Here is a 55,061-nt window from a genome sequence, read left to right as displayed (position 1 = left end):
CCCCTGGATCCGGGTGAGCCTGGCCCCGGGTCCGGGTGAGGCCGTGGGCCCCTGGATCCGGGTGAAGCCGTGCCCCTGGATCCGGCCGAGACCAAATCAGAGGGAGTCGGACCTGCATTACCACCATTTGTCCACCATCCAGAGCTGAAAAGTCAGTGCCGACATGTACACATAAGGAACTGGTGGACATTGATATTGGGTCTCAAAAGAACTGTTGGTCCAGAAAGAAACTCTCTACAGACTGATTCATTTGCCTGTCAGCATAACTATTATTGCTCGTCGCACATTCAATTCTTATAAGTATATCTCTAGTGACACATGATTTCGCTCATCTAGGGGAAATGATGAACAACATAGACTGATGAACAAGAACAGAACCAGAAACAAGGAGGCATCGATCGGACTATCAGGCCTCAGAGGGAGGATAGGGGAGGGTGGGGGGAGGGGGGAGAGATCAACCAAAGGTCTTGTGTGCATGCATATGAGCCTAACCAATGCTTAAGTTCAACAGAGGGTTGGGGCATCCAAGGGGAGGGATGTGGGATGGGAATGGGGGGATGAGGACAAATATGTGACACCTTAATCAATAAAGAAATTTAATAAAAAAATAAAAAAAAAAAATTATTGATTTTGGAGAGAGAGAAACACTCATTCGTTGTTCCACTTATTTATACATTCATTGCTTGCTTCTTGTATGTGCCCTGACCAGGAATCAAACCTGCAACCTTGGTATATTGGGACAATGCTCTAACCAACTGAGCTACCTGGTCAGGGACCCAAATTTTCTTTTTAAAACTATTTCTTGCTTATTAAAGATTTCTCTGTAAGCCTTATTCACACTGGTTTGTTAACAAAGATCAGCTCCTGCTCCTGTCTTGTTCCTTTCATCAGCGACTCTGAATTACCAAAGACTTTTTCTGTACACTCATGTTTATTCTGTCTTAGAAAAATCGGGGCGTCCTTGAGCTACAGAATAATTTGTTTATCACTAGTTGTGGATCCCATCACGGAGGCTGGGAGGAATGAAACCTTGTGCTCCCTTTCCCCAGCCAGTGCTACAGGCTGAGACGAACACACATCCAGAAAATGGGGCATGTTTTCGACATAACAATGAGGCATTCTGGTCCTTTCTGAGTTTTTTACAGCAGATGTATTACTACTTTAGCTAATTCTCCTTATACTATTATAGAAAGCTCAGGGATTTGTGGGAAGCCAACAATATGTCTTCTCAAATGTACTTCTTTCAGGTAGGGACAGTATGTTGATGACTTTTACAGCACATAAATGCTGTATCTTTCTATACAATGCCACTGCACTTTCCACAATATAAGCTTTGTGCTGTGATCGGCACAACTTCTTCAATGTATTAGCTTCCCCCGTTGGCTCACTGACTCCCCAAACTCAGTAAATCACTGTTACTGGGTGTCGGTTGGCAGGAATTAACCAGCTTCTGTAACAGCTTATTTTTATTCAGTGTGCTCATCTGGGAACTGGTGATTTATAAATAAAAATTTATTATTTACCATTTAGGAGACTGGAAATATTACACACATGGAACTTCAGAAATAAATTGTCAGCTACGAGGCAATATATTTTTGATTTATTGCAGATTTATGTCCTACATCACCAGTGTGCCCAGATGGGCCTCCAGTTTGTCATATGAAGATAAATTCCTCTGGGTAGCATCCCATGCTCTGGAAGGTTTATCTCCCTCTTTTATAGCCATTCTTCCCATGGGTCCTCATCTATTTTCTGTCTCCTTGTCAACAATGCTCAAGGTGTGATGTAATAATTTGAAGGCCACAGAGTAACAGCTCGGGCTTGTGTTTACGTGGCATCCTCCTCCAGGGGCCCGAGGTGCGAGAAGGACAGGATGCAGTTTATGCATTCTCTGTAGGAGGATGGCAGGTGTTATTATTTTCTAACATTTTTAAAATTTTTTTCACATGCACACAAGTAGAAGAGAATAATAAACTGCTGTGTACCTATCATTCAACTGTAAAATTATTAATATTTTGCCAATTTTCTCTCATCTGTTTCTCATCCTTCCTCCCCCCCCCCTTAAGTACTTTAAAAGAAATCCCAGATATCAGGCTATTTCACTGCAGTAGAAGCAAGCATTATTAATTCTATTTTATGGGAAAATGGAAGCACTAAAATGTTAAGAATCTCACCCAAAAGGATACAGTGAGTCTGTGGGGAAGGAGGGTACCAGAAGTCAATTCCTTTTATCCTAACACTGGTCCTGTAAGTGAAATCAAACTATCCCCCAAATTGATTTCCTCAGTTACACAGAGAGTGTGTCACCCACACAATGTCAGCTGTGGCAACAATATCCGAACAGATTACTCACATAGATGGATTTATCTCAGCCCCTGAGTATTTACATAAATTAAAAGAGTTCACTTCCTGAAACTATAAATCAGGATCCCTTTAAAGAATAACAAGGAAGTTAAATCCCCAAAGTGACATTTACTCAGAAGAATGCTATTTAAAATCCAAACATATGGAGTCATAAAGAATAAATGTGTGACCTCTGGTCAATGGCAGCTCTAGAAATACTTTTTTTGTTGCATTGGCAAAGCCAGCATTCCTACAAGGAGAACTTACAGCAAAGGCCATCTCCCACTAAGACACCTTGAATGTCTGGGGTTTTCTCCTGACTTCTTTTTGAGCTTTGGGTACCTGGGCCTTCAGAGCAACATTGCCAGACATGTCACCACCCTCCACTGTCCCCACAGGTGTGTGCCTCTCATGGCAGCTCTCAGAGGTGATTTGGGAGTTTCCTTCATCCCTTGTGGTGCTGCTGGAAGCTGTTGTACTAGTATAGCAAGGGATTTGTCCTGTTTTTGTCCCTAGTTTGGAGGCAGCCTTTAACCCCTCAGACCACACCAGTCTATGCTAATGAGGTGGGTCCTGACAGCCCCTAAATAGCTTCAGGATGAGAGCCCATCAGGCCAGAAAGACCATCAGGGGTTCAGAGAGCTGGGACTTTGAGCCAAGTGATATCAGGCTGACCTCTTTTTTTTTTTTTTTTTTGATTTCTCTTTTTTTTTTTAATTTCTTTATTGATTAAGGTGTCACATATTTGTCCTCATCCCCCCATTCCCATCCCACACCCCTCCCCATGGATGCCCCAACCCCCTGTTGAACTTAACCATTGGTTAGGCTCTTATGCATGCACACAAGACCTTTGGTTGATCTCTCCCCCCTCCCCCCACCCTCCCCTATCCTCCCTCTGAGGCCCGATAGACCGATCGGTGCCTCCTTGTTTCTGGTTCTGTTCTTGTTCATCAGTCTATGTTGTTCATCATTTCCCCTAGATGAGCGAAATCATGTGTCACTAGAGATGTACTTATAAGAATTGAATGTGCGACGGGCAATAATAGTTATGCTGACAGGCAAAAAATCAGTCTGTAGTGAGTTTCTTTCTGGACCAACAGTTCTTTTGAGACCCAATATCAATGTCCACCAGTTCCTTATGAGTACATGTCGGCACTGACCCCTCAGCTCTGGATGGTGGACAAATGGTGATAATGCAGGTCCGACTCCCTCTGGTTTGGTCTCGGCCGGACCCAGGGGGGGCACGGCCTCGCCCGGACCCGGGACCCAGGCTCACCCAGATCCAGGGGCCCGCGGCCTCGCCCGGACCCGGGACCCAGGCTCGCCCGGATCCAGGGGCCCGCGGCAGGCTGACCTCTTGACCTCTAGGAAGGGGAGGGGAGTTGGAGATTGAGGTCAATCACGTGACCAGTAGTTCAGTGGTGCGCCTGTGATAAATCCCCAATGAGAACTCCAAACATGGGAAATCCATATGAGCTTCTTGTTTGGAGACACACGTGGATGTGCCAGAAGGCTGGCACCTGAGGGCACGGAGGCTCTGCATTGGAGGCCCGCCCAGACCTCCCGTGGGTCCCTTCTTTGGGCTGGTCCTGATTTGTATCTTTTATGGTAAAATTATAGTGCTTTCCTGAGTCCTGAATCATTCTAGCAAATGATTGAACCAGAAGGGTGGTGGGAACGCCTGAAACTACTCTCCAGTTGGCCAGAAACACCAGTGGCCTGGAACCCTTAAAGCTTGGGTGGTGTCTAGAATAAAGGCAGTCCTGTGGGCGGGTGTACCCTCACTCCCTGGGCCTGCACTGAACTCCAGAGTTGGTGTCAGAATCGCTCTGTTCAGCCCAGCACTCTTCTTGGCCAAAGGTACCTACCTGGTCATGACCAGTCCCACACTCACCCCCAGATCTCAACACAGCACCTCGGGGAGCTGGGGGCCTCTCCCCTTGGCCACACAGGTGATGCACAGTCCCAGGCACCTCGAGGGAAGGAGCTCCAGCCCCCCCCCCTGAGCTAAGGGATGGGTCACAAACAGTCCAGCGTTTCTCCCTGTTATTGCTTTATTTATGTTTTAAAACAGTCATATTCGATTTTAATTATTGAGTCACACACATTGTTACAGTCACTTCCTCCCACCTGCTCTGTGCCCTGAGGGCCACCTGCACAGGTTGCTCCCCGGGCTCCCTCCTTTCGGCTTCCAGGTGGGCTGGCCAATGGGAGGCACTGTCAGCATCCACAGGGTAGGAGGAAAGTGTGTGTGGGGTCATACCCGGCCACCATGAGTCAGGTCCCTCCTCCCAGCTTCATGCTGTCACCTGCCTCCCAGATTCTGGGAACTGCTCCCTGCGTGTCCTTCCCTTGATGGGCAAACAGCTCCTGGTAACCAGGCGTTAGGAACTAGCACTGCAGCATCCCTTGGCCACAGGCCACAGCTCGGAGCCAGTGCCAGGTAGTGTCCTCAGATTGCCTGGTCTGTGTGCTCTCTGTACTCCGCTGGCCCTGGCCAGGCACAGGAATGGGGAGAAGGCAGCAGGAAGTAGCCTGTGCCCCCCTGGGAGAAGCTGCCACCTACCCAGCGCCAAGGGTTGTCTCGGGGACTTCCTGGGTGGTTCTGGTCAGAAAGTTCAGGTGAGAGGAGATGGGCCAGCAAACACCAACCAAGAAATGGCAAAGTGATATTGGAGTAACGGGCAGCACCTGCACCACCCCAGTGCCCCCAAACAGAGTTGCTCAAAGTCTGGTCCACTTCCACCTGTCTCCAGTCACTGGGCATTTGTCCAAAACGCAGCTTTGTGGCGCTGAAAAGGATGAATCTTAGCTGAACCCCCGTGAAACAGCGACCTTGAGAGCCCCCCACTTCCCTGTGCAATTTAGGTAAGACTTGCTGTCTGCTCTCCCTCACAACTCGGACAGGACTCACAGAAGATGCCTTTTATACACAGGACCGGCCCACGCCCGCCCCGTTTCCTGTTCTTTGTCTCATGAATGCTTAGCCGGGATTAGCGTTGTTCCATGAAACCAGCTAGACACAGAGATGCACATTTCCCTTTCAGCTAACTGCCTGAAAACGGCCTCTGTTGCGGACACTGACACTGTACGTCACCCTGCCTGGGTCTAGTCTGGCCTTTCCGTAAAAGTTCAAGGCGAGACCACCCTGGCAGGACTCTGGTCTTTGGATGCGGCCTCTCCTTCCTGTAGCAGCCAGAATAAAACCAGTCTCCTTAACTTGCATGTTTGGTCCTGACAGCCCAAGCCAGAAATTGGCATTTTTGCTAGCACCCTGGAGTGATTTCTACGGGGTCAAGTTTGAGCCATTCCCCCCTAGGGGCCGGTGTGATGGGGAACATCATGGGGTCTATGCAATGGAACGCAGACACTTTCTGCACCAGCAGGTGAGGGCGCAGTGGGCGCCGGCAGGGAGTTCCCTCTCCAAACTGTAGTTCTGGCTTCAAGCTGATGTTCATGGCAGCCCTGCTTTGTTGGGGGGTGTGGGGGGTGTGGGTGGAGAAGCAGACTTTGTAAATAGAAACAGACTTGGGTAAATCAACGGTAAGCATTTTGAAGTCAGTAAATCAATGGTAAGAATTTGGGGGTCAATATATTTCTTTTTGGAATCAGCTTCCAACAGCCTTCTTTACATGCCAACGTCCAGCCTTCCTTCGCCAGCCCCTCCCCATTCAGCCTTTTATGGGCTTGTCATCATCGCCCCTGCTGACAATGAATGATTTCCTCCGGGGGAGTATCACAAGAGCCGTAGTCCCTGCCAGAATCCATTGGCACAAACTATCTCTCTGAGTCAGAGCCCGAGGCCATTAGCGAGGGAGCAACAGCTGCAAGGGCTGCACATCTGCGAGTCATTTGAAAATTTTATGATGAATAAAAAGTATCCATTACACAGACTTCTACATTATATATTAACCTAATGCCTCTACAATTACACCGCCGACAGTCCCCTTTTGTTGTGCACATTTTTTCTAATGACACGCTAGCGCCAATAATAAATTCAGATATCTAAAACGTCGACTATCCAGCAACGCTACTTAAAATTCCCTGCTCGACGTGGTCAACTCCTTAATAACAATAATAAAAACTGGAGCCTTCCCTGGAAGCAGAAGAGAGACCTGGCATCTCCCAGCATGCTAAAAGCGTAGGGGAGAATGATGGGTTTTAGACCAAATAACCAAAAGATTGAGACAAAAAAAGAAATATACAGAGAACATCAAAAGATGCTGAAAAATAAACCTTAAAAATGGTTCAAGCGCCATAAGCTGTTTAAGCGGTCCCCTGCGTGTAGATGACCTGAGTTTGCAGTTGTGTAGTTGGTGGTACCATCAGGATGCTTGAAAGGACCCAGCGGCACAATGAAAAGGGAGGGGGTGGAAATTGAGAGCCGGAGAAAGAAAAGGGAGAAAGGAAAGGAACTGAGCTAAGTACCACTCAGGCAGAGGTGAGGGCCCATCCTGGCGATGAACCCGCTAAGAGCAGTGTGTACATGTTCAGTTATGTCCAAACTACGTCCTAAATTTGTTGGTGACACCGCTCCCTCCCTTCCTGTGTCCTGTGCCCATGCTCAGATAGGACATTCAGGTCCCCAGTGCCTAGGTCCGTTTTGGGAATGTCTTTCCCACCCCTTTCGTTTTTTTTCTCTTTTCCACAAACTCTATAGTTTAAAAATTCTCTGTCTGAAAACAGCTTTTGTTGGCATGAGGCTTTGCCTATTTCCATGCACTAAACCTGCATTTTTATTTCGGACCAGCCTCCTCTCTCTCCTGAGCACCCCCTCGTTCCGCGGCAGTGACTGGCCATATGTTCTGAAGAAGACGGTGCTTGGTGCTTTACTTTGGCTTCCTCTGGCTGGCTCTGAGCTGAGGACGATATATTTTAAGCCCCACATTTAAAAATAAAAACCTTGGCAAGGCTTGTGAGGAACTAAAAACATCAAGATATGCTTGGAGCCTGGGCTCCCATTGGTAAGATTTCAAAGCCAGTGTTTAAAGGAAGGAAGAAACCAAGGCTCAGGGCGCCCAGGTGGAGAGGTTGGATCTGATCCGAGTGTGGGTCTCGCTCCTGGGCGGGGGGGGGGGGGGGGGGGGGGGGGGGGGAGGGAGAGAGAGAGAGGGGAGACTGCGGCCTGGGGCAGAGTGGTCCAGGAACCCTCTGGGCGGCTTCCACCAGGGCGTCCAGGTGGTCAGTTAGGTCTGCACCACCTAGAAAAGTGCAAGGAAACTGCCCTCTTTTCTTCCCCAGTTCACCCCTTTTGTGTGTTTGCACATGAAATGTGAACATGGGATGTGGCCACAAACATGTGACTTGGCCACAGACATGAAATGACCATGAACATGAGATATGACCATGTCCTGAGATGCTTGGCACCAGAAGTAGGTGGAGGAAAAGAGGAAGCAGGTTTTGAAATTCACGAAGCCTGGCAGAAGCTAGTTGGTGGTGAATTCCTTCAATCATGAAAAGTGGTAAGCAAAGGATCTGGTTCCCCTCCGTACCGGGACGGGGGAATTCCTCTCCTGCAGGAATGTACTCCCGAGTGCAGCCTGTGCAGTTAAACATGGGCTTCACTTTTTCTTTTTTGATGGGAACCGTGTGAAATAAAATTTATCACAATTCCTATGCTTGGAGCAGTAGTACAAACAGCAAGGACATCTGTGTGTGAAGTCACATTTTTAAGGTATCTAAATTATCAAAGTACAAATTTTGACCAACCATGCAAGGGGAAAGACTGAAGTACCTTTATATTCCAGCAAAATAGTACCACAAAATTGTCATGTGACAAAGCAATGGAAAGGTACGCAGCCAAAAGTTTTTTTTATTTACTGCCTGACACATATGGAGGTAAGTCAAGCAGTTAATAAAAATATTATTTTTCTGGCCGAAGCCGGTTTGGCTCAGTGGATAGAGCGTCGGCCTGCGGACTCAGGGGTCCCAGGTTCGATTCCGGTCAAGGGCATGTAACTTGGTTGCGGGCACATCCCCAGTAGGGGGTGTGCAAGAGGCAGCTGATCAATGTTACTCTCTCATCGATGTTTCTAACTCTCTATCCCTCTCTCTTCCTCTCTGTAAAAAATCAATAAAATATATTTTAAAAAAAATATATTATTTTTCTGGATTTTGCGAGGAGGTTTATGGTATCTACCAGCTTTGAAAATTTGTAAGTTTTTTTCCTCATTCTAAATAATATTCACTTTTATATACCTTACTTTGAATTCGTAATTCTGCACTTTTTTTTTGTTAAAAAGAGCTCTCCTTAATTCTATAAGCTTTAGGCCCCACAAAATCCAAATTCATTCCTGATAGTGACCTATACTTTCTCTCTTTTTTTGGCTATTAATTTTCATGAACTGTTCTAGCCTTAAGTAATATTCAGTCATGAATATAAAAACTAATTGAAAAGAATAGTTTTACTCCATCTCACTAAGAAATGCATGTCCAATAAAATTTTAGTTTTTAAGTTTAGAAGTGATTGTTAAAATATGACTACTAAATAGAGTAATAAGCACTGGCCAGGTAGCAGAGTTGGTTAGAGTATCATCCTGATACACCAAGGTTGAGGGTTCGATCTCCGATCAGAACCATAAATGCATAAATAAGTGGAACAACAAATCAATGTGTTTTTTTTTCTTTCTCTCTCTACTTGACTCTCTCTAAAATCAATTAAAAATAGATTAATAATATTTACAAAAAGGCTTTAATAAAAAATAGATTTCTTAAAAGACAGAATATTAAAAACATTTTAAAGCTTTGATTTAAAATTTGTTCAAATTTTACAATAATTTTTAAAAATTTAAATATCAACTCAAAAAAAGCATTTTCTGCCCTGGCCAGTGTGGCTCAAGGGGTTAGAGCGTTGGCCCTCACATCACAGGGTCTCAGGTTTGATTCCTCGTCAAGAGCACATACCTGGGTTGCAGTTGCGATTCCCTGCCCTGGTTGGGGTGCGACCTCTCTCTCTCTCTCTCTCCCCCCTCCCTCCCTCTCTCCCACTCTCTCTAAAAATCAATGGAAAAAATATCCTCAGGAGAGAATTAAAACAAAGTATTTTCTGTACAAGAGCCCGTCGAACATAAAAGAACTTATTCTGACACTTTTAAAAATACAAAGCATTAAATTATTAAATTTAATTGATAAAAAGAAATTGAAGTAAAAATGAAAGGATTTCTAAACTTCAGATAAATAACTGGGTTTTGTTTTTTTCCCCCCAGAAGACCCTGGTTCCTAATCAGGCCCACTGAAACGAAGCAGCAGGCTGGGAACCATGGCGAGCGAAGCCTCGCCCCTTCCTGAGCCCCGTTTCTATTTTAGACAGGCCTGACTTGCTCTGAAAGATGAGCTGGGTTCCTCTCAGGGGGGCGGCCTCCCCGCTCCTGGCTCCAGCCTCCAGAGTCTTTGGTTTCTATGATTTTTACTTGGTCAGGATTTGTAACAGTTTCGTCCTGTCTTGCAACCACGATCCTGTATTTGTTTCATCTTCGTTCTAGATGCAAAGGAATTCTATGGCCAAGCCCAGTCTTCTTACCGTGGCTCCTCACTTCCTGAGTTTTCATGTTAATCATCTCTTAGCTGGCTGGGTTCCATTGTCCAATTTTTCTCCCATGAAGGGCTCATGGTGTTGACATATTCTCAAAGAAGGCAGACAAAAGCAGTATCAGCAATCGTTAGATGTCCAAAGACACGGAAAAGAAATAGGAAATGTATTTAGATAACTACAGGAAAACTGGCTGAAAATGAAAAACTGTATCAAATAATGGACAGAGCAGATAGAACAAGAGACAGAGACACATGGTTATTATCAAAGCGGCTCGCTTTTTATGCCTGTAACCCTGAAGGAAATATAAGCTCACCCACACTCCAATAAAAGTTACTTATCAGATTAGCAAATATCAGAGACCGTGATACTTGTTGTTGGCAAGGGTGTAATGGGACAGGTGCATTCATAAACTGTTGGAAAGATTATAAACCGGAACGACCTTCCGGGGTGGCAGTTTGGCTATGTCTATCCAAACCTCCAAGTTACCTGGCCACCCAGCTGCGGAGCCACGCTTGAGTGCAACATTTCGTCACTCTGCCTGGAGGAATTCCAGGGGGATCTGTCTCCTCTCTCTGCCTCAAGTTTCTTCCTTTCCAACTTTATTCTCCATATTCCTATTAGGATTTAAAAATACTTTTTTTATTATGGAAGTTCCCACGCACTTGAAAAGATAGAGCAGAATCATGAACTTCCATTTGCCCATCACCCAGTCTCAACATGTCCTGTTTTACCATTCTTTTATCTCCTCTGCTACAGCCCCTTCCCTCCTTTTTTTTGTCAGAGTATTTCAAACAAATGATCAGCTTGGCTCTTTTTGTAAAACAGGATAGCTACACTAAATTCTTTTCCTACAGGTTAGAGTCTGACGTGGACTGAATGTGTGTGTCCCTCCAAATTCACATATTGAAGCCCTGATCTCCAATGCGATGGTATTAGCAGACAGCCACTGCAGGTCAGGAAGAGCACTCTTACCATGAACTGGGTCGGCCAGCACCTTGATCTTGGGCTTTCCAGCCTCCAGAACTGTGAGACGATACATTTGTGGGTTAGGCCGTTCACTGTGGTATTTTGATATGGCAGCCGGGGCTGACTCACAGAGAGCAGAGCCCAAGCCTCATGATTCAGCCCTCATGACTCATGCCGGCTGTGTCCCCCTCTCAAACGGGGTCTCCGGCAATGCCGAAGGACTGAGTTTCCTGAAAACCAACGGATGCCTCAGCATCCAGGCCTCTGCAATCCCATCCCGATGCCTTGAAGACCCCGCAGGCCCCTCCACAATTCCTCCGGCACCTGGTGGGTTCATGTCCCACACAGCCTTCTGTGATGAACGCCCACCTCCACCTCCTCCCCAGTCAGCTCACTTCCGTTATCACCCGGCAGTCATTGGATGCGGCACCTTACCTCCCGGTGCTTTTCACCAGCTTCCCTCCCTTCCCCTGGAGAGACTGTCTTTGTCATCTCTGAACCCACAGTCCCAGACGAGGCCTGACTTAGGAGACACTTACAGTAATGTTTATTACAGGCCCATGAGTGAAAATTGCTCTAGAAGAAACAGCACTTTAGCTGTTAATTTTTGACCCCCCCCCCCCCCCCGCGGTGCTGTTTCAGATCCCTTCTAGAATAAGAGCAAGAGAAGGGAAAAGGGCCAGAGGGCCAGGGAGAGGAGGTAGGACCAGGGGGGCTGGACACCTAGAACACACCCCTTGTTGAGTCTTCTCTCTGGCCAGCCCTTTTATTCAATTCAGTGATCTATGGCGAGCCCTTTAATACTGGGGTCCACAAACTGGGGGCCCCTCAGAGAAGCCCTGTGTAAGGCACACAAGCTAACCGTGATTTTAACATTTTTAAAGGGTTAAAAGAATTCTGTGCAACACTGACTGTAGGTATGTGGCAAAGCCTAAAAAAGTTCGCCACTCCCTGCTTCCACAGGACAAACCGATTTAGTAGCATTTCTCTCTCCTGCAGCATCCTATGGGGTGCAGGAAGTTCTGTGCTGTGGGTGAGCTCATTTCACAGGCCTCGGATTACTTCCTGGTGCCAGCATGGGGCCAGGTCAGACAGTGCTGGGTAGCGAGCTGCTGAGCACTTGCCTGGTTCTGAATGCTAGAGACAGGCAGGAGGACAGAACTATTAAAATACAAAGCACATGCCTGGAGGCAGAATCAGACACCCCTCTACCCTATGCCCGTCCCAGTCATCTGCGATTTTCAGTTATTAGCCAGCTGCCAGTAAACATCAGAGGATTTGACAGTTACAAGAGATCAAATGTCTAGAAAGAATCCAGAGTGCAGGTGACAGGAAAAATATAGAAGATAAAACAATTACCTACCTTATTTAGCTCAAACCTATTAAACTGGTTTAAAAAAATCTCACTGAGTCCAGCAGCATGGCTCAGTGGTTGAGCATCAAGTGATGAACCAGGAGGTCACGGTTCAATTCCTGGTCAGGGCACACGCCTGGTTTGCAGGCTTGATCCCCAGTCTGAGGGATGCAGGAGGCAGCCGATCAATGAATCTCTCTTATCATTGATATTTCAATTTCTCTCTCCCTCTCCCTTCCTCTCTGAAATCATTAAAAATATATTTTTAAAAAATCTCACAGAAACAAAAGTAAGACAAATGTTCACGAATCACATGTGATCCATCAGATCTATTTCTGGAAATCCATCTTGAGACAATACCAAACACAAAACAAGTTATATTCACACTGCTGTTTCTGGCAGTACTCCTCAAACGAGAACACTGGAAATAACACAGATTGCAAACTGCACTCAGTGGGCAACCATCGTGTCGCCACCAGATGGGACATGAAGGAGTCATTAGCGACAATGGGTCTAAAACGCAGACCCGCCAGGCACTGTCTGTTGTTGCTTTTCAAGCCTTTTTGGTGGGCAGAGGAGAGGGGACCAAAGTCCCAGGGAGACTGAAAATCAACCCCACAGGACTGATTCCAAGGGAAAACTTCAAACAAATTGAAATATACTCATACTCATCCTAATATATAAAAAGCCAGGGGCTGTCACAACCGAAACCACCAGATGGATGACTGGACAGCAGGCTGCATGGGGCGACCAGGCCAGCAGGGGGGCAGTTGGGGGAGACCAGGCCGGCAGGAGGGGCAGCAAGGGGCAACCAGGTCCGGGGGGGGGGGGGGGGGGGGGGAGCAGTTAGGGGTGACCAGGCGGCAGGCAGAGGCAGTTGGGGGTGATCAGGCCAGCAAGGGGGGGCAGTTAGGGTGATCAGGCAGGCAGGCAGGTGAGCAGTTAGGAACCAGCAATCCTGGATTGTGAGAGGGATGTCCGACTGCCAGTGATCAGGTCTAAACCGGCAGTTGGACATCCCCCAAGGGGAGCCGGATTGGAGAGGGTGCAAGCTAGGCTGAGGAGACCCCCCCCCCCCCACTGTGCATGAATCTCATGCACCAGGCCTCTAGTTTTTAGATAAAGACTTGCAAGTCTGTGGCATTAACAATCCAGGGAAACACACTCTGTGGCTTCATATTCTATTTCCCCTACCATCCTGAGACCCCAGCACATTATAGGGGTTCTGTGGGCCAGTTTGACAAGCAAGCTATTACATGAAAAAAAAAACCAGCACGGAAGAAAACTGTATGTACATTATACACTATTACATCGAACTAAAACCACCACCACTGGGGAAACATGTAAAATGTTAATAATGGCTGGGTTAGCATATTGGATTTTAGGTAATCTTACTACTTTCCATTTTCCCTTTGGTAATGTGGTTTTAGTACTTTTATAATAAAAAATGTGCTTAGAAGACTTGCTGAGTTGCTAAGCCTCTTGGGTGGTAAGAAAATCTGAGGCAGACAATCTTAGTACTAGTTTTCAAGACTGTTTTCAATTTTGGTATTCTTACTTGGACTAATTTTAAGAAATGTAGGATTACAGGAATGTGAATCATGAGTTACAAATCCACAGTATTTGCTAAATTGACTGGAGGCCAAGGACCAGAATTCATATGAAATGAAATGAAGCCCATAAACAAGGGATTCTGTGAGAACAAAGCCAATCATGAAACTGTCATGTATGTGCAGACGAACTTTCCATGGCAGGCTGTTTAAGTGTTGCCCAAGGACTGGATGCTGTCTTTTATCTCAGCTCTGAATCAGCAGCACTCTTACCGAGATTTGTTGCTGTCTCAGAGCAGTCTTACTTTGTCCCCACAGGGTGCCTGGTGCAGACACTGCATGACACACACCCAAGGCATGGAACATTTTGAAGGATGGAAGGTTATTCGGCCACCGCAGCTAATTTAGCTGGGTCGGCTGTGGCCACCTGGGAACAAAGATGCTGCTGGACCCTATAAAATTTCCTCTAGCTAATCCCACCACTAAAAGCTTCTGAGTTTACATCAAATACCTAATTCAAGTGAACAAAAGGATTGTTTCTCCTGATAACAAAAGGCTATGATTTAATATTTCTTTGCAATGCAGTAGTTAAAATTAGCAAATTCCTACTCCTAATTTATTAAGAACTAGGTCTAGAAAATTAGAAGCTGCCATTCCATTTGTCAACACCTAGTTAGTTGGTAACCCAGATTAACGCTAAACTGCCGAGGGGCTCAACATAGAACCACACAGTTAGAAAGAACTCACATTCTCTAATTTTATGCATGTGTTCAGTGAGCCATAGCTTTAAAGAAAAATTCCTAAACACATGCTGAATAAGTAAATGATCAGCAGTCGTGCTGCTAATTCGCCATTCACTGTGAAGGCATAAAAGGGAAACCAATGACACTCCAGGCCTTACGACTTGAGCAGACTTTATTTTGCAGACAAGAACACAGCGGACAACGAAGTGATCATTAAACTGAGCTCTCAGTGGCGAGGTGACTCTCGGCCAGAAGAGGGCTGAGGCAACCTCCGGTTAGAGAGGTCCAGGTTCACGTCCAAGAAGGTGTACACGTTGTAGTCATGATGCTGGAGGTTCTTGTAGGTGGTGTTGTCGAACGGCTCAGCAGGAGCGGCGGCTGGTGCGGCAGCTGGTGCAGGCTCTGTGGGGGAAATGTACAGTGAGCATATCGGACAAGGAAAGAGCTTTGTTAGAACCCTACCTGCTATGGAGTGTTTAATTAGAAAAGGAAAGCCCATGAGAGCAACAGTATCTTCAAAACCAAAATGAAGAGATTAGCTGAAAATCTATTCTAAAATATATAGCCTATGAAATGGAATAGTTGTTATAATGTGTCTTAACATCTTGCTTTTTGTACTTGTAGACCCTGGACTTGTCAGAACTCTGAAAATGCCTAGAACAATTATGAAGGCGGGACTTTCACGTGACATAAAGATGCAGGGGAAAAATATATAAGATCTACTAGAAATAAACAGAAACAAACATTTACAGAAGAAAATTTTCAAAAGCAGTGACTCTCTTCTAAGTCTCTGAATACAAGAAAATTAAACAAACTCCAACTGTTTTAATAACAACACAGTTAAGGGGTACTGGAAATGGGATGTGTAGCGTTTTTTTTTTAAAGTTGTTGATAAATTTTAGATTTTTAGATTCATAGACTAAAATTACTTAGTTTTGTTTCCTTAAGTGGAAAAAAGTTAAAACCCATACACTAGATATTTGGTAATCTTAAAACTAGAAGTGTGAGGTTGAAGCAAAAGAAATATCGCTCGCCAGCAAGGTGGAATGCAAGACAGAATGACGGCAGGATCAAGCTTGCGTGGGATGTCGGCTAAGGTCCGGGTTAAGTTCTCACTGGAGCTCTCTGGGCTGCACAAAAACATTAAATACATTTTCCCACTATTTGAATTCATATCAAAAGCTTTGGTTTTCTTTTTTATTTTTTTAATTGTATTAAGTAAAAATGATGTCTTAAAGAGCTGACACCTTTCCAATCTCCACGAGTCGAGTATCTTCGATGTGGTGTGGGGCATCTTCACAGTGAAGGTAAACATGGGTATAGAAAACTTATCAAAAACCGAGCCCCTTGGAAGGCACGGAGCCGGGTGGACTTAGTGACATTCAGCCCACTGCACAGACACAGCCCCTGCGCTCCTGGACGCATCACTCTCCTCCAAAGGGCAAAGAGAATACTGGAAAATTCACACATCCATGAAAAATTAGGAGCAAAGTTTTTTCAAAAAGATGTGCAATCTGAAAACCCCAAATTCTGCTTTCCTCCTGAAGGTTTCGGTATTCCTCATTACAACATAATGGCTGAAACAGGAGCGTTAGGCAAGGCAGTTCTTGAGGTCCTGAGCAGTCTGGTAAGCGCTGGCACTGTGCATATTAATGACAAACGGAGAAAAAGGAGGGAAGGAAACACGTAAATTGTGTCAACATAACGCAACCAATAACAATGACCAGGTAACATAAATCAGGAAAAAATGTATACTCTTTAAAAAGTATAAAGAGCAGACAGGAAGGAGCTGGGTTTGTTAGTAATGCATTTTAAAGGTGTCTTGAAGAGAGACAGACCCTAAAATTGGAGACCTCCTTTACTGTTTTGCCATGACCTACCTAAAGCACACTGTATTTTATGAAGTTCAATGTACAAGTAAATGGTAACATAATAAGAATAAACAGTTTCCCTTTAAAAACCTGTGGTAGCAAAAAAGCCCTTCATAAAATTCATTATAGAAAAGGAAAGCAGCCCACTGTTTTTTCAGTAAAGCAGAGAAGGAAAAGTCCAGTGAAAAGATTCACGCAGTCCATCAGACCAAGTGTAACTACCGCCCTTCACATTAAACAGGACTCCCCTTTCCACTCAGTGGGCTGCACTGCAAGTTCATGCAGCGGACACTGGCACACCCTCCAAAGTTGAGGGTGATGAGTTACACTGCCAGTGTTCAAAATTATACTGGCTAAGGAACAGTCAGGAGTGTCAAGGGCTGACTCTTTCCTTGTAAAACGTTTTAGGGATTTTGTTTATAAGGTGTGTATTATTCATAATTCATAGACTCCTCTGCTTATCTGAGAGTTATAGGCAATATTTCTCCTACTGAATCTGATTAATCATAGTATGCCTCATATCCTAGTTCTTCAGTCTAACCACCCCCGAAGGACAAGCAGAGTTCTCAACAATCAAGGTGTACCCTGTGTGTCCTGCCGGTCTCCCACTTGGGTTGCTGAGTCTTCCATGATTTCACCCTTTGCCTCAAGCTTTAGTACTGTTGTCTTTTCATGGAGAACCTCTTTATTAGGAACAGGAACTGGCTTCAAATTTTTCATTGGTACCTGATCTTCCAAAATCTCTTTGTTAGCCTTTGAGGGTCCTTCTATTGCCTGCTTCCCCAAACTTTCCTTTTTGAATGGGAAAAGAGGCACCTCCCCATCAGGCTCTGGGACTTGTTTTTCTAAGCTTCCTCGTCTGGTCTCAGGAGGAGTTGCTTGCAGCCGTCTTCCTGCGGTGGTTTCTTCTGTCAATCGAGTGGGCACTGGGCCACCACTCGGTTGTGCAGGTAACCCTGATTTTGTATGGTCAGATGAAATCTTTTTACCTTCAAATGGCTTTTGGCTTTCATCTATTTTATTCGAGCTAACTATTTTCTGCAGTTTTTTTTCCTTTATATTTTGCTTCATAAACTCTTCACCTACTTGTGACTTGGGTACTGTGGGTTTTGCTTCATCTTTCTTGTCCTTTAACGGCATAATGGAGGTCCCTTTCTTTGCCTGATGGGGCTTTTCTGGCACGGGGAGGTCCAGTTGTGGCTGTGGTGACCAGGTTTTCTCTTTTGCTGATATTGAAATTTTGGAGGCTCTCTTTTCAAAGGAAGGGGAGGCCTCTAATTTTGAAACCCTTCCTTTGCCTTTGCTCACCAGTTGAGAATCAACTTCTGAGCCATTTTTCTCCTCGTCAGACTCTGAATCAGAGGAGCTGGATGAAGATGACGATGAAGATGAACTGTCCATCACTCTCTTGCTCTTCTGAAGAGCTTCTGAATCAGAGCCCTGTTTTCTGAATGAAGATGGAACTTTTTCAGGAAACTCTACCAAAGTCTTTCTTGACAAAAACTTTGCAACCCCATCATCTGTGAATAGTGCGTTGTCACCAGGGTTAGGGCTAGCTACTGTCCCACCTTGATTCACAATTGATGAGTAAGAACTGGGTGAAGTTAAGTTTTTAGATAATTCAGCTGCTGTTGGAGTGGTTAGTAGCTTGCCCCTCTCTTTTGGGTCCACTACATCTAGGAAATGGCATAAAGAGGATTATTTTTAATAATTAGTAAAACAATCTAAATTCATCAATGTCACAGACATTTCATCATATACCAACTTGTCATTTATAACATCTTCAACGTAATAATCCCAAGAAACGTTTCAGGGGAACCCACTCTTAAGTGAAAGCCAAACCACATGAGAGAACAGTAAGAAATGTAGGTGCTTTTTTTCTTTGTAAATGGAAATTTTAAAAATGGGGATTTTTTAAAACAGAAACAAACGTTCCCATTTTTCACAAGAGAGCTTCTTTGGTAATTATTTTTAAACTATTTCATCCAAATTTAAGATGGTTAAACTATAATATAAAGATACTTTCAGATGACTGTTGAAGTTTTACAAATGTATTTCTTAAAACCCTAAAAAAACTGGTGCTTCTCATATATTAAAGAAGTTACCCACATTGTATGAACTTGAACTCTTTGAACAAAATAGCAAAGCAAAAGTAGAGACAAAAGTCTGGTGTGGGCTTGGGGTATACACATCCATGTGTGTTAAGAGTGGGGGGGCTCATACTCTAGCCGGTTTGGCTCAGTGGATAGAGCGTCAGCTTACAGAATGAAATATCCTGGATTTGATTCCAATCAAGGGCACATACCTCAGTTACAGGCTCGATCTCCAGTCATGTGCGGGAGGCAACCAATCTATGTGTCTCTCTCCCATCGATGTTTCTCTCTGTCTCTCCCCTTCCTTTCCACTCTCTCTAAAAATCAATAGAAAAATATCCTCTTGTGAGGGTTAATAAAACAAACAAACAAATGCACACACAACACCACACACACATATACACACATACACAGTGGGGGGCTCAGAGAGGGGGTATAAAGTAGTTCAAATGAAATTGCCCTAAGAGGAAGAGAAGTCCTTCAAAATCATAAGCCACTTGGGGATTTCTTTAGCTAAGGAAAGCAAAGTATTATAAGACCACAAAAGTCTAAAATAATTTAACATCATATATATCATTGGAAGCAACAGGTTTACTGCACAAAATCTAGTAAGCACTAACATAAAAAAGTCTTACATTTTTGTCAAGTCAATTATGAAAAATGAAATTACACAGTACATTGATTAGAGCTAATTTCAGTTTTCTCAGGGGGTAAATCTTTTGTAAGTATACATATTAAAAGAAAAATATAGGACATGTTTTTATAAATTAAAATTACTTTTCAAATCTAAAGTAAAAACTTAAGAAATATTACAAATGAGCAAACTCTAAATCCAGAGTCTTGATTTTCAAGTCTAGAAGTCAATTTTATACTAAAAAGATATCAATCTTATGTCTCTAAAGTGAAAAAAACTGTATTTCTAGCTTTTCTATATTACCAGTATCCAAAAGGTTTTTATTTATTTTAAAAAATATATATTTTATTGATTTTTTACAGAGAGGAAGGGAGAGGGATAAAGAGCTAGAAACATCGATGAGAGAGAAACATCGATCAGCTGCCTCCTGCACACACCCCACCGGGGATGTGCCCACAACCAAGGTACATGCCCTTGACCGGAATCGAACCTGGGACCTTTCAGTCCGCAGGTCAACGCTCTATCCACTGAGCCAAAAGGTTTTTGTCTTCTGAGCTCAGGGACTCATATATAATAGAATGACAGAAAACAATGAAAGAAAACAGAAATACTAAACAATCAGAAATGGGCCAGAGGTTAATGGCAGTGTAGAAGGATCTGACTGAACTAGAGCATGGGTGACTGTTTAGAGCCGTCACCTCCACTCCCAGCACTACTTCCTTCACGCCACGTCTAATTCTGTGGCCAGGTGCCAGCGTAGAATCTGCATCCTGACCGCCCAGAGCAGGTGCTGATGTAGTTAACTCTCAGAACTCACAGAGCTCCAGGATCATGCCAAATATAAAAATGAGGCAAAGAAGCGGATACACACTTGAACTCTCCCTTTGTCCCTGTCTCTCTAAACCATACAGTTCAGGTATGCCTAATGGCAATGTACAGGATAAGCTGGCCTCCAAACCCCAATAGCCTGCTCACCTGTGTCATTAATCCACTTCTACACTGAGCAAAAATTTTCTAAAAATGAGGAAAAAAAGAAAACCCCGAACAATCCAATTAGAAAATGGGCAGAGGACCTAAACAGATACTACTCCAAAGAGGACATACAGATGGCCAATATTCATATGAAAAGATGCTCAACATCACTATCACCAGGTAAATGCAAATCAAAACTACGAGATACTACCTCACACCTGTCAGGACTGCTATTATCAAAAGGGAACAAATGCCCTGGCTGGGTTGGTTGGAGCGTTGTCCCGTACACCAAATAGGTTGAGGGTTCAATTCCTGGTCAGGGCACATACCTAGGTTTTGAGTTCGATCCCTGGTCGGGGAGCCTACGGGAGGCAACAGATTGATGTTTCTGTTTCTCTCTCTCTTTCAAATCAATAAAAAAGCATATCCTTGGGTAAGGATAAAAAGAGAGAGAGCCCTGACTGGTTTGGCTCAGTGGATAGAGCGTCGGCCTGTGGACTGAAGGGTCCCGGGTTCGATTCTGGTCGGGGGCATGTGCCTTGGTTGCGGGCACATCCCTAGTGGGGGGGGCGCGGTGCAGGAGGCAGCTGATCGATGTTTCCAACTATCCCTTTCCCTTCCTCTCTGTAAAAATTCAATAATATATATATATTTTATTAAGGTATTATATGTGTACATATCTTACCATTGTCCCCCCCACAATAAAATATATTAAAAAAATAAAAATAAAAAGAGAGAGAGAGGGAGAAAAGGAGAGGAGGAGAGAGGGAGAGAGAGAGAACAGGTGTTGGGGAGGATGTGGAGAAAAGGGAACCCTTGTGCACTCTTGTTGGGAATGCAGATTGGTGCAGCCACTGTGGAAAACAGTATGGAGGTTCCTAAAAAAATTAAAAAATAGAGCTACCATAAAAACCATCAGTTCTACTTCTGAGTATTTATCCAAAGAAAATGAAAACATTAATTCGAAAAGATATATTGCAGCATTATTTACAATAGCTAAGATATGGAAGCAACCTAGATGTCCATCGATTATGAATAAAGATGTGGTATATATATTAAATATTACTCAACAATTCAAAAAAGAAAAAGAATCCTTGCCATTTGCAACATCATAGATGGACCTAAAGGGTATTATGCTGAGTGAAATAAGTCAGAGATAGACAAATATGTGGAATGTAAAAACAAATGAACAAACAAAACAAAACAAACGCACGGAGAACAAACTGATGGTTACAATGGGAGGGCTGGGTGGAAAAGGGGATGGGGTTTAAAAAAAGGTAATTTAAAATAAGGCTTATCTTAGATGGGCTCTTTGAGTAGAAAAATTATACCTAAATTTTCCAAAATTTGTTATGGAGGTTTTTAAAATTGTAAATAAGTTATCAAAACTGCATTATAGGTTGATTCATCACCTACTAAAAATGGAAAGAAAATTTCAAATGAGATTAACAATGATAGACTAAACGACTGCATTCTGCTTTTTATTGCGAGTCCATTTCTGACCCGCTTCAGCACAGCCAGCATCCTTTGTGACTCAGAAGGAAGCTTGCCACTATGGTCTGTGGTTGCCTCCAGTAACTGCTGGACCAAAGTGCCAGTGCTCACACCAAATCTGCATTCAGTAGTGCAGAACGATGTTCCTGGAACACAGCAGAGTCACGGAGAGGAACAATGGCTCTCACTTGGAATGTAAGGATGACTTTACCTGTGTTTTCATGAAATCTCTGACGTTTGTCTATTGAGGGGTGGAGAACCTTTTTGCTGCCAAGGGCCATCTGAATATTTATAACATCATTTGCGGGCCATTCAAAACAATCAACTTAAAAATGAGCCTGCTATATTTGGTCAAACATTTAATTAACGCACCTCTAATGCTTTGGCAGGGCCAGACCAAATGATTTCCAAGGCCTTATGTAGCCCACCTTGTCTAGAAGCAGGATGCCAATAGATCTGACAATGTTTTAGTTTGGTAGTGACTTTCCTTGAAAGACAAATGTAATAAAACACACCCACCACTGGCAGGGGTTTAATCTGGTAGTGTGCCACCTGTGGGCGATAAGCGGTTCCGTCTCATGCTTCCCAATCACCGAGCTCTGGGGAAACACTGACACCTGCACACATCTATTCAGAAGCATTACTTCTTTGTCTTCAAATGGGGATCACTATTTTTTAAATTCTGGGATGTGCTGACCCCACTAAGGCAGGAAGGGTCTGAGGCTCAGGGGCCTGCAGGGCCTGCTGTATCCAGAGGCAAAAGCTACAAGCCAAGGCCAACTCCCAGCTAAGGGTTTCCTTCTCATAACTGCACCCCAAACTGTCACAGGAGAAGCACCTCATTCCCACTCACATACAGAAGCGTATTTATAAAAAGGGAATCTTTGGCTCTACCATATTTTAAAATCTATTAACCCAATTTCACAAGCCTATGAAGCAGGATTGTAGATATAAAATTTCAGAGCCACGAACGTGGATCTCTCTTCTGCAAAACAGGGTTTGTTCAAGTTGTCAAAAATAAGGCCTACTTCAAGAGATACCAAGTGAAATTTAGAGGGTGATGAGAGGGAAAAACTGATTACTATGCCCATAAATGCTTGGCAGTCCAGGATAAAAATAAGCAGAACACACCCCAAAGCAGGGTGATAGTACTGTAACAAAGATATGAATTGTCAGATTGCTTGTGCCTGTATAGAAGGAGACAGAATGGTTTGTGCAGTTTATACTCATGAACTCCCAAAGTATGGAGTGAAGGTTGGCCTGACAAATTATGCTACAGTATATTATACTGGCCTGCAGGCTTCTCAATAGAGTTGGTATGGGCAAGATCTATGAAGGCCAAGTGGAGGAGGCTACAGGTGAATAGAATGTGGAAAGCATCGCTGGTCAACCTGGTGCCTTCACCTGCTATTGGATGCAGGGCTTGTCAGAACTACTACTGGCAATAAAGTTTTTGGGGCCCTGAAGGGAGCTATGGATGGAGGCTTGTCTATCCCTCACAGTACTAAATGATTCCCTGGTTATGATTCAGAAAGCAAGGGATTCAATGCGGAAGTACATCATAGGTCAGAACGTTGCAGGTTATATGTGCTCCCTAATGGAAGAAGATAAAGATGCCTACCAAAAACAACTCTCTAAGTTCATAAAGAACGATGGAGTTCCAGACACAAAGGAGATGTGTGAGAAATCTCGTGCTGCTATACGAGAGAATCCTGTCTATGCAGGAGGCCTAAGAAAGAAGACACTCCCAAATGTCTCTAGACATCCCAAAGTGTCTAGAAAAAAGATTTGGTAGCTCAGAAGAAGGCAAGCTTCCTCAGAGCTCAGGAATGGGCTGCTGAGAGCTAATAAACCAAACCACAATTTTTAATGTATATTTTCAGATAAAGACAATAAAAAACTTACTGACCAAGCAGGGGGAAAAAAGCCCAGAAAGAAAAAGATAAAATTTCTCCAAGGCCAAGGGTAATATTAGTAATGAAACTCAACTAGTCATTCATCAGTAAACAATGAAAGAATGTTAGAAACATGCCCGGCACCCACAGAATTTAACTGACATTCTTATAAACATGTTTTAAGTGTGATAATGGTATTATATTTATGTCCACACAAAAATAAATAAAGTCCTTATGTATAAGATAATTATTTTAAAACTTATGAATTAAAAAAAGAGAACACTGGATTTAAAAATGAAGCAGGTACAGGACAGAATTAAATAACGTTCCTGTCAAAATCAGGCCTCCAGTGTACAGGAGCCAAAGACACCACCAGGAAGGTGTCTTCTTAGCTGAGATCAATGGCGTGTGAAAGGCAGCTGGCAGGTTGGCACTTTCAACAGAGGGCCAATCTCTTAGAACCTACTCATGCTTTTGTGTGCAGACCAAGGAGGGACCTAACAAAAGAATCTAAACACTTTTAAACTAAGAAAATGGTATTTTCACGAAAATAAGACAAACTGAAATTATCATTCTAAACTCCACATGCATATTAAATATATGCCAAAAAAACTAATAAATGAAATAGAAACAGACTCATAGAGAGAGAACAGGCTGACAGCTGTCAGAGGGGAGGAGGGTTTCTGGACTGGGTGAAGGGATTAAACAACAAAAACAAAAAACCCTCACAGACAGACAACAGTATGGTGATTCCCAGAGGGGAAGGGGGGTAGGAGGAGGTAGAAGAGGGTATAAGGGATATAAATGGAAGGAGACTTGACTTGGGGTGGTGAAAACACAGTAATAGATGTTGTATTATAGAATTGTACACCCGAAACCTATATAATTTTATTAACCAATGTCACCCCAATAATAAAAAAGAAAACAAAAGATTTGCCAAGAGACTACAGATACCATATATATTTTTAAAGAGTTTAGTAAAGTTTCATCAGTTAAGACCAAATGCAATGAATCTGGATTATAATCAATTAACAATGAGCGCGGGGAATAGAACATAAGATTCCCAGAAGAGAAGTATTTAAAACATAGTTACATTTCCCCTTTTCCTTCAATGAGGATTTGCTACATTGGTATTCAGGGGAAAAGTAAAGTGAAAACTGGTGCTAAAAGTCAAAATGACTGTAGAAGAGCTCAAAACAAAGCAGACATCATACTCCATCAAAGTCAGTCATATAATGAAAAATGGTGCCTGCTCTCTTCACAGTCACAAAATGTTGATGCCTGCAGTCCTGGACTGTGGCTGAGCAAAGCTTGGGAGACTACAGAGGAGTCTCAAAACATTGAAAAAAGTCACAATCAGGGAAAGAAAAGTAAAGTGGGGTTTATGGCCACGTCATGGGAGTACGGGGTCTGTATTAGGGCCATCTGAATACTCAGAGCCTTTATACTCTGTATCCCGCTGCTACACATCATTCAGTAAATACAGACAGAACCAGTTCAGGGCTAAATGTTGAGTAAAAGACTGTTACATTACTGATGTGTTTGGTCTAAAATCTGTTACAGATCTGATGTCTGATTATAAACTGGATGCTGCTGGAAATGAACAATCATAAATTATGGAGCCAGTAAGACTCTTTTATTCCTGGAAAGCTGACTGATTTATTTGCATTCTTCCCCCCGTGACCACCATCAAAATCTTACTTTTTGGTGGACTTTGCTTCTTGGAGTTTGGTGGCAGTCCCTTGTCACTCTTTCCTGTTTCTGCAGAGAGAGAGGCTGTAGACGCGAGTCCTCGAAACACTTGTCCTTCCAGAAGCAGAGTCTGACAAAAGAATTAATAAGGATAATTTTAGGAATCTGAAGAACAAACAAAATTGAAACAGACTCAGACACAGAGAGTAGGCTGGTAATTGCCAGAGGGAAGTGGGGTTGGGGGACTAAGGGAAAGAAGTGAAGGGACTGAGAAGTACAAGTTGGCAGTTACAAAATAGTCAAGGGAATATAAAGTACAGCACAGGGAACATAGTAATATTGCAATAACTATGTATGGTGCCAGGTGGGTACTGAAATTATCAGGGGAACACTTTGTAAAGTATATGATTGCCTAACCACTATGTTGTATACCTAAAACCAATACAAAACAATACTGAAAGTAAACTGTAATGTAAAAATTAAAAAATAATTTAAAGACTATTTTAGCATTATACCATTTACAATTATTACTACATATGAAGATTATGTATTATTACTACATATAAATGCTTTGCTTTGCACTCACATGGCATATTTTATAATGATTATAAAACACCGAAAAAGAGAAAAACACCTGAGTTCAAGAACACACACCGCTGAAAATGGTTTGGCTCAGTGGATAGAGCGTCGGCCTGTGGACTGAAGGGTCCCAGGTTCGGTTCCAGTCAAGGGCATGTACCTTGGTTGCCGGCACATCCCCGGTGGGGGGTGTGCAGGAGGCAGTTGATCGAGGTTTCTAACTCTCTATCCCTCTCCCTTCCTCTCTGTCAAAAATCAATAAAATATATTTTTAAAAAAAGAAAAGAACACGCACTATTAGCATTTAGGTACTTCTCCAACCAGACTTTTTCCTGTGCATCCTTTTTTGTAGTCTCCAATTACCTATTAACCTGCAAAATACTATGGTTCTCTTTGTAAAATGTTTTCCTATACTTAGAAAATAATTTAGGATAATATTTAAAATAGTAACTGAAAAATGATATAGATTAATAATTGCTTCAAAATTGTTTACAATATATCATAAGTGGCAAGCACTTTATAAACTGTTGTTTTACTCAGCATATATTTACTATTACTACGCGGTGGGCACTGATTTAGATGCTCCACACAGAACAGAGGTGTCTGTAGTGTACATCTGAAGGAGAAACTATTTTTTTGTTTGTAACTTTACCCACGTGTGTATATGAAAGCAGAAAAACTCATTTGCAACTAGATACATCCAGGCGTAAATAGTAGACTCTTTGACAACAGATTTCCCATCTGTACTTTAAATTATTTTGGAATGAATAGTTACTGCTTCGGTAATAAGAACCTTTTCACATTTTCAATATAGTGAAGTGGCCTGTTTTTAACATATGGAGGAAGAAAGCCTTTCTTTCTTCCTTTCTTTTCACACACGAGGTACCGTAAGCTTGCTTTTTAGTAACTGCGAAATGAATTACCAGGTCAGCTCGATACCCAGGAGTTCCCTCATTTCTTCTCCTGGTTCAGTAAGTAAAGACGCAGTCCGGAACGGTTTGGACAGCGCACGGAGGAGCACGCCACCCGGAAGCTCCGCACAATGGAGGCTCCCCCGGGGGCCCGGCCGGTGTCGGGGGTCCATTCGCCGGCCCCCACCCCCGGCTGCTGCGCGGGCCAGGCGCTCTCCCCTCCGCCGGGAAGCGGGTCAGCGTCTCCCATGACGGCCAGAGGTGGCCGCTAGGGCCGCGCTCCTCGCCCCGGCCCTACGTGGGCTCCCAGGCACCGCCCGGCTCCCTTTTACCTTCAGCGCCCCGGCTCGCCCTTGCCGCAGCAGAACGAAGGCCGCCATCGCGGTGACTCCGAGGCCGGCCGGCCAGAGGAGGTCGCTTCCCGACTGACGCGACCACTGCGCGCGCACCCCCAGCTGAAAGCCCGCCCCTTGAACCTAGGGCACCAATCCCAGGCAGGGACGGGAGGGGAAGCAGCCTCTGCGCGCGCGCCATTGAGTACATGCTCCCTGGGCACCAATCACAAGAGGGGACAGGGGGCGGGGCGGGGCGGAGGCGTGGTCTCGAGCGCGTACCCCAGCTGCTCCCGGCTCTCCGTGGGGCGACTAGGGATTGTCCTCCGGTGGATTCGTGGGTCGCGGACTGGTGTTTCTCCCGGACCCGGGTGATGCAGCAGCTTGGGCGCAGGGACCGCACCGTGCTTATTGCCAGGCACGCCTCCTGTCATAGTGTGCGGAACGCGGGTCGGAGGGAGTTTTTCTGGCCGTGGCCGACAGACCTGTAATGTTTGGTGGGCTTGAAGCCCCTCTGCACGTAAGTGCAAACCGCACCACGTGCCCGGCCTCCCTCCGCGGCCACCCTGCGGCATCCCATCAGACTCCGTCCTCCCCTCGGCGTAGTCTTCTGTGGTCACCTCTGTTTACTGCCCCGTGTCCTGGGCTACCTCAGGCCGGACCGTGAGCGCGCTTTTGGCCCGTGACAACACTAATACCGGATCCAGGCAGATCAGAAATGCAAGTTTATTTTACCTGAATGTTTATAGCTTTCAGTGTAAATTTTCCCCAGAGTTAGACACAATCGTGGAGTAAATGTAGTTAGTAATCGGCTTCCTTCCCTTTTGATCATGTCTTCCCGCCCCCACTCCTTCTATGCCCAGTGTCCTTAAATAAAGTGTTACATCCAAGTTAGCCATTGCTTATATACATATTTGGTTGATTACACATTGATTTCTTCTTTACAGTTGGCTACATGTATCCCGTTTGGGTTCCTGTCAAGCTCATCCTGTTTACAGCTGGCCTGCAAAATACTGTATTACATTTTAACATTTAGCAAGGATAACATTTAGTAATGACATTTAGAACTGCCCAGACCTTGAGACCCTTGTCCTACTAACATCCCTACAGGGAGAAGAAAAAAACCCCCACATGCTAACAGAGTAATTATCCTTTGGTCAAACCAAATTAACTTTGTTGTCCCAGGGGAAAGTTCATGCTTGTCTTTGTGAACTGTCCTTTTTTACAAGTGATTAAGAAAATGGAAGGTGAAGGAGGTCAAGGTTCAAATCCCAGTCAGGACACATGCCCGGTTCCGGGTTCGATCCCCAGTAGGGGGCGTGCAGGAGGCAGTGAATCAATGATTCTATCTCATTGATGTTTCTATCTCCCTCTCCCTTCCTCTCTGAAATCAATTATATATATATATATATATATATATATATAATTTAATATAATTGAAGGTGATTACCCACAGCTGCCACTTGGAGAACCTGATCTGGATTTGGGTAGTCCACTTCACCTTCCTTCACAGGATCTGGAGCCCCAACAGCAGGCACAATCAGCTAAAGGTAGACATCTGGCTGGTGTCTTAAGATTCAAGAACAAACAAAGTGAAAAGGCCTCCCCCAGTGAGATGGGGTGTGATCACCAGCCAGAGTGATTTGAGGAGGGGGGCAGATATGGTTGAGGGGAGCCCTGGGGAAGAAGAGACCCAGTGAGTAGGGAGATGTCATCTTAATGGTTTTCAAAGAACCAACATAATTATGCATGTGAAGGTCATTATGGCAGCATGTATGATCAATGCCTAAGCCTGGAGGGCACAGGATCTACTGGGAACCTAGTGCAGTCAGGTGGGGAGGTTATTACTAGTCTGCACTGCATTTGGCCAAAAGGAATAGAAAACACAGAGCCAAGTGCAAGAAGCAAATACAGCCCTATCTGGTTTGGCTCAGTGGATAGAGTGTTGGCCTGTGGACTGAGGGGGTCCCAGGTTTGATTCCGGTCAAGGGCACATGCCCAGGTTGCGGGCTCGATCCCCAGTGGGGGGCCTGCAGGAGGCAGCCAATCTATGATTCTCTCTCATCATTGATGTTTCTCTCTCTCCCTCTCCCTCCGTCTCTGAAATCAATAAAAATATTTTAGAAAAAAAGAAGCAAATATAAAGTGCTGCCAAAAAATCAAAGATGCAGAGGCTAGAAAGGGCTGGTGATTTAATGAGTATTTGTGGAGAGGGGATTAGACCATATTTTCCAATCAGCTAAGAAACTAGCCTAGAGTTTGCTGGCAGCAGGGGTCGGTCCTCCAACTGTTAATTCTCCGTCCAAACTCTTTCTGCAGGCACCTATCACCTCTGCCTGGAGCTCTACCAAGTACCAACCCCGCATTTTTAGGTAAAACCTTGTGAAAAGTTGGCACAAGTGGAGCCATTTTAAAATAGAGTCGGGCAGCAATTCCAGAGGTCCCGCCTGCATGTCTTACTCCTTGAACTTTTGAACTTGGCAAAATAACCTTCGGACTGGGCCCGAGCAGCATTGTCTTCCAAACAGTTGTAAAGCTAACAGGAAACACCCCCTGACTATAGGACTAAAAATAAAGACATTCTTTAGAATTAGTAAACAGCCACGTGTAGCTAAAGAATAACTCAGCTTATTAACAGCAATACAAATCCCTCCCTTCTGTTCATGTAATGATTTCCCTGCTTTTTCTCATAAAAACCTCTTGCCTTCAGTCCCATTATTGGAACACTATTTAGGTTTCTGCCTCAGTCACTGCTTCTTGATTAGCTAGCCTTTGTTCTCAAACACTGCTTGCCTCTCACTTCGGCTTTCTAGTTTGAGGTTAACAACCTCAAAAACTTACTTTGTCCATATTCTTTTGTAATCACCTATAGTTTTATATAAACTACTAGATGTCTCCTAAGGAAAAATTAAACTTTTAAAAATATAACTTACTAGATAACTGGAGCATTACTTGGACCCAAACTGTGAACTCAAAGGTGTTGGGGTCAAAGAAGAAAATAAAAATACTCAGATATCACGCCATCTGCACACCTTAGCTCTGCATTCTTTTTTTTTTTTTTAATTGATTTGAGAGAGAGGGAAAGAGAGGGAGAGAGGGATAGAAACATCAATAACGAGAGAGAAGCATCATAGATCAGCTGCCTCATGCACGATCCCTACTGGGGATCAAGCCCAAAACCCAGGCATGTGCCTTGACTGGGAGGGGAACTGTGACTTCCTGGTTCCTGGGTCATGCTCAACCACTGAGCCACATCAGTCCGGCTGCATTCTTGTCTAATATGTAAGCCCCAAAAAGAATGTATTATGGCCGTAACCGGTTTGGCTCAGTGGATAGAGCATCGGCCCGTGGACTGAAGGGTCCCAGGTTTAATTCCGGTCAAGGGCATGTTCCTTGGTTGCGGGCACATCCCCAGTGGGGGATGTGCAGGAGGCAGCTGATCAATGTTTCTCTCTCGTCGATGTTTCTGACTCTATCCCTCTCATTTCCTCTCTGTAAAAAATCAATAAAATATATCTTAAAAAAAAGAATGTATTATGCCACTATCCTATGAAAATTAACACAATTTAATTATGCATTTAAATTAAGATTGTTTTTAAAGAGCTTTCAGTTTCACTGGTTTTAAAATATTGTTTAGAATGACCCTATATATTATGCTTTTCTAAATTAGTAAGATAAATTTCTTTACTTTTATTTAAGATATTATTTATGGATTTTAGAGAGAGAGGGGGAGGGGGAAAGAGAGAGAGAGACATCAATTTGTTGTTCCATTTATTTATGTATTCATTGATTACTTCTGGTATGTGCCCTGACTAGAGATCGAACCCACAACCTTGACATATTGTGACAATGTTCTAACCAACTGAGATACCTGGCCAAGGATGATAATTTTCTTTTTAATAAAAGAATAAAAACAAGGACTTGTATGCATGCATATAAGCATAAACAATGGACGCAAAACTCTGGGGGGTGAGGGCATGTATGGGTGTGGGGTGGGGGGGTAATGGTAAGATATGTACACATATAATATCTCAATAAAAAAAATTAAAAAAAAGAATAAAAACAGGTAGCTCAGCATACAGGAAAAGTAAATTAAAAATTTTTTTTTGCCAAGGAAAATTAAGGAAATAAGGAAAATTAAAGTGAAATGGGAGCACCTAAAACTGTGATTGAAAACACATGCAATGACTTCTCTTCCTGGCAGTATTTGGTCACTAGGTATTGTGAAAAACCCTTGGGCTACAGAACATGTAGCAATTCTGGGCAAAACGTTACAAGCATAATTTAAATCACCAGTTCTGTTCACACATCCAGCTCTGTTTCCTGTTGTCTGCTGGTGCTTGTTCATGATCCCTGTGCAGTGATGTCCTTGAGGTTCGTGTCTCTCTGGGTTCCTAACCGAGGGAATTCCTAAGCCTGGGTTGAGTGTGCCTGCCTCCCACATGGATTTGCTTTTCGTGTCCACCAGGCTCTTCTGAGTGATACCCATCTTGGTCTCATGTGATCATCTTTTCATAGTTTGGAATGTCCTGGGCCATAGAAGTGTTCTCCAGGGACAAATAAACAAAACAAAACAAAACAAAAAAACACCAGAAGAAAGAAAACCCAAGAAGCCCAGCGCACTGCCCAGGGAGCATTTGCGGATCTCAGTGAGCCCGTCCCATGGTTTAAGTGATATCAGGAGAAGAGAAGACAAGACTTGGGACCTGTGAACCCTTGGGAGTGGGCTGGAGAGCAGAGGAAGCCCTAGCAGAGCTGCGCCTCACTGACAAGGTAAACCTGGGAAAAGCCACCTGCTAGCAAAAAAAAGCCACAGGAAATGTGTCTGCCTCAGCCTGGGCACTGGCAGGCGGAAATGTCTACAGACCTACTCTCTTTTGAATTTGGTGTTAAATACACACACACACACACACACACACACACACACACACACGTGCTGTATCTAGGACATTCCAAGTTAAGAAAGACAAACTAGGAAATTATTTAATTCATAAAGAATTAGTAATAAAAAAAGAATTAGTATCCAGAGTACATAAAAACTTTCCTACTCATTAAACAAGAAAGGCCACCACAAGAATAGGATAATGGCTCCCTCTGGAGGGGTGGTGGTGGTGGTGGGGGGTGGATTGGGGTGAGAGCCACATGGAAGGGAGCATTGGGCTTCAGTTCCATTAGTAATCTTTATTTCTTCAGGTGTGTTGTAGGTACATGAGTGTTTGTATCTTATATATTTTTGACATGTATGAGATACTTCATAATGCATTTAAAAATATATCTTTATTGATTTCAGAGAGGAAGGGAGAGGGAGATAGAGATAGATAGAAACATCAATGATGAGAGAGAATCATTGATCAGCTGCCTCCTGCATGCCCCCATATTGGGGATCGAGCCTGCAACCCAGGGCACGTGCCCTTGACTGGAATTGAACCCGGGACCCTTCAGTTTGCAGGCCGACGCTCTATCCACTGAGCTAAACTAGCTAGGGATCTCTTACTTTATCTTTATTGTTATGTGTGTTTGAGAGGATCTCTTTAAGTTGAGTTTATTTGGTGAGTTATGAGCTTCATGAACTTGGATGTCCAAATCTTTCCCCTGACTTGGGGAGTTCCCAGCTAATATTTATTTAAATAAGTGTTCTGCCCCTTTTTTTCTCTCTTCTCCTTCTGAACCTGCAACAATTTGCAAATTGTTCTTTTTTTTAAAATATATTTTATTGATTTTTTACAGAGAGGAAGGGAGAGGGATAGAGAGCTAGAAACATCGATGAGAGAGAAACATCAACCAGCTGCCTCCTGCACACTCCCTACTGGGGATGTGCCCGCAACCATTGTACATGCCCTTGACCGGAATCGAACCCGGGACCCTTCAGTCCGCAGGCCGACGCTCTATCCACTGAGCCAAACCGGTTTTGGCCAAATTGTTCTTTTTGTTAGTATTCCATAGATCACCTAGGCCAGTGATGGGCAACCTTTTGAGCTTGGTGTGTCAAACTTCGCCAAAAAACTGAGCATAACTCGGGTAGTGTGTCACTTTGAGGAAAAAACTAACTCCAAGACTCTAGTCACAAATGTTTCATCCTCAGGAGCAGCAAATGTTTCATCCTCGGCATGCGGCCGCCTCAGCGGCCGCGTGTCATCAGAAATGGCACGCGTGTCAGTGCTGACACGTGTGTCATAGGTTCGCCATCACTGACTAGGCTTTCTTTTTTCTTTGTTCTCTTCCAACTGGAATATTTCAAAGTTTCTGTCTTCTAACTCACAGATTCTTTCTTCTGCTGGATCCATTCTGTTAATGCTCTCTATTGCCTTTTTTTTTTTTTTAATTATTCATAGTGTTCTTAGGCTCCAGAATTTTCTTTGATTCTTTTTTATGATTTCTATCTTTGTTAAACTTCTCATTTTTTTTAATGCATTGTTTTACTGATTTCATTGAATTGTCCTTCTCTGCTTTCTTGCAATTTATTGAGAGTCCTTAAAACAGCTATTTTGAATTCTTTATCTGGTAACTTGCAAGATCTCCATTGTAGATAAGTTACTTGAAGATTATTGTGATCCTTTGGTGATATCCTGTTTCCTGGATTTTTCATGTTCTTTGAAGTCTTGTGCTGCTGTCTTCACATTTGAAGTAGCAGTCCACCTCCTCAATCTTTGCTAACTGCCTCTGGGAGAGAAGTACCTTCCATTAGCCCAGCTAGGGATTCTGTCTTTCAGACCTTCTGTGGATACATTTGCTTCACGTGTCTTGCTCCCTCTTGTGGTAGAATTCCTAAGCTCCATGCCTTTTCTGGATCCTGCAGTGCAAAAGGCGGGTGCTGACACTTGCTTTTGTTTTCCAAAAGTGGTGCTACAATTCAAGTTTATTAATTAACATTTATTAACATTAATGTCTCTCCTTGTCCCACAGACGTAGCCCCCTTCTCCCCTCCCCTCCCCATGTGTGCTCATTATTCCTTTGCCCAAATTGGCTCTCACCACCACTGGGAACGCACAGGGAGCTGCTCACAGGGTAGAAGTGTGTGTGGAGGAGGTGTGTGGTGTGCTGGATGCCTGTGGGCCAGTTGTGGATTCTGCAGGTCACTCTAGCGGGTCAGGGGCCGGCTTCTTGATAGAGTCTGTGATGCATTTAGCAGTGTTGATGTCCCTGTAAGTTCCTCTGAGAATTCTATCTCCTGCTCTCCCAGCCTCACAATTCGGTACTCTGGTCGGGGCAAGGGAGAAATAGACTCCTCAGCAGCATCTGGCACAGCTGGGGAAGCTGGGTGCTCACTCAAGTGCTCTCACTTTCTCCTGTGGGAGAAATCATGGCTGAAAAGGTCTCTCTTGGCCCTAAGCTGGGCTGCCTTAGGGGAGGGGTGGTGCTGGCAAAGTCAAACTGCTCCTCTTACCCTCATATTTTTTGCTCTGATGATGTGCTGCAACTTGCCCACTGGAAACCTGGACTCCTACCAAAGCTCTTTCTTGGGTGATGGTCTAAGATGGTGTTTTCCAGGGGCTCCCAGATTGTGGCCGAGAGGGGTGGAGGCAGTTCATGGGCCACTGCAGCCACTACAGCTGGGACCGAGGTGTGTATGCCTATTATCTGACGCATAGGTGGTGATACTCCTGGGTTCCTTGGCATATGGTACTGGACCCCACAGCTCCCACGAGGGCACTTTTGCCTGTGGATGTTACATTGTTTTGATGGGGTGGGGGGGGGGACAGGACATGATGAGGGATCTATCTTATTCAACTGCAATGCTGACATCTCCATAAAGCTTTTCTTAAAATAAAATATTTTTATTGATTTCAGAGAGGACAGGAGAGGGAGAGATAGAAACATCAATGATGAGAGAGAATCATTCATCAGCTGCCTCCTGCACACCCCTCCTGGGGATCGAGCCCACAACCTGGGCATGTGCCTTGACAGGGAATTGAACCATGCCCTCCTGGTTCATAGGTGGATGCTCAGTCACTGAGCCACACTTGTCGGGCTCCACAGCGTTTTTATGGGAGTTGTATGGAACAAAGCACACCTGCTGGCTCAAGGGCACTGGGAAGTTTAAAGTGAAAAAAGGCCTCTGGGCCCCCAACTTGCTAAGGCAGCCAAAGGTTTAAGAGAGTTGCTCAAAGGGCAAGTTTTTCAAAGTGATCAAGAAGGTGCCGGAAGAGGAGGGATATCCTAGAGGGCAGAGGCAAGAGTCAGGATGGGATGTCTTACCTCATCAAGGAATATTTCCCACTCCTGGGAGCCCTGCAGACAGTTCCCTGTGGGTTTCAGAATTGCTGTAGACAGGAGATTGCTGGGTGTATCCCAGGCTCCCCCTTTCCAAACGGAAGTGTTTCCTGTGGTTATCCTTCCTTTCCCAGCTCACCGGGGCAGGGTGGCTGTGTAGGGGAGATAACTTGGCCTTTTAGTTTGTAGGTCTCTGGATCCAGAGGAGCTAACTGCACCTGAGGAGCCACATCCAACCTAGTACAGATCCCAAGACCCTGGACTTTGAGCCTGATGTTGGGTTGGAGGAGACTTTTGGGGATGTTGGGAGGAGGTAAGTGCTCTCCAGGTGAATAGATATGAATCACTGGGGCCAGAGGATGGACTGTGGTAGATAGGACTCTAAAAATGCCCTCACTGTTCCACCAGTTCCCTTGCTCAGGCCCTTTGTATGTGACTTTGCTGCACTGCTTGTCAGGAGGGGCAGTTTATTTCCCCACCCCTGGGCTCCTAATGCCCTTGTGACTTGTTTTTTTTTTTTTATGGTCAATAGACTGTGTCAAAAGTGCACTTAGTTCTGCGTGGATCTCATGAGGTTTGTGGGCTTTTTCCTGATTTTGGTTACCATGCACACCATACCCATTACGCTTCTGGGGGACGAGAGGCCAGATGGAATAGAGATGAGCCATCCCAGGCCATTCAAACCAGCTAGTTCTCTTCTAGCTAGGTGGCTGGCCAGAGGCACAGAGCACAGCTCATTCAACACCAAAAGAACCACCCAGCTAAGGGCAGCCTGGACAGCCAACCCACAGAATCGAGCTAAGTGAATGCTGTTTTCGGTCACAAAATTTTGTGTTTGCCATGCATTGTTATGGCAGTGGATAGCAGAGAGAGTTACCAATAACACAGCTGCCTTCTTTGAGAAAATTACTGTGAGGTTTGATGGAGCAATTGAATTGATACCCCTCCCACCCGGGGACTGACTTTTCAGGTCATTTCACTATGGACATTCCCTTTGATTACATTTCACTTTCGGTGACCACATTCCATTATCTCCCCTCCGGGTATGCACAAAGAAGTCTCCACCCAGAAAAAAAGCCCGCCAAAAGTCTTTTAAAAGCCGCTGACTCCCATCACTGGGGGCTGATCGAATAAAATAAATTCCTCATCCCTCACCACTCTGGCCTCGTGTGTTCCTCCTTCGGCAAACTAACAATCACCAAGAGAGATGGTATGAAACCAAGTAATTCTCCATTTTTATCAAAGCTGTAAATGATTAATATACCCTCATTGTTTTTAAAATTTCATAGAATTGAAAGCTTGGTGATAATTTAACAAGCCATATTAAGAAATTAAAAAACAACAACAGACAAATTACACAGAACTGAAATTCAAGTTGTGGGTTTTGGGTAATGTGCTAAGATAATTAGATAGTAAAATATCAACACATCATAGTAATGATGAAATTTATAGTTTTCTTATATATAAGAGTAATGATGATAAAACCCACTTAAACAATACTTTTGCAGGCAAACGTTAATGTCTAATAGCTCACAACAAAATAAGTAGCTCCAGAAGAGACATAAAAAAGGAAAGATTATGAAAATGAGACTTAGCTTAAAAACATTTCAATTCAGACTTGATTAAAATTAAAAAGCAAGATATGGGAATTTGATAAGAAAAAGATCTTGAGGCAAATCAGTCTTGTTTGCACAAGTACTGTAAGAAATCAAAGTGTGAGGCAAGTGACTTAGCATCTCAAAAAGATCAAAATGATTGAGTTGTGCTTACATCTGTGGCCAAGCACAGTTCTCTAAGTTTTCATTTATGCACTGCTCCGTGTCCTGTGGGGCCAGACCTCATGTGGTTTCATGGTGCATGATTAGAATTCAGAGCCGGCCTATTCCGTCTGGAGGAAAAGACCAACATCAAGCAAGCGTTATCGCGTGTGCTGTGTATTCCCCCGGACAAACTTGATCAGCGACAGACCCTGAATCGCCAAGAGACAGGAAACCCGGTTTGCAGGCTGAAGAGGGAGAGAAGACCTTCTACGCATGCCCGGGGTCGGCGCTGTCACCGGTGACCTGTCACCTCGCTGCGTCTGCGCGCAACGTCACTTTCCGGCGCGGTCGGGCAGAGGCGCTGGGCGGCGCACGTGGGTGCTAGCGCGACGGCTGGGCTCATGGCGAGTTCCGCGGGACTGGCTCTGTGCGGGCAGGCGCTGGTGGTGCGGGGAGGCAGCCGGTTCCTGGCCACCACCACCGCGGGCAGGTGAGGGGTCTGGCCTTGGAGCAGGCAGCCAGGCTGCGGGCGCGCGTCGGGGCCTGGAGACCCCGATTTCCCTGCGCCCGGGGCTGCGCTCGTGCTGGGGTGCCCCGCGGGAGTCCCGCCGCCGCCCTCGGGCCCTCCGCTGCCCCTTCGGCCTGGCTGCGTGCCTGCACCGATTCCTTCCAGCCTTTCTCCCCAGAACCGCCCCGGGCGCTCCCCTGGCCACCTGTCCAGGGCCCCGCCCCCTCGATGGCTGGTCTGAGGGGGCCAGGTGGGCCCCAATGATGGGTTGGATGGGGCCAAAGCGGGGTCCCGGGGACGCCCGCCAGATCGGAGCGTGGGGAGGAAGGTAGCCTGGTTGGAGGGGTTGGCTCTCGGGCGCACTCCCGCTGGCCTCCCTCGCCCTGCGTTGGCGCCTTGCTTCCTCTCACCCCTCCGCATCTAGCGACCCCGCCCTCCTCGCTCTTCAGGATTCGAGGGTCTTCAGCGACACTCCTTACTCGCGGGTGCACTCGGGGCCCGCAGCGCTCACCTCCCTGGTGGCCCTTCACACCGTTCTGCTTTTGCTTTCCTATGGTTCCCCAGTGCGTACACAGCGCTCGGGATTTTTAAATCAGGAAATGTTCGTTGCGCCATTGTTCTTGTCTCGGGAGCCTCAGGGATGTTAGTTAGTGGTCCGTTTCCACCCGTTTCTTTTCTCAGGGTTTTGATTCTCATGCTTGAAACCGACAACGCTCCTAACAAGTGCACTATCAGTGCTCACTGTTCAGTGTCCTGGTTTCAGGACTCCCAACTCAGTGTTACATTTACTCACAAACCTGTCACGTATCCCAGATTACTTTGTTTTCGAGGCTCCCCGTGTCTCACACATGCCCCAGGGAGACATCCATCTGCTTGCTTCCTTAGTGGCCCGCACAGTTTCTGACTTGGAGGACTACTCTTTTCTATGCTCCAGTGCTCCCTGTGAAGAGTTTAAAGCGCAGTCATTTACAGGCTATACACTTGTACAAGATGCCTTCTGTGAGCTAGAAGGGGGTGGGGGGAGGGATATATAGTAGAGAATTTAGGGTGTAATGGGGAACATGGGGGGCTCCTGTATTGTCAGTGCTTGGCAGCTAAGGGAGCTTTTTTGGGTGAGACATTTTTCTAAACTAGAAAAGGCAGTTTTAAATTTAGGTACAAAAAACCCACTGAAAACAATATCAGAACACATTTCTTCAAACATAACCATTTTACATTCATGTGCTAGTGCCTGAAAGAGTAGGATACTTTCTGTTGACTTTTGTTCTCACTCATTTCACTAAACGGATTTTTGTGCAGAACCATGCCAGTTGTGTATGGCGAACCCAAATAGAGATTAGGCGAATAAAGCTCCATAACTGTTGCCTGAGGTAGCGAACCCAGACAGTTAGTTACCTGTTGTGGCTGAGACCCTTAACTTAATGAGTAGGCCAGTCTTTTTCTGTTCCAGGGAAATAAAAGAAATGAGCATTTTAATTAACAAAGTACTTTTTAAACATCTTTCTGTTACTTTTCTTCAGTGATGATGACGACAGCCTCTTCACATATGATTGCAGTACTGCAGAAAAGAAGTCACAAGAAAATAAAGGGTGAGATAGTGGGGAAGTCTCCTCAGGACTCGATTCATGGTTTGAGTAGTGGGACCTGATAGCCTAAGAAGGAGATGGTTGTCTTCTCACTGAACTCTTCATTTCTCTTTACCTTGCTGTGTAGAAAACTGGGTACCTCAGGAAAGAAATGTGGGACTTTCGAATTAGGCATTAAGAATATTAGGACTTTTCTAAGTACTTTTAACTAGTTTTTGTCAATAACGATCTTATTGGCACTTTGAAATAATGCAATCAGTTTTAAGTGCACTGGGGGCAGTTGCATGAAATTAACTTAGCTAATTGAAAGGTAAGAAAAGCAGAGTATGATGATTTTATTTATTTATATTTATTTTTTTAAAATATATTTTTATTGATTTCAGAGAGGAAGGGAGAGGGAGAGAGAGATAGAAACATCCATGATGAGAGAGAACCATGGATCGGCTGCCTCCTGCAAGTCTCCCACTGGGGATCGATCCCAAAACCTGGACATGTGCCCTTGATCGGAATCGAACCTGGGACCTTTCAGTTCACAGGCCGACCCTCTATCCACTGAGCCAAACCATCTAGGGCAAGTGTGATGATTTTATATGGTGACTTTCTTTACTAGAATTGGTCATGTGGCTCAGCTTTTTAAAAATTATTATTTAATCCCTGCCTCTAGTCTTTTTAAAAATTTTTAAAATATATTTTCATTGATTTTAGAGAGGAAGGGAGAGGGAGAGAGAAATAGAAACATCAATGATAAGAGAGAATCATTGATTGGCTGCCTCCTGCACACCCCCTACTGGGGATGGAACCTGCAATCTGGGCATGTGCCCTAACCGGGAATTGAACCGAGATCTCCTAGATCATAGGTTGATACTCAACCACTGAGCCACGCCGGCTGGGCTCCTGCTTCTAGTCTTGATTAGTTCGTGTCCATGAGGGAGTAGACCACGTGGGTCCTTCCACCTCAGCTCTTTTTATTTTGGTGTGTACACTGAGAAATTGTTCTGTTCAGGTAGCTTTTACTCCTTAAACATTAGACTGTTTGAACCTCCCCATGTCCCCTAATAGGTCTGATAGTCTGGCTGCATGAACCTCAGGCGTTTTCTACCTCTGTACACATTAAAGATGAACAAGGCTGGCCTAGAGGAATGCAGCCTTTCTCAGCTAAGGCCTCACCGTTCTCCTTCTTTCTCAGGGAGGACGGACAGCCCGTGGAGAAGGGGAGTGACACGATCCTGGCGTCCACCTTCTCCAAGTCTGGCAGCTATTTTGCTTTAACCGATGACAGTAAGCGTCTGATTCTTTTCCGTACAAAACCATGGCAATGTCTGAGTGTCAGGTATGAAATGCTAATGTTGAATAATTACCCTGTTGAACACACAACTTACACTTGCTTGCCAATAACAGTAGTGACAGTAACGGTTATAATATGCAACTAACACGTAGCTCCAGTTGTATGCCCAGGGCCTGTGACAGGGGTGGGGACATGGTTCTCACTCATAACTGCTGGCCAGGAGTCTGGAAGCTGATCCCAGTCAGTTTGGAAGGGCGGAGTCAGCCCCTGTCCCCTCTTTCTGTCTTCCCTGAAGCTGCATGGTTTAAATGTCCCTTGATAATCAGGAAAACACGTGCCGGTTGTAATGTTTGAATTACTAAATGACCAAGACTAAGGAATTTCCCTTTGTGTTGGGGACAGCTATGCTCTTTAAATTTTTATTTCATCTCATTTCCTAAGAGAAGAATAAAAAGCCAAATTCCAGGTGACATCACAAGCAAGGAATACCCACTCTGCCCTGTGTTCCATTCAGGTTAAAAATAAAGCCTGGTAACAGTATTCCATTTTTATCTTATGTGTGTTTTCATATATCAGGCAATAGATGACCGTAATAGATGACTTAACAGCTTTAAAAGACAAATTCAACAGAAGGATATAGGATGTACAGTGAATTGTAAATCTCTCTCCACCTCCTCTCTCCAGTTCTCCCCACAGGCAGTTAGTTTCCCTGTAATGTAACGTGAAAGTTTGCTGCCATGTATGCAGGTTATAATTGATAATGAATCGCTTTTTGTAGCCGACTGCTATGAATTCACATCATCCTTAACTTGAAAGGCCTGTTAGGCAGCATCTTCTTGCCTAAATAGCCTGGACATTAGCCAGTGTTTAGATTCTAGAAGATAAGTGCTTTCAGGATTTGGGGTAAATACTGCAAGGGGCCTTGGGGGTCTGACTGAGCTTCTCCAACAGGGATCCTTGTACTTGGCCTTGGTTTTGAGTTGCTTCCACAGCCTGTGGGAAGGAGGGAGGGATGTGAGGATGGGAAGCAAGCCAGAGAGAAGCAAGCCAGTGAGAGCAGTCACAGAGGATGGTAGCTGTCTTTCTCTGCTTGGGCCTCCGTGACAAACACCACAGCGTAAAAAAACCAGAGTTCTTCCTTACAGTTCTGGTGCTGGGATTCTGAGATCAAGTTGTCGGCAGGGTTTGCCCGGAGGCCTTTCTCCTTGGCTTGTAGATGGCTGTCCTCTGACCGCCTTCTCACAACATCGGCCCTCTGTGCCTGTGTCCCTGGTGTCTCCTGGTGTTCCCAAACATAATAAACCTCATTTATCTGTAGGAGAAGTTCCAAAAATGGCGACAGACAGTCTGGTAGAAGGAAGTTGGTGTCCTGTTTACGTAAGTGTGAGTGAGGGGAGCACATTTTATTCTTAAGAACCAGTGTCTTGTGCGCTGGCTTCTCGAAGCGAGCTTTGCTTTCCCACTGGGCTGCTCCCTTCTCATCTGGTTATGTGTTAGGGAACTCAGGTTCCCATTTGTGGTCGAGGAGCCCATACACCGGTTACTTGCACATGGCCTTTCGGTAGCTCAGCGTGGAGACAGCCGCTCAGGGCTGTGGAGGCTGGGTGAGCCTGTTCCTGGCGCTTGCGTGCCGGCATACTTTTCAAAGCCCGGGGCCCATGTCTGCTGCAGGTCTGTGGTTTCTCTGCGGCAGGACCTGACCAGTGCAGCGTCGGGGGTGTGGATGGGATCAGGGAGGTGAAGACAGCTTTTTTGGTTCCTCGGGTTACACAGTGTGTCCTACTGTGGGAATTTACAGCTTCCAGCGGGCACGTCCTTACTGCAGCTGCTTTAAAACTTCACCTTGGAGGTTCTGAGGAAAAGCTGAGAAGGAAATTATGGGTAGCAATGACATTTTTCATGGTAAAGTTTAGAGTGACAAAGAGCAGAGAACCTGTGAACTGGGCAAGTCAGAAGGACTTCAGGCTCAGAACTGAGGCCAGAAAAACAAGGTTTTTTGAATAAAAGATGAGGACATGTTGTTTTCTATTTTGGTATTTTATATTTCTTTTTTTTTTAAAAATATATTTTATTGATTTTTTACAGAGAGGAAGGGAGAGGGATAGAGAGCTAGAAACATCGATGAGAGAGAAACATCGACCAGCTGCCTCCTGCACAACCCCCACCGGGGATGTGCCCGCAACCAATATACATGCCCCTGACCGGAATCGAACCTGGGACCCTTCAGTCCGCAGACCGACGCTCCATCCACTGAGCCAAACTGGTTTCGGCGGTATTTTATATTTCTGATGTATTAATGAGAAATCTTACACACGAAACCACACCATTTTATAAAACACCTGTATTCAAATGATACAAGCCCCTGGAAAAGGTAGAGCCTCTGGACATCAGATCTGGGTTTGTTCTACCCACAGGGTCTAAAGATGGGGAGAGTGGCTGCTGGGATGTGTGCTGTGGGGAGCTTTTGAACCCAGGCACTCCATGAAGGGAGGGGAGGGTGCCGAGGCGCTGTATACGAGGTCCTGTATAGGAGACTCTGTAGGAGACCCTGTGTAGGAGACCCTGTAGGAGACCCTGTGTAGGAGACCCTGTGGGAGACCCTGTGTAGGGGCCCTGTGTAGGAGACCCTGTGTAGGGGCCCTGTGTAGGAGACCCTGTGTAGGGGCCCTGTGTAGGAGACCCTGTGTAGGGGCCCTGTGTAGGAGACCCTGTAGGAGACCCTGTGTAGGAGACCCTGTGTAGGAGACCCTGTGTAGGAGACCCTATGGGAGACCCTGTGTAGGAGACGCTGTAGGAGACCCTGTGTAGGAGACCCTGTGTAGGGACCCTGTAGGAGACCCTGTGTAGGCGGAAGATTGCTGTGGCCTCTGCCTTCCCCAGGGTACTTTCCCCTGGGGAAGCCCGGAGGCCTCCTAACTGTCCTGTCCTATGACCTGCCCTTCCTCTCCCTTCTGTTACCTCAGTGGTCGGCAGTTTGCCGCTCTGTTGACTAATGAGTTTGCCGACCACTGGGATAGGGGCTTAATCACAAGGAACAACAACAGCCTGTAATTATTGGAATCGAGAGTCTAGGTCAGTGATTGGCAAACTCATTAGTCAACAGAGCGGCAAACCGCGGCTCGCGAGCCGCAGTTTGCCGACCACTATGCTACCTGACTCCCCTGGACCCAAACCCCTAAACCTACTCTGTAAAGCTCAGCTGCATCCTGGAATCATTGCCAGGCCCAATTTAGCCTGAGCAGCTGAAAGCCGCCATCTGGTGCAAGACAAAGGGACATGATGCGGAGTCTGGCAGAAGCTGGGTGGGAGGGGTGCTGCGTGGGGGGTTGGGTGAAGGTGGGGCTGGATTCTCGGGTGGCTGAGCTCCTTGGATCCCAGCCCAGCGCCCCTGGAGGACTGTGCTAGCTGCTCCTCCAGAGCACTGTGGCTGGGATGTCACAGCTGCTTAATTGGCTTATTAGAATGGGCACGGCCATTGTTGAAATCACAGGGCTGGGAGAATTTTGAGGAATCTTACCCGGAGCCTGATTGTCTCTCGTCATTGTTTTTACCATGTTTATTGTGCCTCCTCCTGCGGTCCTCAGGCTGCGGGTCCTCTGGCAGCGATGCCTGGGCGGCCTCCGGCCTTCCTGTCCTTGTGTCCCTGTGCTCCCGAGAAGCACAGGGGCCTGTTTGGATGGTGTGTTGGGGTCAAAATTCCTTTAGGCTTCAGTTTCCATTTCATTCTGACATCTGAGTTCCACATGCTGGGGGCGCACGGCTTGCAGGGCTGTTGCAGGATCTTGCATTGACCTGTGTCAGTCTGTCAGCCAACCTTGGGCCTCTCTCTGGCCTCCTAGGACCGTGGTGAGGAGGTGCACGGCCCTGACGTTCACGGCCTCTGAGGAGAAGGTTTTGGTGGCAGACAAGTCTGGGGACGTTTACTCCTTTTCAGTGCTGGAGCCCAACGAATACGGCAAACTTGAACTTGGGCACCTGTCGATGCTGCTGGATGTGGTATGTGGTGGTCGAAGTGCTTAGTAACTCTGCTGTGGTCGGGCTCAGGTGGGGCGGGGGCGGGGGTCTGCGCTGAGCGGCTGGGTGGGTGCGGGTCCTCCTGTGGCAGGGACAGCCCTTTGCAGATACATGAGCAGGAGGATTGGGATCCCGGGACGTGAGGCTGACAGCAGGGCGAGTGAGGAAGGCGCTGGGTGGTTCCGGACATGAGGTCAGCCCAGGTCAGGGTGATACAGTGGAGGGGCGCAGTCATGAGGTCAGAGTTCATCCTTCATGCTTCACGGGCATCTCCATGGTGTCCTCCCAGCTCCTGAGCCAGGAGCAGTCCCAGTGGGGGCTGGGCAGTAGCCATGGGTGGTGGAACTGGGGTGGGTTCCCACGGGGACATGCAGGTATAATGGGGGGAGTCAGGACTTGGCGACTGTGAAATAGGAGGGAGAAGAAGGTGACTCCGGTGCCGGAGACAGGAAGGCATGGGGGACAGGAAGGCATGGGGGACAGGAAGGCATGGGTGGCAGTAAGGCATTGTGTTGAGGTGGTGTCTTCATGGATATGGAATGGGGGCTGGAGAAAGAGGTCTGAGGGGTGGTGGTGGAGGGGAGTGGCTCTGGCTGTCCTGTGACTGCATCTGTCCTTTCTCACCCTCGCACAGGCCGTGAGTCCTGACGACCGCTATGTCCTCACCGCCGACCGGGACGAGAAGATCCGGGTGAGCTGGGCCTTGGCCCCGCACAACATCGAGTCCTTCTGCCTGGGGCACGCTGAGTGAGTCTCCCTCTGCCCGAGCTGGGTGTCTGGGCGAGGTGGTTCCTCAGGCTGAGGGACAGCTGGTCTGAGCCTGGCCTCGGGCAGTGTTGCTGCTCCTCCGTCCCCCACTGTCTTTCATGTCTCTCCCCGGCATGGAAGGCGGCTGGTGCTGTGTGCAGGCAGCTGAGAGGAGCACAGGGTCTGTCCAGCAGGGTGGCCGGGCTTCATTGGGTCCTAGGGCCGCCCTTGGTGGAGGCTGTTGTGTTGTTGGGTTCCTGAGAAGACACGGCCAGCGAGCTCCAGGCTCCGCCTCACTGTCCACACGGCCATCACCAGTTACACGTTACTCATCAGTTTTGTTGGAGGTCAGGGGTTTGGGAGCACAGGCTTGTCTCTGAGGTGGCAGGAGTCGTGCGGAGGTCACGGCAGCAGCGGCTCACTCTGCTTCTCTGTGCTGCAGGTTCGTGAGCCGCATCTTCGTGGTGCCCGACCACCCTGAGCTGCTTCTGTCCTCATCCGGGGTGAGTGCCACTCCGCCACGGGCCCCTCTGGGTTCCTCTGTGGTGACCGGGCAGGAGCCATGCTCGCAGCCAAGAGCTTGTCCTTTGTTCCCAGTCGTGGTTTGGAGTCAGTGTTCCTTTTTCACTGGTGGCCGTCCACTAGGTGGTGCTTGTTTTCTGCATTTTAGAGCGGCTGGGCCTTGCTCCTGCTGTGGCTGTGAACTTGGGGTGTGTGTGTACAGGTCTGTGTGTGTACAGCTCGAGGGTCTTGTGCAGGGAGTCCGTTCTAAGGGCTATTGTTACATCTGTAATAACATCGTGATCTCATTTCAAACAGTTGGTAGAGGAACCCTTTCTGAGTCTTATAGGGACCTGGATTTGGTCACCACTGCTGCTAACACATGCTCAGTATCCCCATGTGTTTCTCCTTGTGCAAATGCCTGATCATTGATGTGCCCGTGTGTTTATGCATGTGTATGCTCATGTGTGTGCATACTCGTCCCAAATATAACCTGGCATGTGACATCATGTTGCCATGTGTCCTTTGCTTATTTTGCTGTGTGTGGCTACCCATTTTTCTTTCTATAAAAATTTTTTTTAAAATATTTTTTAAAATATATTTTTATTGATTTGAGAGAGAGAGAGAGAGAGAGAGAGAGAGAGAGAGAGAGAGAGAGAAATATCAATGATTGGCTGCCTCCTGCAAGCCCCCTGCTAGGGACTGAGCCTGCAACTCAGGCTTGTGCCCTGACCAGGAATTGAACCATGACCTCCTGGTTCATAGGTCAACGCTCAACCAGAGTCACACTGGCCAGGCCCATTTTTCTGAATGACTTGCATGAGCTCTTTAGAGCAAAGAGCCGTTGGTTGAGAAGGGTGCTCTGGTTGTCCCAGAGTTACCATCCCCACGACCTGGGGGAAGCCTGGGTGCTTGGGGAGGGTGCCATGCCCCTGAGAGGTCTGCTGACCTGTCCTTGTGTGCAGGACCGCACCCTGCGGCTCTGGGAGTACAGACGTGGCCAAGAGCTGCACTGCTGTCACCTGACCAGCCTGCAGGAGCCAGCGGGGCCCTGGAGCGACAAGGTAACCGAGTTTGTCTGGGTTGGGGGGCTGCAGGGTGCCTCTCCGGTCACTCGGGTCTTGAGAAAAAAAATGTTTACGTTGGAAACGTTTCTCTGCTGTTAGTGCAGCTGGAACTTTCCCAGCTTGGGCGAAATCGTGTATTTCAAATTCTAGGCAGCTAGTCAAGTAAGTGGGAAATAATTTATATTCTTACCATGTTTGCATTTGAACAACTAATTATAGAAAGGCCCCTAATCCACTTGGAAATGGAAAAAATAGTGGGGCTAGAGCAGAGAGCCTTGCTGTGGTTTTATCAGCTGGGCAGCCGGCTGCTACCCACTCAGCATTCTGTTGTCCGTCATGGATTAACCTCATGACCCCCCAGTTCAGGTTGTCTGGGTCTTTGGTTGCCAAGGAGATTTTCAGGGGGAAAGTGTGGGCTGCCTTTCAGGATGCCTAGGAGTCTGTGCTCCTGGGCACCCAGCTCTGATGCTCCTGAGCTATTCTGTGCAGCCAGGGTCCGGGGTGGTCACGTGGACGGCCCTGCCAGCTTCCCAGAGGCCCGCCTGGTCCTGGTGGGGAGGGAGGGAAGGACTGCTCAGTCCTGCAGAGCTGGGTACCCTCTGCCTGTCCCCAGGGGCACCATGCCCTGTCCCCTGCAGTCCCCATGTGGAACTCTGCTCTCCCGCATGTCTGATAAGACCTGGGTGTGAAGTGCAGGGCTTGTCTGCCTGGTCCTCGGCTTGGCTTCTCATTTCTGTTGTCTGCTCTGAGACACTCTATGGCAGCTGCCCTCACAGGTCCTCAAAGGGGGCAGGCTGGGTCTGACCCAGGCCAAGGTTCCTAGGACCCCTAGCTGAGCACCTTCAGGGACCAGGCCAGTGGCTCCAGCTGCTCTGCTGCCCCACAGGCGCCTCCTGCTCGCACCCTGCAGTCATGGAAGCTGCAGCAAACAGGCCTGATTTTTTCCTGCTAACTTCTCACCTGTGTGCCTCACTTAACCTGATGCTCCAGCAGCGAGGTTGATGTGAGCTCTTTCTAAAGGTGACACCGGCCTGCAGGACCGGGGGCAGCCCTGCCTCTCAGGCGCCTGCCCTGCTTGCGCCTTGTGGATGCCAGGCCTTTTCCTTTCCATTTCTGACTGGTGCCCAGTGTTTCATCCTTGCTGGACGTGTGGGCACCTGTAGGCTGTCGGCAGTTGTGTCTGTATCGAACAATCCACTTCTTTTTGTTTGTTTTTTTGTTTTTTGGTGGCCTGTACGAATTCCCCTTCTTTTCCACTTGTGTTCTCTGTTCCCTTCGTTCTTGCTTTTTGACCAGTTCCGTTGGCTTTGGAGACATTCTGCTGTCTGGAGGGAGGGCCAGACCACGGAGAGGCTTTTGCCACGTGCCCGGCATGTTGGCGTTACTGTGGAACAGGAAATCAGCCCTTACCTTTTGTTTTTTCTTTTTAAAAAATATTTTTATCGATTTCAGAGAGGAAGGGAGAGAGAGAGAAACATCAATGGTGAGAGAGAATCACTGATTGGCTGCCTCCTGTACACCATACTGGAGATCAAAGCCCACAACCCCAGGCATATGCCCTGACCGGGAATCAAACCATGACCTCCTGGTTCATAGGTCGATGCTCAACCACTGAGTCACGCCGGCCGGGCAAGTCCTTGCCTTTCTTTTCCCTCCGTAGTTTGCAGAAAGTTCTAGCACTCTTCTCTCTCTAGTCTTCTCTCTCATCCGGGACCATGTGTGGGAACTCAGACTTGCAGCGCGTGCTCAGTGGGAGCGGAACAGGCCGGCGTTGGTCCCTGACGTGCAGTTAAGCTGCTGCTTTCCTTGCAGAGGTTTGCCGCATCCAGGATCACTTACTGGAGCCGGGACAGCTGTGTGGCGCTGCTGTGTGATTGGTAAGCTCACTGCTTCTGGTCTCCAGCCTGTAAGGGAGGGAGTACGTGGATTGTTCCATTGGCCCCACATTCTGTCTCCTAAATCGGGAGGTTTTAGTTGGTGTATTGGGACCACAGCTCCCTGTGGGGGCTGGGTGTGTGTCTCCCTTTCTGAAGTTGCTGTGGCGTGTGGGTGAGGGTTCTATAGGCAGGCAGTCTTTTACAAGCTATTTAAATCCACTGGCTTAATGGACAGCAAGGCCTCGGATGGGTCTTTTGTGTGTGATCAATCTCACCTAAGGGTAGATTGTGGTAGAGTCTGCCTCAGTCAGTCCCACTGAGAGCGGTCTCGGTAGACCCACCTGAAGGCCAGTGGTTGGTGAGATGGATTAGGTAGCACATGCCCTTAGCTGCTTCCTCCTGAGCATCTTCTCTGTGCTCTGCTCCTCAATTGTCCTCATAACAAGTCTAGGGAGGTCATCTTAGCTTGTCCTATGTAATAAAGAGGGAATATGCTAATTGACTGTCATGCCCTCAAAGATGGCGGCACCCACAGCCACAAGATGGTGGCGCCCAGTACCCTCAGCCCCTCCTGGGCAGCAGGCGTGCAGCACGGCTAGGCCTGCTGCCAGGTGGGTCCGGCCGCTCTGCATGCCTGCCTTCGGAGTCCCCCAGTCCTCTTAGCCCTCCAGTCCCCCAGTGGCCCAGGGCCAGCCCAAGGTGCAGGCAAGCCTTGGATGGTGGCTGCCCATCCGCCCAGGGCCGGCCCGAGGTGCAGGCAAGCCTTGGATGGTGGCTACCCAGTTGCCCAGGGCCGGTCCTAGGTGCAGGCAAGCCTTGGATGGCGGCTGCCCAGCCAATGCCTGAGGCGTAAGGCAAGCCTCATATGGCGGCTGCCCAGCTGCCCAGGGCCAGCCCGAGGCACAGGTAACCAGGGCCAGGCCGAGGCTTGCGCTGCCAGCAGTGGCAGCAGCAGAGGTGTGATGGGGGCGTAGCCTTCCCCTGATCACCAGGTTGCCTCCTGCCCCTGAGGGCTCCCGGACCGTGAGAGGGGGCAGGCCAGGCTGAGGGAACCCCCCTCCAGTGCATGAATTTTCATGCACCAGACCTCTAGTCTTAGAAATAAGGGTGCAGGTTTAGAGAAGGTGAGAGTGCCTCCAGGAAGTGTTCTGTCTGCTGCCTGCAGGTGGAACGGCCTGGCTCTGTATTGGCTGTCCTTGCTGTGTAACAAGTGATCCCAGGACTTGGTGACTCGGATGTTCCTTACCTCACAGTCTGTGGCTCAGGGTCTGGGAGCGCTCAGCTGCGTGCTTCTAGCTCAGGGTTTTGTGCAATTGCAGCCAGAACGTTGGCGAGGACTGTGTCTCTGGCTGGGGCAGGCCCGGCTGAGGCTGAGCTGCTGGCGGTGTGGGCTGTGGGAGTTGTAACGATCACCCTCTCTTTCTCGCGGAAGTGTCCCTGTGGTCTACATCTTCCAGCTGGAGGCCCCCAGGCGGCAGCTGGTTTACAAGCAGCAGCTGTCTTTCCCGCACAGAGTGTGGGACGTTGCTTTCGAGGAGAGCCGGGGGCTGTGGGTGCTGCAGGACTGCCGGGAAGCCCCCCTCGTGCTCTGCAGGCCTGTGGACGGCCAGTGGCAGGTGAGTTGTGCTGGGCCCTTGCTGTCCCCTGAGCCTGGGGTGGGGGCAGGGCCACAGCTCTCATACCTTTCAGCTGATTGAGCCTTGATGCCAGAGGGTGTGTCCTGGGTGGGCGGTCGTGGGACTTGTGACCTGGGAGAAGGGAGCTGGGTACCCGGCCAGCTTGTCCAGTGTCCTGAGCCTGCAGTGGCCTTTTGGGAGGCTCACCATCCCAAACTGGCATGTTTTCTCTGTTCCTGTCCTGGTCACACTGTTTTTATTTTATTTTATTATTTTTAATCAGAGAAGCTGATACTTGGTGTGTCATCCTTAAGTTTGCAGCTTAGCATGGCCTTGTGCCTGGGGCAGGGGCCCCACTGGTTAGAGGAGCCTCTGGGTTTGGAGGAAGGTGTGTGAACCCCGCCCCTTCTCTGAGTCGGCCCCACATCCTTAAAGTGGGGGCGTCCTCTCCTTCCTGTCCCGTGTCTGGCAGGACCGCCGTGGGGAAGGATCGGGAAAAGCGTGCCTTTCCTATCCTCACAGACGCTCGCTTGGCCGAGTGTCCACAGGGACCACTGAACCTTTCAGGGGTGTTATCTGGGAAGTGGCAGAGAACAGAGTGCCACCAGCTGGTACCTGTCAGGTCTGCCAGGCTTCGTAGATAAAGTCACACCCAACAAGCCAGTACGTGAGGTGCCAGCAGCCCTCATGTCGTGGGTTTTATCCTGACGAGGTGTGGCTGCCGTGCTTGGTGAGCCGGCTTCACCTGGTCTCATGTCAAGATTTACAGGGTCTCTTCCCAGGCCCCGCAGTCCGGGCCCGGCAGCTCTGCCCATTATTGTGGCGGCAGCACCTTCTGATACAGGTTCTCCCTTTGCCTCCAGCCTGTGCCTGAAGATGCCACGGTGAGGACCGTCTGCACGCAGCTCCGCGGGCACTGGGCCATGCTGGAAGGTGAGGGCGCCGCCTGTGTTTCAGGGAAACAGCCGACAAAGCAGATTCTAGGATGCGGTGCACAGTAGGAAGCTGTGAGAATATAGGGTGTGTGGGGGTGTGCACGTGTCCCTGTGGGGGACACCGAGGAGGTAACCCACACCCGGGCAGAAATGCTCGGTGTGACTAACCAGGTGTGACCGACAGGACAGCCGAGCTGCGTGTGACCTGTGGTCTGAGTCAGAGCAGCGGCCGCCTTTCTGCCTCCAGAGCTGGGTGGCAGGCCCCCAGGCAGGGCCAGTGCCCCTGTGGCCGCCAGAGGGACTGGGAGCCACCCACAGGCCCAGCTGGTGGCATTGAGCGGCTCCACAGTGCGTGCAGCTTCTGGGCCAGGAGGTCAGGTGTGGGGCAATCTCCGGGGTCGCTGAGTCGCTGAGGGTTTTCACAGCCCAGGGCAGGTGCTCACAAGCACATCAGGCCGAGGGGAGAGGGGAGAGCAGCGGGAGAAGACAGGTCCCCCCACCAGCCTCTGCATTCAGTGAGGGCGGCGAGGCTGTGGGTTCTGTGAGCCTTGTCAGTCACAGGGCCCACAGTGTGTGCTGAGGTGGCTGCGCTGGGATCCTGTCAGAGAGAGAACACGGTGAGACCCCATCTGTCTGCACTCATAGAAGGCGGAACCCCTACTCTTGGTTGTTTTCCCTTCTGCTTCTCTTGGGGAGAGACTTGAAGTGACAGTGTCTGAAGGGGAATTTGTAGCTCAGCACTGGAATTCAGGTGCCTTCATTCCAATCACGAAACTGATGCTCAGAAGACATCTTGCAAAGCCAGTCTGGGTTCCTGGGAGCTCCAGAGAGGACCTAGCATGGATTCAGAGTCTCTTTACAGGAGCAGTGATCTCAATGTGCATGCAAAGTGTCCCCCATGCAAAGCATTCCCCATGCAAAGTGTCCCCCATGCAAAGCATTCCCCATGCAAAGTGTCCCCCATGCAAAGCATTCCTCATGCAAAGCGTTCCCCATGCAAAGCATTCTCCATGCTCATCGGCTCTGATCCCAGGATTAAGTTCCATCCTTTCTCTTAGGGTGGAGGGGTTGGGGCTGTCTTGATTTACGAGGGCCACACTGGGAAAGTGGACCTGCAGCAGGAATTTTGGGGACCCAGGTGGAAGCATCACTAACAAGCCCTTCCCTGCCTGGCACATGCTGTCCCTGCCGCTGGGGCCTGGCCTGCACGTCCTGCTGAGATCACCTCATGCAGCTGGGCCCCAGCTAAGCTTAATTGTCCTAAGAGGCTCTGCAGAGAAACCACCTGCTTGCAGTGCAGGTCGGGGGGAGTCTGGAGAGAGCACGCGGAAGGCAAGTTGACCTTGAAAATCACCGAAGGGTAGGGGAGCCGAGGGAGCAGGGAGGTCACTCCTGCGGGCAGGTGAAGGTCATGCCTGAGGGGCACAGGCCTGTGCCTCCCTGACGGGCCCTGTGGAGTTCCCAGCAGGTGAGGGGGTCTCAGGAATAGCAGAAGTTTGTGTTCTCTGAGAAGCGAGTCTGAGATCCAGCTGTGCGGCTACCAGTGGGGCCTCATGAGAGTCACCTTGGAGAAGGCGCCAGAGTCCACAGAGACTGGGTGGTTGCTGGGTGGATTCCCTGTTGCAGGAGGGCCTGGCAGGCCCACCAGATCCCGCTGTTAGAGGCGGCGTCCCACGATGTCCTGCGTCACCGTCCCACTGGGCCTCTACTCTTGTTCCCCCCGCACAGGCTCTGCTGGCGTGGACGAGGGCTTTAGCAGTCTGTACAAGGCCACCTTTGACAACGTGACCACTTACCTGAAGAAGAAAGAGGAGAGGTTGCAACAGCAGCTTCGGAAGAAGCGGCATAAGAACCCGCCCCCCGGGCCCAACGGGCAGACCAAGAAGGTGAAGACCGGGGAGGCGTCCTGGAGTGGCTCGTCCTAGCCCTGGTGACGGCTTCTGGCCTGGAGAAGCCGAGTAGCTTTAACATGTCCCCTCCTGGCCAGCAGCTCCCTTTGAGGAAAAAAGGGGCACATCACCGCCCACTCCGCTTGGTGGCAGCGAGGTCCATACAGCTCCCCAGACTCCTGGGCTGGCCCAGTAACTGAGGGTGTCCTGGGCTCTAGAACATTCTGTCGCTGAGCAGAGGTGTCTTGAGCATCCTCTGGTTGCAAGGAAGCCGGACGGGGGAGACGCTACAGGTGAGCAGCTCGGTGCCTGGAAGCACTTCATCTTCATGGTGGGGGACGTGTGAGCCTGTTCCTGGCACTGGTTGGTGTTTCTGCTCTTCCCATAATGCCACCCATGCCGGGCACACTTCCTTCCAGGGGAGTTCATACAAATGGTGTCACACCAGCGTGAGGGGCATTTGCATGTTCCCATCAGTGGTCCTGGAGGGTGGATTGCACTGTCCTTGGCGCAGCTCCCCACGCAGGCCCGTCAACCTGAGCAGCATGGAGTCTCAGTTCCTCCCCCAGCCTGGCATGTGTCCGTCCCCCGCAGCGAGGGCTCCTGCTCAGCTGCAGGCGTGCAGGCTTGGCGGACACACAGCGGAGAACTGGACTTTTTCAGGACGTGAGAACATGTAGAATATGGGAATTCTGCAGGGAAATGGTTGATGACATGTGCATTGATTGATTTGAACCTTGCACACATGTCACAAAGAGCAGGGTGTCAGCTGAATTAAATCACCAATCAATAAAGAGCTTTTGCAGCTTCTGGAAATGTTTAGCAGCAACATGTGGAACTAATTTCAGAATACACTGAGCAAAGCCGTGTTTGATGAGTGTACTGTTTGTGACTGAGCAGTTCACTCTGATTTGAAGAAAAAGTTCTTCGGTGTGGGGTTTCATGAGGTCCGTGGAAACAACTCGTTCTGTGTATCAAAGCCGGTGCTTCACATTTTTCCTCAGTGCCTTGTTTTACTTTGATCTGAAAACTACTGTTTGTGCCGTGCTCAGGATCGCTTCCCACAGGAGCAGCCCCAAGCGCGGGGTCGGACAAAACTCGTTCAGGAGCAAGGGGTGGTGCTCAGGTGGCGGGGGTGCCTGGGGTGAAATGGGGGTCCCCAGGGTGGAGGGGATTGCCCGGGCCATGGTCCCCCTGCAGGAGGGGCCTGCCTGTTAGCACTGCATTGGGCCCAGGGGTGTTCTCATCAATAACCTGCTTTGAAATTCTTGGTTTTAGGAGAAATTTAGGTTTGGTCTTGTTAATGTCGTGTCTTAAGACTGGTCAGCAAACTGGCCCGCAGACCAGATCCTGTCCGCTCCTGGCTGTACAGCCTCCGAGCTAAGAATGGTTTTCACAGTTTTAAATGGCTGTAAAAATCAAAAGAAAGGTAATACTGCATGCTACGTGAAAATCATATGCAATTCCAATTCTTGTGTCCATAAATGAAACGTTACGGGGTGCAGTCACGCCTGTTCGTTCAGGTGTGTGGTCTGTCTGCTCTGCTCCGCGGCAGAGTGGGGAGCTGGCGGGAAGGACAGCCTGCAGAGCCTAAGCTGGTTATCGCCCAGCCCTTTCCAGAAGGGTTTGTCCACACCTATTTATGCCCCTTGTAAATTCGTGAAATTTTAAAAAGGAACTGGTTCATTTATTTGGAAAAAACCCAACTCTGTTCTTCCTGTGCTCATCTTGAGCTTTTGCATCAAACACTCATGGTGTTCCCTGTGGGCAGGTAGAGCACGGGTCTGACAGGTCAGTCCTGGGCATCTCCGCCCAGATTGGGAGCGAGCCCTGAAGTGGGGTGTGGTGCGGGGGGGGGGGGGGTTGGGGGGGGGTGGGCACGGCGGTCTGAGGAGGCCCTTTTGCTTACACATACCTGACAGTATAGGGTGGTGCCCAGAGCAAAGGTCAGTAGATCAGAGCAGAGCTGGGGGGGAACTCTGTCTTTCTAGTGGTTGTTTTTCTTTAAATTTTTTTTTTTTTAATTTATTTCAGAGAGGGAGAGGGAGAGAGAGAGAAACATCAATGATGAGAGAGAATTATTGATTGGCTGCCTCCTGCATGCC

The 55,061-nt window shown here is 47.4% G+C and overlaps 2 protein-coding genes and 1 pseudogene across 5 annotated transcripts; 2 read left to right on the top strand and 1 right to left on the bottom strand.

Moving 5' to 3' along the window:
* Positions 1-14,641: 14,641 nt before the first annotated feature.
* Positions 14,642-27,087, bottom strand: NDUFV3 (NADH:ubiquinone oxidoreductase subunit V3). 2 transcript variants are annotated; one of them, XM_079766946.1, is made up of 4 exons: positions 26,961-27,087; positions 25,148-25,268; positions 16,943-18,034; positions 14,642-14,889 (listed from the first exon to the last, which is right to left on the bottom strand). In XM_079766946.1, exons 1-4 carry the CDS (start codon positions 27,006-27,008, stop codon positions 14,714-14,716), a joined length of 1,437 nt encoding a protein of 478 aa, XP_079623072.1. In that variant the 5' UTR covers positions 27,009-27,087; the 3' UTR covers positions 14,642-14,713. The 2 variants fall into 2 exon arrangements, with proteins under 2 accessions (XP_079623072.1, XP_079623073.1); XM_079766947.1 differs by lacking the exon at positions 16,943-18,034.
* LOC307097050 (large ribosomal subunit protein uL18-like) lies at positions 18,041-25,140 on the top strand (annotated as a pseudogene). The gene has a single exon. The product of its transcript is annotated as a large ribosomal subunit protein uL18-like (transcript).
* A 10,199-nt stretch (positions 27,088-37,286) lies between the features above and the next one.
* On the top strand, positions 37,287-54,780 carry WDR4 (WDR4 tRNA N7-guanosine methyltransferase non-catalytic subunit). Of its 2 annotated transcripts, none has more exons than XM_079762951.1 (11): positions 37,287-37,421; positions 38,960-39,028; positions 40,212-40,355; positions 44,150-44,306; positions 44,959-45,071; positions 45,514-45,574; positions 46,538-46,636; positions 48,452-48,516; positions 49,949-50,132; positions 50,996-51,065; positions 52,796-54,780. In XM_079762951.1, exons 1-11 carry the CDS (start codon positions 37,333-37,335, stop codon positions 52,990-52,992), a joined length of 1,248 nt encoding a protein of 415 aa, XP_079619077.1. In that variant the 5' UTR covers positions 37,287-37,332; the 3' UTR covers positions 52,993-54,780. The 2 variants fall into 2 exon arrangements, with proteins under 2 accessions (XP_079619077.1, XP_079619076.1); XM_079762950.1 differs by having other exon boundaries at positions 44,120-44,306.
* The last annotated feature ends 281 nt before the right edge of the window (positions 54,781-55,061 follow it).

The sequence above is a fragment of the Cnephaeus nilssonii genome, assembly GCF_951640355.1.
Source record: "Cnephaeus nilssonii genome assembly, chromosome: 3".
In the NCBI taxonomy this organism is placed as follows: Eukaryota; Metazoa; Chordata; class Mammalia; order Chiroptera; family Vespertilionidae; genus Cnephaeus; species Cnephaeus nilssonii.
This window is presented reverse-complemented; position numbering and strand designations above follow the sequence as displayed.

Excerpts from the sequence above, each read along its gene's own strand:
- WDR4 (XM_079762950.1), top strand. The coding sequence starts at position 37,333 with ATGGCGAGTTCCGCGGGACTGGCTCTGTGCGGGCAGGCGCTGGTGGTG. Across the intron at positions 37,422-38,959 it reads GCCACCACCACCGCGGGCAG|TGATGATGACGACAGCCTCT; the intron begins GTGAGGGGTCTG and ends ACTTTTCTTCAG. Across the intron at positions 50,133-50,995 it reads CTGTGGACGGCCAGTGGCAG|CCTGTGCCTGAAGATGCCAC; the intron begins GTGAGTTGTGCT and ends CTTTGCCTCCAG.
- NDUFV3 (XM_079766946.1), bottom strand. The coding sequence starts at position 27,008 with ATGGCGGCCTTCGTTCTGCTGCGGCAAGGGCGAGCCGGGGCGCTGAAG. Across the intron at positions 25,269-26,960 it reads GGCGAGCCGGGGCGCTGAAG|ACTCTGCTTCTGGAAGGACA; the intron begins GTAAAAGGGAGC and ends TTCTTTTGTCAG. Across the intron at positions 14,890-16,942 it reads AGACCGGCAGGACACACAGG|AGCCTGCACCAGCTGCCGCA; the intron begins GTACACCTTGAT and ends TTTCCCCCACAG.